At 33.8% G+C, this 69,250-nt stretch overlaps 7 protein-coding genes and 1 long non-coding RNA gene across 9 annotated transcripts; 6 read left to right on the forward strand and 2 right to left on the reverse strand.

Annotated features, from left to right (window-relative positions):
- Positions 1 to 189: 189 nt before the first annotated feature.
- LOC148191452 (AT-rich interactive domain-containing protein 4-like) lies at positions 190 to 8,308 on the reverse strand. Its single transcript, XM_088102267.1, has 15 exons — positions 7,778 to 8,308; positions 7,492 to 7,680; positions 6,625 to 6,678; positions 6,388 to 6,476; positions 5,684 to 5,960; positions 5,340 to 5,396; positions 4,978 to 5,009; positions 4,678 to 4,813; positions 4,115 to 4,288; positions 2,645 to 3,283; positions 1,759 to 1,896; positions 1,570 to 1,668; positions 1,066 to 1,166; positions 833 to 923; positions 190 to 709 (listed from the first exon to the last, which is right to left on the reverse strand). Exons 1-15 carry the CDS (start codon positions 7,922 to 7,924, stop codon positions 587 to 589), a joined length of 2,346 nt encoding a protein of 781 aa, XP_087958393.1. The 5' UTR covers positions 7,925 to 8,308; the 3' UTR covers positions 190 to 586.
- A 13,240-nt stretch (positions 8,309 to 21,548) lies between these two features.
- Positions 21,549 to 24,113, forward strand: LOC148191453 (uncharacterized). The gene is made up of 3 exons (XR_015782870.1): positions 21,549 to 22,312; positions 23,069 to 23,136; positions 23,907 to 24,113. It is a non-coding gene; the product is annotated as an uncharacterized LOC148191453 (long non-coding RNA).
- Positions 24,114 to 26,685: 2,572 nt separating this feature from the next.
- On the forward strand, positions 26,686 to 27,529 carry LOC148191454 (FCS-Like Zinc finger 17-like). Its single transcript, XM_088102468.1, has 2 exons — positions 26,686 to 27,083; positions 27,175 to 27,529. Exons 1-2 carry the CDS (start codon positions 26,797 to 26,799, stop codon positions 27,359 to 27,361), a joined length of 474 nt encoding a protein of 157 aa, XP_087958594.1. The 5' UTR covers positions 26,686 to 26,796; the 3' UTR covers positions 27,362 to 27,529.
- A 10,834-nt stretch (positions 27,530 to 38,363) lies between these two features.
- On the forward strand, positions 38,364 to 50,688 carry LOC148191455 (uncharacterized). Its single transcript, XM_088101389.1, has 6 exons — positions 38,364 to 40,863; positions 40,954 to 41,870; positions 42,120 to 43,541; positions 43,644 to 44,020; positions 44,825 to 45,372; positions 50,120 to 50,688. The coding sequence occupies exons 1-6, from the start codon at positions 38,364 to 38,366 to the stop codon at positions 50,686 to 50,688; spliced, it is 6,333 nt and encodes a 2,110-aa protein (XP_087957515.1).
- Positions 50,689 to 54,822: 4,134 nt separating this feature from the next.
- LOC148191456 (agamous-like MADS-box protein AGL29) lies at positions 54,823 to 55,395 on the forward strand. The gene has a single exon (XM_088101390.1). The coding sequence runs from the start codon at positions 54,823 to 54,825 to the stop codon at positions 55,393 to 55,395; it is 573 nt and encodes a 190-aa protein (XP_087957516.1).
- A 4,752-nt stretch (positions 55,396 to 60,147) lies between these two features.
- LOC124843910 (uncharacterized) lies at positions 60,148 to 61,416 on the reverse strand. Of its 2 annotated transcripts, none has more exons than XM_088101658.1 (2): positions 61,230 to 61,416; positions 60,148 to 60,708 (listed from the first exon to the last, which is right to left on the reverse strand). In XM_088101658.1, the coding sequence occupies exon 2, from the start codon at positions 60,658 to 60,660 to the stop codon at positions 60,469 to 60,471; it is 192 nt and encodes a 63-aa protein (XP_087957784.1). In that variant the 5' UTR covers positions 60,661 to 60,708; positions 61,230 to 61,416; the 3' UTR covers positions 60,148 to 60,468. The 2 variants fall into 2 exon arrangements, with proteins under 2 accessions (XP_087957784.1, XP_087957783.1); XM_088101657.1 differs by having other exon boundaries at positions 60,148 to 60,691; positions 61,230 to 61,415.
- A 1,563-nt stretch (positions 61,417 to 62,979) lies between these two features.
- Positions 62,980 to 64,019, forward strand: LOC124843913 (E3 ubiquitin-protein ligase RSL1-like). Its single transcript, XM_047320748.2, has 2 exons — positions 62,980 to 63,812; positions 63,959 to 64,019. Exons 1-2 carry the CDS (start codon positions 62,980 to 62,982, stop codon positions 64,017 to 64,019), a joined length of 894 nt encoding a protein of 297 aa, XP_047176704.2.
- Positions 64,020 to 66,681: 2,662 nt separating this feature from the next.
- On the forward strand, positions 66,682 to 68,342 carry LOC148191457 (E3 ubiquitin-protein ligase RSL1-like). The gene is made up of 3 exons (XM_088101129.1): positions 66,682 to 67,328; positions 67,708 to 67,818; positions 68,099 to 68,342. The coding sequence occupies exons 1-2, from the start codon at positions 66,802 to 66,804 to the stop codon at positions 67,778 to 67,780; spliced, it is 600 nt and encodes a 199-aa protein (XP_087957255.1). The 5' UTR covers positions 66,682 to 66,801; the 3' UTR covers positions 67,781 to 67,818; positions 68,099 to 68,342.
- The last annotated feature ends 908 nt before the right edge of the window (positions 68,343 to 69,250 follow it).

The raw sequence follows: 69,250 nt of genomic DNA on the forward strand, positions 1-69,250 counted from the left end.
AGGTGCTTATTCTAATTTTGATAAAAAAAAGTGCTTTTTATCAAAATAATCTCTTCCCAAAAAAGTATTCCTTCTGTATTCAAAAGTTGTCTTGGTTGTGAACATATGAGCAATTAGATCGTATACAGAACGCAATTATATGAGCAATTATATACATTATTTTTTTCTATTTGACATCACTCAATCAAATCTGACAACCAAGTAGTATTTGAATATAATAAAAAGACTTGAAAATGATATGCTTAATTAAATCATATAAACATTCTCAGTGCAGAAGTCTATACACATTTTCCTTTCAATACAATAGGACACTCGTAATAAACTAACTCTGAACTCACAATGGAGAGTTTGATGTGATGGGATCGGAAAGTGGTAAGAGTTCCATTATCTGAATTAGGAATTTTTGTTCCCCTTAATTAATAACAAAGGTGAAAGGGGTTCGCCTAATCCTAATGACATTTCTGTTGATTGACCTAATTTTAATTTTTTTTTCCTCCTATATTTTACTAATCTATCTAAAACATAGAGTACAGATAAATCCGCAAAGCAGGTAAGTAATTTGTCTGCTCTTCCAGAAAAGAAACCATCAAAGGAGTCGTGAAGGCATTGACCCTTGAGAATACCCATTACCAACATTTTGTTTCTTCTTGAAATTTGTAACACTACAATGAGGACATATGTATTCTAGCCCATCTGTTTTTGCATAATCCTGCAAAAGTTGTCAATTAAAGACAAGAACCTTAATATAATTAAAAGCAAAGTGATATTATTTTTCTCTTTATAACATCAAGACTAATCGCATATACAATAATTCTATGTGATGAAGTAGTACCTTAAATGCGCCTAGACCCTGCCTTCTGTCACAGCCAAAGTGGGCCCACTCACCACATATGCCACAATTCACCCAATCACCAGCTGCGCTACTGTTTAGCAGTAATGAGTGTACATAAAAATTATATATTAGCTGTTGCTACGGTTGCCAATCATAAAGTGAAAGATACATTAGGACTCTTAAAATAATGAGACTGCATAGCTTCATTGGATTAAAAAATATTAAGTACAAACCTGTGACACAACAAGCAACATTCTCCATCCACATCGTCATGCGCTAATTCATATTCTAAAAGGTAGGTCTCATAATGTCTTTTCAGAGTATTTCCAACACCCTGTAGAAGAAGGCACAAAAACCCTTAGCTTCCAGTTCATTTCACATAATAAACAAACATTCAGTCAGAACATAATTTCTTCAGTAGTCAAAGAACTTCTCATCGGTGCAATCTTAACTTCTATGCCAATATAACTAACAATGTTTTAAAGAACCTATAACAGAGGCATAGCCAGCAACATATGATTATCAGTACTTAAACCAACGTCTAAGTCAAAGACCCAACCCATAAAATAAACTGATTGCGCCATTTTTAGTTTTTGGAATGAGGAACATAACAGAATACTGTAAAAGAAAGAAAGTATTAATTTAAGGTTCTTTCCGTCTAAGGTAGGGTGCAAGCAACACTCAGTTTTGGGACCAAATGAACTACTCAAGGTATATAGTCAACGCATAGAACTTACAGTCATCCTATTGGTAGTTGTGTAATTCCGCATCTTTGAAAAGATTTGCCCCTTCCAGTTGATGCCATTGCCAACATGAAATCCCCCTCTCGTAACCACCTAAAAAGACCAACAAATTGAGAAAGAAAATATACAAAAAAAAAAAGACTTATCCATAATCATTCTGAAAGAATAGAGTCATTAACTCACCTCTTTATACAAATTGTAGAGATCAAGACGTTTTCCATTGAGTATGGCATCAGGAAACTCAATAAGCCCTCCTTGAGGAATTAGGCGATTATGTCCCCGGAGAATTAGAAACTCCATGACGTCTTTAAGAAATTCCTCCTAATAAAGAAAGTTACAGGAATGATTAGGACAAAATTTCTTCATGGAATGCAGACCAAAAATCACTAAAAGGAAAACACGAAAAGCAAGAGATTTCTTTTTCTTTTGCTTTTTAAATATAGATTGTCATTGAATGTTTGCATCGTATATCAGTTGGCCCTTGGCCCAGTATGATTTAGCAATATTTAGGTCTTAGAATAACATTCTTTTATGAAATATTGATCCAAAAAGATCATTAATTAGAAAAGGAAGATCGTCCTTCTAGGATAGGCAATTAAAATTCACATCAATGTTAAAACCATATAAGAAAACTCTCTTTTCTGGATGACAGCAACCATTTCATCAACTTATGTAGTAATTTAGACGTTTCTATTTGAAGATTGTTACAATAAATAGTCTTGAATAGGATTTATAGTAGGTATTGTGTGTTTTGTGCTAGACCTAGTTCCTAGGTGTATCTTTTCGAATTCTCTTCTCTCTTATACATTGTATCTTATGTATGACAGGTTATTATAAATATGAAATCCTAAGAGGGGAAAACACACTCTAAAACTCATTCTAATTCCTCTGTATTTTTCTCAAGTAAGCTAATGCTATATTCAAAATCAAAACAGAGCACAATACTCGAGTTGTATATATTTAAAAGAAATAATCCCTATAATTAGAATTTTTGAATAAAAAATTGTCATGTAGCCATAGGTTACAGTTCATCAAATTATCTTAAAACAATGGACAAAGGAAAACTAACCTCAGAGCACGTCTGAACTGGGCCTCTACCGCAACCATGCTTCTTAAGAGGCAATGGGTTCAATGAAATAACCTGCTTAGATTGAGCTGCACTTGAAAATGATTTTCTGTGTGTTGCAGATGTTGACCCAGTACTCCGCTTTGCTGGGGCAACAAGTGGCAAATTAGCCTCAACTTGGGCACCATTAAAACCGTCTGTCTCAGAAGGTCCACAAAAAGGTGTCATTCTATGGCGACGAATGTGAGGGATTGGCCTCATTGCAGATACTTTTAATCTCTGTCTAGCAGGAGTTAATGGGGTGCTAATGCCATTCGCCATTTTTCTATCCTTTTCCTCTTCATTTACTTTACAAACAGCACCGTGCCCTGCAAAGACACCGTCATGAACACCAGGGCTAGCCCCTTGGCTTGGTTCACACCTTTTTCTTCTAGGAGGGGGTGGTTTCAACCAACCAGGAGGATTGCTAAATATTATATTATTTTTGCTTGTACCACTATCTTTCTCACAATTTTGATAAAAGAAAAGTAGACGCTCAGCATCATCTTTCTCGAAAGAAGCTATAGGCAACCCCTGAATACTAGCAATACCGAGTGCAACTAAACTTCGATACGAAACCTCAGGTGCTAGCTGTCTCAAAATCTGAAGGGAGCAACAAGACAAGCAATTATGAATCCGAATAACAACGAATATGCCTAATGTACAACTCCAATTCTTATAGGATGCAAACTTTGGATACTGAACTTAACATCCATGTATTTATGAAAAAGTCCTTGTCACTGTTTGAGTTCGTTCATTATTAGCCATGCAAATGTAAATTATGCAATTTGAAAATAGGATAAGCAGATATGTCAAAACCGTGTGATTAGTAGGGACAATGATTACTGCTTGAAAGAATAAAAACGATAAATGCCAGTGTGCAAATCTTTGGTTATCTTAGATTATTAGCCATGCAAATGTAGATTATCCAATTTGAAAACAGGTTACGCAGGTAGGTCAAAACAGTGTGATTAGTAGGGACAATGATTACTTCTTGAAAAAATCATAATGAAAAATCCCAGAGTGAAATTCCTTGGTTATCTTAGAACCATTCTGATTATAATATGGCTAAACAGCAGCATATTTAAAGAACTTGGTACTCCCATTTGAAAGGGGGAAGAGATGAAAGAAAAAGCAGTTATTCAGGGTACTTTACAACAAAGGTAGATGCCAGGCAGGAATACTACTATCTAATCCTTCCTAGTACAAAATTGGACATGAAACGTATTATAAGCAGAAAATGCAGGATAAAGTTTTAACATATAGGTTAGATAATCCCACAAGAGAACAACAAGCAATGATTAAAGCATTGATGAATCCCAAGTATGAAACTAGCAAGAAGGAAAGACATTGAGAAATAATAACTTTAAGCAATAAGACACTAACAAAGATAACATTATAATAAAGAAGGAGAAAGGAGAAAGATGTTAAAACCTGCAAAGCCCATTGAGGAAGCCTCATGCAAATTTCATATACAGGTGCTCCACAGGCAATAGAAGCAGATCTGCGAGGTTCAGAAATATTCTGTTTGTTTCCCTCATTGTTGAGTTGTGCATGAACTAGTTGACTCTTCTCAATTATCTCATTTTTTATATGACTCTCCAAGAGCTAAAAAGTAAAACAAATAGACCAAAGAATAAGAATTTAAAATTTTCAACAGGTAAAAGTATCTTGCAAGATGTATATATTATCTTGCACGATGTATATATATAAAATTATTGACTTGATGCTTGGCAAATTAGTCACTGGACAATTTAATGATAAAGAAAATGATAAAATAGTACTAAAAAACATCTTGATATATATATATATATATATATATAACCTTATAACTCCAACATTAAGAAACACAATATATGTATCTATGCCTATAAAAAGTTGATGAGAGAAATGTAGGATTAGAACTAAAAAATTATTATATATCATCAGAGCAAATAGTATTTATTCTTGGCTACATCAATAATACTTAAACAGTAGCATAGATAGTTGGAGGGTACCTGATCATTAAAACAAGTTTGTGCACTGCCAGATACCAGAAGTGAGATATGTGCAGAACTACAAGTTGATATATCACATCGCATGGTCACAACTCCCCGAGAAAAAGTGGCTGCCTGAAGAGGTGGTGGTGGGGCACTGTACCATAGGATAAAAAGATATATTACATGGTGGCAAATCATATTCATCAGTTCAATAAAGTCCCAGTGAATATCCATGAAAATATAGGAATTTGAATGAGAAACACTTTTCAAGCCATCAAATGTATGAGTATAAATCATACGCAAGTTATATTGACATACCTAAACTTGCCATGGAGCTTGCAACCTCGGATCTGAAAAGATAAATACAAAAGTTGAGAAAACCTCCCAAGAGACCATCTCAAGCAGATGTAAACGTTGTAGCAAAAAGCTACAAAACAAGAGAGGGTAAAAGACTACTAAAATTACAGTGGGAAGTTGCATTTTATTAGACTATACTTAAATTGCTCCTGAGGAAAGAATACGCCAGATTTAATAGAAGGGGGGAAAACAGTGGATCTTATTCATTAACAGTAAATTTTTAAGTTTTACATTATGAGAAAGGTTATACATATAAAGATTTTGCTGACATGGAGTTTTATCATCCACGTAAGATATTTTAACTAAACATAAAGTCAACGTACTTCAATAGTTAAGAGAGCTCTGAGTCCATTCTCCAAAGATCTCAGCAATGTCTCGTCCTGGAAAGAAACAAAAGCCATGAGTAATCGATAAATGATATCTAGTGTGGATGGGTGTGTTTATTTAAGTGAATTGTTATATAACAATCCTTTCGTCAGTCGCAAATTGGTAAACATATTTTTGCTTTGTTCCACAACAGAGAAACTTATTTCAACATGCATATGTACTTGGGGGCATGTCAAAATGTCACAGTTACCACAAACATTTTTCATTAAATTAGCATCAAAGTTTAAAGGTGGTTTTAGAGCACACTAATAATAAGAAGTAGAATTCAAAAGAAGCTTACAACAGTTGAAGGTGCACCACAAATAAGAAACCTCAAGTTCACTTCATCTTCATGTATCTTTATGGCAGGCAGAGTGCCTGGGGAAGTTTCGTCATCATCTTCCTCATCAATCTCTGGAGGGTCAACATTGATTTTGAGACAGTCACCAAGAAGGTATGGCCCCATCTCACTAAGAGCACCATGACTGTCAGTCAAAAGTACTTGGTTGTTTTGGACACAGTAAAGTTCAAAAGAGGCACGTGCAAGATGAAAAGCATCCCACGTATGTGTAGACGAACTGCAAAACATTTGTAAACAGCACTAGATGTTAAGTACTGCCTTCAAAATCTTACCAAAATCCACTACTTGAATTTCTCCCTTTTCCGAAGAAAATAAAGGGTCTCAAATATTGCATGAACACAGAAAATGAGAAAAAAAGTGGCACACAGGACTGTGCAAAGTGTCGCCCTTCATAGTTCAAGCAAAAATATTAGTAAAATTTTCAAAGATTTACTTTAACAATTGATAAACTAGAAAAATTCCAGAGTTCACAAGAAAGTATTCCTGTCATGGATGAGCCACAACTGGAAGCATCATTAAACACGTATGCAATCATCCATCAATATGACTTTAATCAGTAGGACAATTGGATTTAGGACATAAAATCATTTCATTGTGAATGCACCACATGCTTGCAAGTTGCAATAAAATAAAAAATATCATACCTCTGTACAACTGAAAGAAATGCTTGACGAAAATGGCAGGCAGCATAAGAAGAAAGGGCAGTCTTCCAAAATATAACATATGGGACTCCCTGCAAAGTCAGTCCAATTAAATAAGCCAACTTTCACCATAGAATTATCAGAATGCAATGGGTTCTTTTGCTTTTTATCATCCTTCAAAAATTGTAGTTTGTTGAGTATTGATACCTGAGTTTTAACAAGCAACTAAGACAAAATTACCTTAAGATGAAGAGATTCTGCAAAACTTTCACCATTTGGTATTTCTAAATAAACCTGAAGAAATCAATGAAATTGCATCAAATGAAATACCATACCCACAATGCCAACTGAGGGGAACAAATGTAAATCAGATGAACCATATTAGTTTTTATAAGATCAAGACAATTATTTGGCCAAAAAAAATGTCTTAAGAAATAGACTGAATTAGAGCTCAAAATTTTGAGAGAAAGACAATTAAATTTCATGAATAAAGGGATAAGCACCAAAGAACTTGGGAAACCTTCCCTTAAAAGCTAGTTGTTAAGGGGATAGACAAGTACTTAAGTAACCAACCAAGCATCCCATATTACTCAATGTGAGACTTAGTCATCCTATAATAACAACAACAACAACAACAATAATAATAATAATAATAGTAATAGTAATAATAATAAAAAAATGACATAATAATAATAATACCCAGATCCCTGTCAAAACTCTCCCAACATCACCAAGTTTCCATAGTCTAAATTCTTTGATATCACATTGACTGGTCCAATACTGGTGGTTCAAATATATGTGCCATACAACTGGTCTAGGAAAATATAGAGGAAAGTTTCTAACATTCTTAACAGTATGCATTTTTACTTCCTTTATTTTTCCTTCTTTCTCTCTCCTACATTCTTAACAGTATGCAGATCTACTTCCTATATTTTCCTTCTTTTTCCAAGGCTATTAGTCACCATAATATAACCAAGCAAGTAGACACAGAAACTACCAATTTTACAAGCTCTCCACTTTCTTCAATGACCTTAATACATGTAACCTAGAGCATCATCAAGAAAACACACCCACAGAGTCAAAAAGTTAAAAATTCAGAATACATACAGCCGTGGGCAATGTGGAACCAAAGAGCTCTGTGATATCTTCAGAAGTCGATAATTCCAATCCTTGCCAAACCAGTGAACCAACTCTGCCATTCTCTAGCTGCTCTCCTTGCAAATAAACAAAATTAGGTTGATACGACTCCAGCACTTTCCTAAACTGATCCTTATCTGGATTCCGAAGCGTTTGAACCTGCATTAACAAAACATCCACATCATGCTATTCCCGTGGCCCCAACATCAAACCAAAACCTACATTACAACAATGTGAACGCGTTAATCCTGCATACCTCAAGACGCCCTGCTGAAACTAGCTCGGGGAAAGGATATTTGTGTTGATTCTGTGAGGACATGTGTTCGGCAAAACTAGCCCCACAGGTTACAGCGAGAAGAGTGCATGCGTGTTTCGGAACTCCATGCGGATGGAAAGGAAACATAGTTGTTCAAGCTAAACGGGAAACCGTTCAGAGACGCACTCACACTGAGAAAACGAAGAAACTTCTGGTGTGTAAAGTTGGACTCCGACGGGACTCAGTTACGCACTTTGCTGCACCGAAGAAAACCTGTTTTGCAAAACTACGGAGGAATTGCGAGGGTGCGTTGCATAGTTGGAGGGACGAAGATAGTTGGCGATCGAGGAGAGAAGGCACGGCAATGACAGTGCGCGAGAACAAGAGGATGAGGAACTGCAAGTATTAAAACCCTAACGCGATGGATGGATTGGGATTGGAAGATGAAGATTGAACAAGAAGAAGATTGGGAAAACGTGATGCGGATTCGGGATTCACATATTCTCATGTTGTTCTTTCTGAAGACTAAGACGGCGTCGTTCTGCTTCCGAATTTAGTTTTTTTACAAAATTACACTGTATTAGTTCTATAGAAGTGCGGTTGGTAAGTTTGAGTTGTTTGTTGACTTATTTGGAAAATAATTTTATATTTTCTTTTCAAATTAAAGAGATAAATTTTTATACACACAAAAATTAAAATTATTACATATTGACTAAGAAAAAATCATAGTAAATATAACAACTTTTAGTAAATAATTTGTTGTTATTATTATATAAAAACTAACAAACCACTGCTTTATGTTTAGCCTTGGGATTCCAAATAAACTGGCCTTTGCAGATCATGGACATATACCATAATGCCAAATGTTTCTTGGTGTCATGAAGATATACAATCTTTTACTTCTGTCATCTATGTTTTTTTATACTAATGTTATTAAAAATAAAACTAAAAAAAAGATTAAATAAAAATAATATATTTAACATTTATTTATAATCTAATCTTATTATAATAGTTATAATAAATTTAATAAATTTATGACAATTTTTATTAAAATTAAAAATATAGATTTTTATTGTGAATGAGTGTCATTTTTCCTCTAAATAAAAATACTAATTAACTAAAAGTTATTCGGTTTCTTTTATTTGATTAGATAATAAATTTACATAAAAAAAAGTTATACTAGAATGAGAGAAAATGGTTAACTTAAAATTGATGTTAGATTAGTAAAGAAATAAAAAACTCTGAATAGCATTGTTACATCATGCATGCACACTGTGGATTAAAACTATTGTATTTAAGCATACAATTTTAGAATATAATAACATATTTAAAATTTTACAAAAAAGTTCATTTATATATTAATATTTATCATGCAAAACTAATATATATTATAAAATTTATCTCTCGTGGATAAAGCATATTTTACATATTAAAAATTATTAGTATATATCTTTTAGTACTAAAATTATAATATGTGGTTGAACTTTTAATATTTATAGTTTTAATAGAATTTTAAAATTGATTTAATAGAGACGAATATATACTTGTAACCACAGCTGAAGTTCTTAAAAAAATGTTGCTACTTATAGGAACAAATATTAAAAAAGAGAATCAAATTTTAAAAACAAACACTATATTTACTCAACAGTAATACATAATGTAAAATACATATTATTTTTCTAAATCTTAAACAATAATAAGACTATATGTTATTCTTTTCTAAGCTATAAACTAACAAAAAAAATGAACATTTGATTTGATGAGGATTTATAAATTTTGGATTCAATTTATATTTTATTTGATTGTTCTTCTTATACCATCCACTTTTGTAAATATATGATTACTTCATGGAATTCTAAATATCATTTGTATACAAATTTTATCCATTTGGAGATGTTTTCAATCTTTCATTAATCATCTTAATATTTTCATTTGTTTGCTGTATTAATTTTGGTGTAATTTTACCATCTATCCTACAGAGTTTGTCAAAACTTATAAGTAAATTTTGGATTTTTGGCAATATCATATAATTTAACTATTTCATCATAAATTTGAGTTAACTTTTCTATAAAAAATTTTAAATTTATATTAGTGCAAAATTAATTTTTTATAATAATTTATTATGTCAGGATATAATTTACACACTAGAATAAATTATATGATGATAATTTTATAATAAAGTAAAAGAGTTTCTATGTTAGCTATACTTAAAATCCGCATAGAAAGTTTGTGCAGTGCCAATTTTAAACGAATAAAAAGTTGGGAAGCGATAAAGAGTTGATGAAATGTTTGAGATTTTGCCTCATTATTAAGGGTTTAAATGTAACAAGAAATGGTGGAATTAGAGTTTTATGGAGAATTTGGTAGAATGTTTTTGTGTCAATTGCTTCAAAATCAACATAAAAAATAAAAACTTCCTCTGTCAAGTGTATCTATATTAGTTTCAAAACCGACATAAAAAGTATTTTTAAATAGGCATAAAAAGTATTTGTTGCACTAGTACTATAAGTAGAAAGTGTGCAATTTTTGGCAATTTTTCCATTATGACCCAAGTTGAATCATGATTCCTCAAGGTATGGTAAGTCAATATGAAATTTCATAAAGATACTATATCACCTCCATACTTAATGGCATACCTCCTAGTCATGATCAAACACACACAAGAAAAATTAGAATCATCTATAAAAAGTGAGTCCAAACTCTTATCATTATGGGTCACGAGTGAGTTGTTAGTAGAATATGTTTATTTTGGATCTTGTATTATGGATCTAGTATTATAGGATATTTCTTTTTAGGTCTTATATAATGGATCAAGTTATCTAGGTTTCCATATTTGGATCAAGTAATGTAAGGTTTTTGGGCTTGGAAATAACCTAGAGATAGGGGCATTTTGTGGTTAACTACCAAGTCAACATGCGCCTTTGGAGAAGGCTTGCTCTCCAAGGTTGAGGGGTTCTTGGTCTTTCTTTCTTGAGAGTGTAATGACCACGTGGTATGCTCCTAATGAAAATGATCTCTCTTTAGTAGTGAATATGTGTCATGCTCGTAATAAAGAGTATTAGTGGTCATGTGTCCTCCTCCTAATGGATAGAATTTTTATAGGGTCTTCAAGTTAAAGTATTAGGGTTTTGCTTCTACAATTTGAAGACACCTTTAAAATTACCTAAGTTTATAAATAGAAGTGTCTCCTCCAATAAAAATCACATTTGAATTTTAGTGAAGTTATGTTGTTAATTTTGTATCATACTACTCAACTTAGGTCATCAACATTATATTACCACTTCTAGGCTTCCTATAGTCATTATTCTTTAAGAGTTTATCCAATCTCTCTTAAGAGCACTCAAACGCAACTAAGAAATCATCATATTAAAATCATCATATATGCATCATATTTCTACACCATCAAATTTTCATAAACCACTACTCATTTAAAAGTCTCTCCTTAGTTTAAGTCATGTAACTTAGAGGATATTATTTCATCAACGATGGAATGTTTAGTTAGGTTAACATAATAATTTTAATGTTTGAAAACAACTACAAGCTTGACTACCTTTTTATTCATGTAAGGCCACCAATAAGACTTTAGGATATTGATACATGGTCACACTTAAATGTAAATTGAACTTAATTTTATGATACTGAGATAACACTATATATTTTAATTCACAATCCTTTAACATACATATTTTCTTTCTGAACTTTAAGATATCATCTCCCCTGAAGAGAGCTGTTTAATTTGATCAATATCCAAAAAGGTCGTGTGATATTTCTCAAATCGAATCGTGAACTGCTTTTCCTTCGTTTTATCTAGAAACTCAGTAATCATAACAATTATATTATACAACATTGTGATTTGAAGTTACAAAAACCTACGAATTTAAACTTCTTAAATTTTTAATCAACTCCAACTCTTTAATAAGAGTATTGACGCCTAAATCTTCTTTATCCACAACAACATTTATCTTTCCAAAATTATACATTTACCGAAAATCATAGTTTTTTAAAATTTCAACTATCTACTTTTAAAAAATAGACATAAAATCTGGACATTAGATTACTAAATTTTATATTTTAATATAAATTTATAGTTGTATTTAATTAATTTAAGTGCACAAAATAATAACGTTTATCCATTAAAGATATTGCATTAAAATTGGTTCAACTTAATTTTATAAAGAAACAGGTAAAACACAATCCCACGTTTCAATAAATATTTCGGCAGCATTTGTTTATTTTAGCAACTTGAATTAGTACACGCCTTATGTATGCTTATATGAGATTTCTTTTTTCTATCACGTGACAATAAAGACTTGATTTTCCGTACCTTTTTGGTCGGCTCATTACTTTGACCTTTGAATTATTTTATTTATGGTTAAATAGGTTCGGTTGATGCTTCGGAATGTTTTAATTTAATATTTAATATCCAATAAATAAGTTAGTTTAGATTTTATACTAATTTCATTGAATGTTGGTATATAATTATTTTAATATTTACAAATATATCGAAATATGACCGTTATAAGATTAGTATATTAATATTGTTAAGTTAAAAGTAACTAATATAATTACATTGATGTATTTTACTAAATTTTACATTTAAAAAACAACAAAAACTTAAAATACTAATTTCCATTTAAAAAATACTACAAATTTATTTAACGGACAAATTTATTTTTCTCAATTCATCTAGCGAATGTATTACTCGTGATATTTGTATTACTCGTGATATTTGTTGTTACTTTTTATACATTGTACAAGGTAAGAGTTAGTTTATTTAGGTTAAGAAATATAACTTTAATTTGGAAAATGAAAGTGTTTTTTAAGCAACTTTTATAAATAAAATTAAAATAATTCAATTTTCAATTCTTTTAAAATGTTATCTAGTTAAACTTCTAAATATTTTATACTTTTTAAAATTTAAGACCGAGAGTTTATCCTTTTTACGATAAGTTGCATTTTTAGTATGTTGTTATAAGTTGATTAAATTAAGCTGGTAAAATTTTTTATCTAGGTAAATTCGTTGTTTTGATATTATTTGGTTTTCTTTCTTTTTTTCTTTGTATATGGAAGTTTTCTTCTCCTTTTCGGTGATATCAACTTAGAAGTTGGAGTGGTGTCTAAATAATTGGAGATTTTGGTTATATTTGAACATTTGAAGATTTTATTATCTTATTTTGGAAACACTTTTAATATTGAAAATATTTTCCTTTGCAAAATAAACTATATCTATATAATGAGAGCTAACAACATACATTTGTTCATAGAGATTATTTATGTGTTGATAACATAGTGCATATTATGGATTGAAATTGGTATTTTTTTAAAATTAAAATATTGGAATTTTAGTGAAATAACTTATTATGTTAGCTTATTTTAGCTTAATGTGAGGGTTGAATAGAAATTTTTAGTTTTAGTTGGTACGTTTATTGGATATATAATTCAAGTTGTTAGTTATAAGCCAGTTAGTTTTTTCTGTTACTCTTTTACAGTTAGTTTCTCTTGTATAAAAACACTATTCTTTCTTTCTCAAAATACTACTGCATATTTTTCTCTCTGTTTCATATACTCCTTTATACCATACTGCTGTTATCCTGTATTCTGTTTCTGTTTCCATTAGTGGTATCAATTAGCCTAGGTTCTTGAAATAAGAGACGTAAGGTGTTTTGAGTGCTTGGTTCAGTGCGGCTAACCAAGAAGTGATTAAAGAAGCAGTTTTTTTAAGAAGTAAGTAAGCGTTGATGGCAGATTTTTCCACGACAAATCTTCCTATTCTAACCGAAAAGAATTGGAGTCGATGGAGCACACAAATGCGGGTGCTGTTTCGGGTACAAGGAGTTAGCAGTGTGATAGAAGGGGTGGAGTCTGAAACTGAGTTCTGTGGCACAGAAGATCAGAAGGCGGAGATTAGTAAGAAGGACGATAAGGCTCTGCTGATCATTCATCAGTGTGTAGATGATACACACTTCGAGAAGATCCAAAACGCGAAAACGGCGAGGGAGGCTTGGAATATTTTGGTACGTTGTCATGCCGGCGGAAAGAAAATCAAGAAAGTACGGCTACAAACTTTGCGGAGGCAGTATGAATTCTTACAAATGGAAGATGGTGATAAGGTCAGTGACTACTTCAACAAAGTTTTAACGATTACAAACCAAATGAAGAGTCGTGGGGAAGAGCTTAGTGATGTGTTGATTATGGAGAAAATAATGAGATCATTACCTCGGAGATTTAATTTCATAGTTGTTGCTATTGAAGAATCTAAAGATCTAGAAAAGATAAAAATCGAAGAGCTTCAGAGTTCTTTAGAAGCTCATGAGATGCGGCTTCTTGATAGAGATCCTGTAAGAACTGATGATCAGGCATTAAAGGTGCAACATGTTAGAGGTGATGGGAAGAAGAAATTCAAGACTTGGAAAGGTAAATCCAATGTCTCAGGCAAATGGAAGAATGATAATTTTGCACAAAGTAGATGGAAGAATGATAATTCTGTACAAAGGAAGTGGAAGAATGATGGCGTTGAAGAACAAGAGGAAAGAGGTGATTCTGCAAAAAGCATAGGAAGAGACAAATACTACAAGAAGAAAGACAGAAGAAATATAGAGTGTTTTACGTGCCATAAGTTGGGACATTTCTCCTATGAGTGTTATTTCAACAAAGGTAGACAGTTGAAGAAAGATCAAAGCAAGCAAGCTCATTTTGTAAAAGACGAGTCTGACACAGAGCCATTAATTCTTATGGTTACAACTTCTTCAGAAAGCGTTGCTATGACAAATCAAACAAACAAATTATGGTATCTGGATTCAGGATGTTCAAACCACATGACATACAATAGAGAATGGCTTATCAATTTCAACGAAGGAAAGAAAAGCAAGGTCAGAGTTGCTGATGATAGTACATTGAAGGTTGAAGGGATAGGAAATATTATCATAAAACAGAAGAATGGTCTGAAGGCTACGATAGAAAATGTTCTTTTTGTCCCAGAGATGAAATGCAATTTGCTTAGTCTGGGTCAACTGGTTGAGAAAGGTTTCACTGTGATGATGGGCAATCAAGGAAGAGTGGAAGTGTTTGATAAAAATAAAAGGTTAGTCCTGGAAAGCAAGATTTCTAAGAATCGTACCTTCAAGGTTCATATGGATATAATTGAGAATCTGCAGTGTTTATCTACTATAGAAGTGGATGAAAATTGGAAATGGCATCTGAGATTCGGACATCTGAATTTCAGAGATCTGAAATTGTTAAGCAAAAGGACGATAGTTTCTGGTTTACCAAATATATCTATACCCTAGAGAGCTTGTGAATCATGCATCATAGGAAAGCAAACGAGAAAACCTTTCAAAACGCACTTGAAGATGAGGTCTAAAGAACGTCTGGAAGTAATTCATTCAGATGTGTGCGGTCCACTTGAGATATCAACCATAGCTGGTAATCGATACTTTGTTACATTTGTAGATGAATACAGTCGTATGATATGGGTATACTTCATAAGGTTGAAAAGTGATGTTCTAGAAGTTTTCAAGCGGTTCAAGAATCGTGTTGAAAAAGAAATTGAAAAGCAGATAAAGCTGATCAGGACAGATGGTGGAGGTGAGTATACATCGCGTGAATTTGATGAGTTTTGTCAGGCACAGGGAATAGCACACGAGATTATAGCCCCTTATACACCACAACATAATGGTTTGGCCGAAAGACGAAATCGAACAATAATGAATATGGCCAAGTGCTTGCTTAGAGAAAAGGGCGTACCGCGTGAATTGTGGGGAGAAGCAGTGGCAACATCAGTGTATGTTCTGAACAGATGTCCTACAAAGAAGTTGACAGACAACGTCCCACATGCAATTTGGTCAAGTAAATACCCTCTGTTAAGCATTTTAAGATTTTCGGTTCTTTGACTTTTTGTCATGTTGCAGAGCAGAAGAGAACGAAGCTGGATGACAAAGGAGAGGCAATGGTGTTTGTGGGTTATCATTCTACTGGAGCCTACAAACTGTTTGATCCTATCAGGAAGAAGATGATCATCAGCAGAGATGTATTGATTCTCGAAGATGAAAATTGGGACTGGGAATGCAATCAAACCAGCATGAAGAAATCAAGAGTAGCATTGCAAATACCTATGCAGATCGAAGAAAAGGTGAATACTCCGATAGCCACTAGCAATACTGGGAGCAACAACAATAATGCAGAGGTTTCAACAAGATCGAGAAGACAAGTGGTAAGACCTTCTCGGTTTACAGAATATAAAATGTATTCTGATGCTGGAGTGGATGAAGAAGGTGATATAATTCACCTAGCATTAATGGCCGGAAGTGAACCGTTGAATGTTGATGATGCCTTATCACAACCACTCTGGAAGGAAGCTATGTTGGAGGAGCTTAGATCGATCGAGAAGAATAAAACATGGAAGCTGGTCGATTTGCCACCCGAGAAGAAATGCATTGGAGTTAAGTGGGTTTTCAAAACTAAGCTTAATCCAGATGGTACAATCTCAAAATACAAGGCTAGGCTGGTGGCAAGAGGATTTCTACAGCAACAAGGAGTCGATTTCAAGGAAGTCTACGCATCTGTTGCAAGGTTAGAAACTATTCGTTTAGTTGTTGCTATTGCATGTGCTAAGAATTGGTCTTTGTTTGCTCTTGATGTTAAGTCTGCATTTTTTGCATGGCTTGTTGGAGGAGGAAGTATATGTACAGCAACCTCCAGGATCTATCAAAGAGAAGAAGCATCAAGTGTATAAGCTATTCAAAGCGCTCTACGGATTGAAGCAAGCGCCCAGGGCATGGAACATAAGGATTGATGATTTTTTTATCAGCTATGGATTGAGAGATGTGTTGTTGAACATAGCCTGTATGTGACGAAGAATGGTGATGATATAATGATCGTATGTTTGTACGTTGATGATCTGCTGGTGACGGGTTCCAGTCTACATTGGATTGAAGAATTCAAGCAGAGGATGGAAGAAGAATTCGAGATGACAGATCTTGGAAGGCTTAGCTACTTTCTGGGAATGGAATTTACGCACATAACTGGAGGCTTGGTTATGCATCAAACAAAATACGTGAAGGATTTGTTGGAGAAATTTAAGATGACTGAGTGTAACATTACCAGGAATCCAATTGAGGTTAATGCCAAGCTAAAATCTGATATAAACGAAGAAGGCGTGGATGAGACATCTTATAAGCAACTCATTGGTTCTTTGCGGTATCTATGTAACAGCAGGCCAGATCTGATGTATGGGGTTGGTCTGTTGAGCCGATTCATGAGCAATCCAAAGAAGAACCATTTGATTGCTGCTAAGCGTGTTCTAAGGTATGTTAAAGGTACAGCTAGATCTGGTATTTTGTTTCCATACGGAGTGAAGAAGGATGAGTTGGAACTAGTTGGTTACACTGACTCAGATTTTGGTGGAGATCAAATTGAGAGAAAAAGCACGTCAGGGAATATATTTTTCATGAACACAGCACCTATATCATGGAGTTCTAAGAAGCAAACCATTGTTGCTCTATCTAGTTGTGAAGTAGAATATGTAGCTGGCTGTCATGCGGTATGTCAGGGTGTGTGGTTGAATGAAGTTCTAAAAGATTTAAAGGTGCAAAGTGAGAAACCATTTATGCTACAGATGGACAACACATCTGCTATGAGTTTGGCCAAGAATCCTGTGAGCCACGGAAGAAGCAAACACATTGATGTGAAGTTTCATTTCTTACGTGATATGGTGAATAAAGGCAAAGTGGAGTTGGTTTACTACAAAACTGAATCAGAACTGGCTGATCTATTTACTAAAGCACTCAAACATGATAGATTTGAATATCTCAGATTTGGAATAGGTGTATTAGCTCTAAGTGACTTGAATTAAGGAGGTGTATTGGATATATAATTCAAGTTGTTAGTTATAAGCCAGTTAGTTTTTTCTGTTACTCTTTTACAGTTAGTTTCTCTTGTATAAAAACACTATTCTTTCTTTCTCAAAATACTACTGCATATTTTTCTCTCTGTTTCATATACTCCTTTATACCATACTGCTGTTATCCTGTATTTTGTTTCTGTTTCCATTAATTTTTAGGTGCAAAATAGGCCTAATGTAATTATTGCAACATGTTAGAATTTGATTGTGAGTAATTGTATTAATTTGTATTTAAGTTATTATATTTTTTTGTATATTGCGTGAGTTTATAATTATCACTTGAGTCATGTTTAAGTGATGGTACTTAAAATATATAGATTTGAATATAAAATATATATGAACTTGATTTACGTGATGAAATGAAATATGATTAATGAATAACATTGTATATTGTATCTCAAAAGTGGTATTATGATCAATTATAATTATATTATTAAATATATAAACTTATTAAAGAAATGAGATATTATAGTTTTTCTTGATAACATAAATCATATGTATTAATATATCAAATTTTGTACATTTTTTTCACAGATTCTATTAAGAGAACAACATTTTGCAAATGGTAACATGGGTTTCTATATAGTTTATATATGCGCAGGAATTTCATTGCTATTGAGGAAAAATAAATTTGACAGGAACCTTAAATTCAGTAGATAGTGGAATCCAGGTGTAGGTGTAAGGGTTTAGAAATTCAGAAAATGGAAGACGGGTGTGCAGAGCTGAGTGGCCGATCGATTTATTGACGGTAGTATATAAGCAAATTTTTCAAATGTTGTGTCACTTTCTGCATGCACTCATTCTCTTCAACCTTCTGAGTTTCAGTATTCTCCTCCTTCTCTCTAAATTTCTTCTCCTTCTCTATACAAATCCTTACCTTTTCCTTCTTCCGATCATCATTCAGGCAACACCTAAGTATTCTGGGTGTCAAGCTCTCTATTTTAAGCTGATCAAGTTGTTGTTTTGGAGTTGGTAAGTTAAACCCCTTCGTCCTTTAAGGATTTATGCATTTTCTGCTAGATGCAAGCACTGTTCAGCTTGCATGTGTTTAGTAAACTCTCTTTCTGAATCTATCTTCTGTGTTTGGATCTATGATTGGTTCATTTTCACCAATCAGCAGTTGTTGGAGGTTATAGAAGTTACTGACAGTGTAGGCAATACGGTGGAAGCATAGAAGTTTTCTGGGTTTCGAGGTAAGGGAAGATAGTAATTTAATTACGTTTTCTGTGTTTGTGTTTGGAATCTATGTTTGAGCGGTTGCATATATGAACAATTGTATGTTTGATTGAATTGTATGAAATATTTTGTGTTTGAACGAAACATGTGAGGTGGTTAATGGGTTCTGCAAGTTTTGTAGAAAATCTAGCGATCGGTATAGAACGATCGGTCTGGTATCAGGTTTAAACAGTATTCAGCTTCGTAGTGATAATCTGGTTAAGTGTGGTATTGACGTTCGGTTTTAAAGGTATTCCTTTTGATCTCGGCAGTTTTAGGATATGTATTATCTTTTAATAATAATCATAATAGGTTAGCGCTCGTTCTTAGTAGTATTCGCTTTGTATTGGTGATCGGTCTCTTAAGAGTTTACTTTGAGGATCCTTAGTTGATAATCGATCTGTCTTGTATTGATATTTAGGGAATATAGTAGTTGGTCTAGACATAACAATTGAATGTAAACAGTGTTCAGTTTAATATAAGTTTTAATTGTTATTGATCGTTCGGTTACATACTGATCTCCGTAGTGCTTGGTCAATTATACTAAGCGCTCGAGCTCAGTAGTGCTCAGTTTTATACTAAGCGTTCGGTCTCAGTAGTGCTCAGTCTTATACTAAGCGCTCGGTCTCAGTAGTGCTCAGTCTTATACTAAGCGCTCGGTCTGAGTAATGCTCAGTCTTATATTAAGCGCTCGGTCTCAGTAGTACTCAGTCTTATACTAAGCACTCGGTCTCAGTAGTGCTCAGTCTTATACTAAGCGTTCGGTCTTAGTAGTGCTTATTCTTGTACTAGCACTTGGTATGTATTGGGTTAGGTCTAAATTCTAAGTGTTAGGCCTAAGTTGATAGTGTTCAACCAAAGCAAATAGTGATAAATCTAAGGCGATAATATTTGTTTGTTTTAGTGTTCGACCCTAAAATCGTGTTCGGCTCATGCTTGAGTCTTGTTCTTTAAATGACCGCTCGATCATGATCTTATGGGTAGTGATTTTTCGTCTGGTCTTGTTCATTAAGACTTGTGGATCGTTCTGTTTGGTCGTTCTCAAGGGTGGTGTTGTTTGGAATTATATAAGTGAAGAAGTATGATGACATTATGGTATGATGTGAATTGTATTATATAGATATGAACGAGTGTTCCAAGGAGAAATATCTCAGAAATGATATTGGGATTTGTAGAGTATGAATGTGGGTATTGCTAAGCTGGCGTTTATCCTAATATTCTGTGATTACTCATTCTCACGTAGAAAGGAGTAACTCATGTGTGAGAATGACAGGAAGTCCTAGTCCATAAGTGTAACTTGGGCGAGGTATAATGGACTAACCTCGGTGGCAGCTGTTGAGGGCATCCCAGCTACTACACCATCCGGGTGCAAAAACGTCGTAGCTACACAGTTCATATAGTTCGGACAGTTAGAGTAAAAGTGGTCGGTCAGTGCATATATAATATGTTCGGTCATTGTTGAGAATGTATGTTTGGTTGTTGCATGATTTATGTAATTGGCTTTACTTACTCTTGTATGTGTTTGAATTATATGTTGTATCTGATTAATTAAATTACTCTAGTTAGAGGACATGATACGTGATGTTAGAATGATTCCTTCCGACATGCTCATGTCTATGGCAACTTGTGCAGCGATGCATAAAAACCTTTATTTATATCCAGAATGAGTGAAGTATACTCGATTATCAACGATATTAAAATTATTTAATTGAAGGAGAAATGAGTGGACTGATAAAAGTTTCACAAAATTGCTTCCTGAAGGTAACACATTGTCAACACACAATTATGATGCGAAGAAGATATTGTGTCCCATGGGTATTGAGTATAAAAAAATACATCCATGCCCAAATAATTGTGTCATTTACAAGAGCGAGTTTTTCAAGTTACATAAATGTCCAAAATGTGGGGTATCACGATACAAACAAAAAAAGGGTCGGTCTAAATGTGATAGTAAGGGTTCACTTGCAAAAGTCCCATGGTATCTTTCTTTTGTTCGACGGTTGAAATGCTTATTCAGTAATCCAAATGATGCAAAACTCTTCAGATGACTTGCAAATGGACGTATAAAAGATAGTAATGTCAACATTTTATAACTAACATTTTAAGTCATTATCATTATAACTTGACTTAAAATGTTCATTACGTAGATTTTTGATAATGTATCTGTCAACACCCAATTTTGTTCGGGTAAGTCAATAAAGATTCAAACAAAATAAAAGAATAATTAATGGTGGGTAAAAAGATAAAATAAATTTCCTAAAAAGTGTATATAGTTTTCAAACTTTAATTTAGCCCAAGAGTCCACACTACAAGAAAAAGGGTTATTATCCACCAATAATTACATACGGATTTTGATTCGTATATAACATAAATATTACATACGGATATTATATACGGATCCTACAAAATGAGTTATATACGGATATTATATACGGATCCTACAAAAGGAGTTATATACGGATTTTACATACGGATTTTATATACGGATATATCCATATATAAAATCCGTATGTATTTTTCGTGCGTGGTGGCGGGAGAGTTTTCTATGAATAACATCCGTATGTAAGTGCTATAATCTGTACGTAAGTAAAAAGCAAGTATTGTCTTACTGGAAATTAATTATTTTAAAAAAATTGAAATTATATTTCATTAATTCGAAGCTGGTTTGGTAGAACACTCACTCGAGGTGTGTTCTCTCAAATCTCTCTCAAGCCCTAACTCTACACTCTCAGATCTCTCTACAACACTAACTTTAACTCTCCACTCTCCTTCTCTATTTTCACTTTCATATACAGAACCACTTTCAAATCTTAGGGTTTCATCCTCCTCTTCACTTTTCCTTCATTTTTAACCGATTAAAACTACTTTTCTATTGATTAAAACCCTCTCTACCATTTGTTCTTCGATTTCCACCGATTAAACCTCCATTTGCGCCATTTAAACACTTTTGTACCGATCAATCTTGTGTTTGAACCGATTAATCAGTTCATTTTAAGTTTCTCCCCATTTTTAGGGTTCCTTCGGTCCAGATTAGGGTACTTCCTCCATTTTGGAGTTTTCCCTCAATCGTTCTGGCTTCTATTCATTCGTTTAGGGTTTTTTAACATTTTCCTCCAATCATTCTCCGTTTCGCTCTCGATCTCGAGGTCGTCTCATTATTTCGCTGCGTTTGCTCATCAAGGAAGCTTCGAAGGAGTTCGAGTCGAGTCCGCGTCGCTCTTTTGGTCATCTCCTCGGAGGCTCTTCTGTCAAGTGGCCGCAAAATCAATCACACCCGACGGCATTTTGGCGCTGCTACTCTTTTGAAACCCAAAGAAGAGGCTGGATTGAAAACTGAAGGTGCTGTTGGGATTGTTTTTGAACCAAAAGCAGGAAGTGGTGACAAAATCTGCTGCGGAGGTTCTAAACGATCAACATAGAAAGTGAGCAGTCTTCTTGTGTTCTTGTTTCATTTCAAATCGTTCTGAGATTTAATGGTTTTTCATTTTGATTTTTTTTTAAAATTTTTCCCTCTTTTATTTTAGTTCGGCTCCTGTAGTTTTTTAGATCATGAAAGTTGCTTTCATGAAGAGGCAACAATTATCAGCGGAGCATTAGATCTCACGGAGAAGATAGCTACTGTTGGCTTGGAGAAAGGCATTATGATAGTTCTATCTCTTGCCATCTATATGTTACAAAGAATTTGACAGTTGTCATTTCTTTAAAGACTACCTACATCAAAATATATGAATTGTGTGAAATTTGCTCCTGATATACCTGGAAAAGTGAAAATATACTGTGCCAATGAGACAATTTATGCCCCTAAATGTATGATATTTTGGTTGTGTTTAAAGCTGTAGATCATGAGTGCCTAAGTTAGGAGAGCACGTTTTTCTGGCAAAGAAGTAACTATCATATGATTTTTCGAATTTTAAATCTAAATTTGTATGTATGGTCATTGCTTCATCATCCATGTCAGTTCCTTTGCTTAGCAACTAGACATGTTCTGAAGAGCTTTAGCTGGGTTCTCTTTATTGTTTTACGGTAACAATCCCAGTAATAGTAGTCTATGGATGTTATAATTTACCCACTCTTTCAGGACAATCCTCTGTTTCAGTTTCAAGATAAATCCTAACCCAGATATATCTATTATATTGGCTTGATTTTATAATAGAAAACATTTCTACATCATCATGCAGACTGCTGAGGAGGCCATGACACCAATTGAATCTACATTTTCCTTGGATGTGGCTTCCAAATTGGACTGGTGCGTTTTTTTCTATTGGCTTTTCTGGTCAGATCGATGTAGCAATCTCAGAGGGCATAATTATTTGCAACCAAATTATTATGGAATGTGGACTACTTGATATAAAGCAATTAATTATGAAAGAAAATTAAATCTTTTTTCTAAGATATAAAGTAAAGGTTTCTAAGATACATACGTTAATAAAAAATGTTTTTATATTTTAGAGGATATTATCTTTTACAACAGCATGTGTATGGCTCCTTTCTTCTAATCACTAATGCTACTGCTGTGTTGGATTGTATTTTTAAAATTGCTATTGAATCATTTCAATCGTCATGTTTCTATTTTTCTTTTCATTTTAGCTGTATGTTCTTTTATTTTATAGCTTTTCTTCCTTGATTTGTTTTCTTTTTCATTGTATTGAATGCCCCATCATCTTACGCTCTTTGTTTGTGCTGGTACTAAATTTTTTCAGTTGTAGCTACCTTTTCTATTTTATTTGAAATTTTAAAATTTCTCATACTTATTATTAGAATTATTATACTAATCCATGTTCAACTAATCAAACTCAATTAATTTATTATTACAATTTAGGAGTTAATTTATTATTACACTTTACTTTTTATATTCAATTCTTATTGTTCACTTTTAGGAGTTAATTTCTTATTACAATTTACTATACATTTTTTATAACAAGATAAATTATCTTTATTTTTCTTATAAACCTTGCAGTTTTAACTATAATATTATGACTCTTTCTATAACTTGGTTTCTCATTATCTCTTTGATAGGTCATTTCATTGGATTTAACATTAGCTATTAAATTATTCATTAATACAAGAGTTGAAGATTCTCGGTTATGGGTTTAAAGCCACCACTTTGGTGGAGCAATTCCTGGACAGTTTTTCATCGATAGCCAATTGTATAAGTAGTTTAGTTTACTACTATGTAAAAGACAATCAGTTATTATTTGCTAATTTGATTCTATTTTTTGTTAATTTGGCAGTTGTGTTTGACATTTATCAAATATATAAAACTTCTAATTATTGGATGCAGAAATGGGATTATTTAATTTTTTTTATAAAATCATAAAGTTATATACGGATTTTTCCGTATGTAACCTACATATGAATTTTTCAGATAAATTATATATAAATAAATTCATATATAACTTATATACGGATATTATATACGGATTTATCCGTATATAATTTATATACAAATATTATATACGGATTTATCCGTATATAACTTAACTACGCCAGTTTTATATACGGATTTTTACCCGTATGTAAATCGTATGTAACCAAGTGTTATATACGGATTTTGAGCCTTATATACGGATTTTGGCGGTATGTAATTTACTTTTTTCTTGTAGTGCCAAGAGTTTTATGCATATCTTTAAGACACGTCACTAGAAAATATTTTTGAAATATTAGTTTCTAGATAAGAGAATGTTTAAAATTGACAAAGTTGCTGACAATAATTATAATTAATGTCTTCAATATTATTTGATTTGTTTTTCTTACAAGACCTTTTTTTCTCCTGGCAAGATTACCATAATATTACAATTTGTGTATATAAATACGCACCGACGAAAAAAATACAGAGAGAGACACACAGAAATAATAGAGATAGAAAGAGAGGAAGAAAATATAAGTATAGAAAAGGAAGAATTAGAGAAGTACCCAAAGCTTAAAAGGTATGTCACCTTTACACCTTTCTTTTTTTCTCTTTTGATTGTACTCTGAAGTTTTTTCTAAACGTATTATTTTACTACACATAAATAACGTTTTTTTTAACATAAAAAGAATAGTTTCCCTCGTTTCTTTTCGTATTGGTTACATCTCTCGCATCACGTGATATTTATTTTTAAATTTTATTCCAAAAATAAAAAATATTTTCTTATCAAGTATTTTCTTTAAAAAAAAATAATAAATCATAAAATAAAAGGTATAAGTACCGTGACCTATGGTCAGTTTCTTTCCTTTTCACCATTCTTAAAATAAAAGAATACAAAATCTTTAAAATAAAAAAATGACAACATTTGTTAAACAAACTTTTCTTTTACCATAACTACGTCATCCCTGATTGTTCATCATAAATGATATACGTAGGGTCAAGGTCAATCCTTGTCGGACTCATAAAACAAAAAAATATTTTGGTATTAGTTTCTTTATATAATTATTTTTTTGGAAAAATTAAATATTTTGGAAAACCACATCAACTTTATACATTTAATTAAAGGTATTGCTTTTGGACAATACATTTCTTATACATGTGTAACCGATTCCCAAACCTAAAATTTAGTTTTCGTAGACTATGTCTTATTTTATGGTTTTACATAGTTTTTTCAGAATAAATTATATTGATGACTCCCAAAACTTTTTTCTTAAACTTGTTTGTTTTCAATTCGTCGTTCCGTCACGATTTCTGTTGTTACAATGCCTTCAATGGAAATGTTTAGAAGCATTCAACTGTATTTTTGTTAAATGTTTATAGATGATGTTAGAAAAATTAAAGATATTTATTATAGCTTGAGGTTAAGAATTATTTATTGACGTGTTTAGAGAGTACATTGATTTTTTTTATATATATCCACTGGATTGCTACAATTGCTAAATAACTCACTTAATACTCAGTAAAGAAAATCAAATGTCACTCTACCTAAAAGTGAAACAGAGGCTTAATTTTAAAGATTTCAAATTGATGATTGCATTACTTCTCAAAAATTAAAAATGGTTTCTCTACAAAAATACAAATCACTATTTTTTAATAATTTAAAGCGATTAGATTGATGTAAAAAAGAAAAAAACTATAGATTTTTGTTTTCATTTATAACACACTCATATGACAGTTTTTTTTCATTAAGTAAAAGAATGTTTTACTGATTTATTCAACCATGCAAATTAATGGCACAACCTTTGAATATTCCATCAATACATATGGTACATATTCTATTCATAGATATATGGTCAGTGGCTATTGCCATTCTCCCTTTCCCACCGGAAAGAATATATAAGAACTCTTTGCAACAATGGTGCGATTCCAAGGTTTAGTGTCCGGCTGAGGCAGCGCCACGTGTAATCTCTATGTTTAAGATAATAGATCAAGTATCACTGTTTTATTTTATTGATTCGTATATTTAAAATAGACCGATAATAAGTTATCAAATATGCAGCTTTTAAAAAAAATGTTTTTTAATTTTTAACCATACATTAAATCATGTCTTCTTTGGTACCACAAGTTTCATGTGTGTATATTGCAAACTATTATTATAAAAACAAATCTCTGTCAGCATCTCTCAGCCGTGTCCCAGTGGGCCAAACAAAAGCAATAATACAAACACCGGAAATAGACACAAGCCATAATTTCACCACCTACTCCATTATTTTATGCTCCCTCTTGTCATCTTTTTCGTTTTTTTGACCTATGGAAAAGCATGCTGTAAAAGCCTGCATCAATCTCAGATAAAAATATTTGTATTCTAATGTAACTTAATGAAACACGTGTTATATAACTTACACAGTAAAACATGAGTGATGCTGCAATGCAATGCCCTTTTTGTGGGGGCATGCTTCCTTTAAATATCAGCCATTCCTTCCTTTCAACAATTCATCCACTTCCATTTTCTTTCTCCTCTATATTCCATTTTCCTTCTGCGTTATTTCTCCACTCACCATGCTTCCAAAGTTCATCAATATCAGCCCCTTCAAAGCCGAACACCAAGAATTGAAGCACATGAACAAAAGAAGAAAGCATGAGAAATCATTCGAGAGTAGCAGCACGGATGTTGGTTTGAGACTTCTCCCTCAAATCACCAGCTCAAAGACCACATCAAACGTTCTCTTGAAATCTGCAATGAGAAAGCCAAACCAGTATTCCATCCCTCAAGAATTCTGCTTCCTTAAAACTTGCAATCTCTGCAATAAGCAGCTCAGTCCAGACAAAGATATTTACATGTACAGGTATATATACATATATAGTTATTTTAACATTGGAATTAGCATAGTGATTTTACGAGGATGTGTTTTGATTTGTGATACGATGTTTGTGCAGAGGGGATCAAGGTTTCTGCAGTGTAGAGTGCCGCAACAGACAAATAGTTTTGGATGAGATGAAGGAATTAGAAAGCTCAACCAAGCAAATGGTAGCATCTTACAGACAATGTTGCAGTGAGGCACGTCAAGAGACTCGCCTTATACTGAAGGACCTTCGAATGCAGAGACTCAAATCTAGAGTCTGAACAAAATCCTTATCGGTATAATGAAAACCATTGGAAATAATTTTTGTAGATTTGCTGCATAACTATATGAAACATGTTATACAGTTCTTCTTTGTTTTTGAGAATTTTGACAGAATGATGACGTGTTGCTCAATATTTTTTTAACTGGAAGAAATATTAATATTCTTATATAGTTTATTTAGTTTAATCTTTAGAATAATAAATATAATAATAATATAATATAATAATAATTATTATTATGAATATTCTATGCTGGCTGTTCTACCTGACGTACTTTCTTTTATGTAAGCAAAATGGTGGATAAGGATACGCTTTTAAATTCCGTTTCTAGCCCTTCGATTTTCCTTAATGAGTATCTTATCACATGAACTGTTGCATAGGAATAATAAATATTGGACCCAGCTTTAAACACTGATATGGACTGCCATCAAGATATTTTTGCTATTAATCTATTTTATAAAAGTTAGATTTCTCATCGAGAGTGAGTTTGTGTTAGATTATTTCAGTTTAATAAAATGTTTATAATAAAAATCAATTAGATATTTTTATTTTATTTTTTATGGATCAGTTGTATTTAATGGAAATGAGAGAAGAGAAAGTGACAGAAGAGAAATATTTTAAGGAAAATGTTAACAGACTTGACTACATCCTATTTTTGCTGAGTCACACTGGCCACCCTTATTTATTGCTTTGGAAAGGTATCTTAAATTTCAATTTACAATTAAATGATGATTTTATTTTGGACAAAAATATATATACATTCTTATAAGAAAAATACTTAATAATATCTATTTATTTTAGTTCTATCTCTTGTTTTATATATCTTATAAATTTATCATTTCTTTTCTCTCTTTAGGTTTTAGTTGAAGTGTCTATCAATATCTTGAATGTCCATCAAACATTCTTTCATTTTAGTCATATCATTCATATTATTATATAGTTGTCAAGCGGTTATTTTCAATTTTAAATTATTATTTTTCGAGTAAGTATAGTGAAAGGTAATGCGAATTTAGTTCTAAAATAATAAAATAGAAGAACTGAATTAAATAGATGAAGAAAGGATTGAAGAGAGAAATAAAGAAAAAAAAAAGTTAATGGAGAAAACAATAAAGAGGAGAATGAATTTATTGACTTCTAGTTGAAAAATAAACACTTGTTTACTTGAAAAGTACAAAAAATTTGTTATTAAATCTAACTCATATTAATAAAACACAGGTGGGAAATGTTATTTATATATTCTATTAATACTTATATGTAGTTTGAAATTTCTTGAAAAGATATATATTAAATTTTAGGTTAAATCATGTTCTTTGTTATATTTTTATGAAAATTTCAAATCAGTCCTACTTATTTTTTTTTCTAAATTTGATTTTTATTTTAAAAATTTTGATTCAATCATGTTACTTTTATTAGTACTTTACTACGTTAAAGAGATACTATGTATCGGTTCATTTTTCTTAAATTTTAAATTTTAACTTTCTTAAAAATTTAAAATACATGGTGTGTCAAATTGATGTTTTGTCACGTAAAGGTGTAATATATGACAACGAGTCAATGTTATGTGTCATTGTCTTAATCATAATTTAGTCTTTATAATATTTTATTTTGTCTTAATTTGATTTCAACTTTTTTAAAATTAAACAATTTCTTTTATCTCTTAATTAAAACAAAATTTAATTTTTATATAAATGTTATACAAATATTTTTATTAAAATTTATATTTTTAGTAATATTAAGTTCATTTAAATTTATATTTTATATTGAATTTTATTTAAAATTGTTAATAAAAAGTATTGTTAATTAAAAGTAATGTTAATAAAAAAAACTCAAAATTGATTTCAACAAAATTAATTTAAATTTGTCTATCAATTTCATTTCATAAAATAAAATAAATTTATCAACTTTTTCAATTCTTGTAAATAATTATATATTTTTAAATATGTAAAATTCAATAATTTATATACAAATATTTTAGTTGGTTTTAAAAATAAAAATTGTATAAATTTAAATGTAAAATTTAAAACAATTTTATAATAATTTAAAATAAATAAATTTAACATTTCTAAATAATGTTAAATAAAGTTCAATGTAAAATATAAATATAAATAAATTTAATCTTAATCAAAATATTTAATAAAAATATTTGTATAATATTTATAAAAAAATAAATTTGGTTTCAATTTAGAGATGAAAAAATTTGCATAATTTAAAAAAATATAAAAATAAATTAAGACAAAATAAAAATTTGGAGACCAAATTAAGATTAAGGTAATGATACGGTGTGACAGTGACTTCTGCCACATCAAACTACCACTATCATGTGACATGATTTTAGCTGACACATGACTAATTTTTATTTTTTATAAATAAATATTTAAAAAAAAGTCATAACTACAAACAAAAATAATCTAATTGTATCAAAATTTTCAAAATAAAAATTAAATTGAGAGGCATGGATGTTTATAATGAACAGGGGTTGCTCTAAAAAAAAGTCCTTAGTTTGTGGGTTTTAATATGAACGTTATAAAGATCTGTCATAATTTGTGGATTTATATTGCATATAATTATCCTATTCATCACCCTTTTTGAAGTGTTGAGTAATGCTTTATTTGTAGCCATTATTTTGGATTTATGGATAATTAATATGATTTGTTCAATTAATTAGTTATGTTATCTGTGTTGGCTAATTAGGTTAACCGAATGGTTAAAATCGTATGTAGTGAAATAATCATATTAGCTGGGAACCGATGTTGATTTTGATATTTTGGATGCTTAATATTGTAAAGTTTGTTACTTGATTAATAATTTTATGTGGGTAATTTGAATTAGTAGATGATTTATATTGTAAGTTGGTTAAAACAATATTTCATCTACAATTAGCTACATAAAAAAATCTAAAAATATTATCACAACATTTTTTTTGTTTTAAATTTCGAATACTTATACAATGCTAGATAAGACGTGCATTAAGAAAATTAAACATAAATAAACCAGTGGTAAATTGTTTAAATTATAGTATAGGTTAGCCAATTGAATTACTTTAAATAGTTTTATAATATAACATGGCCAGCAAAGGTAGAGTGGTACATGTAACAATCGGATATCAAAACGAGTTACTTTAAAAAATATTAATAAGCACTTAAAATAACAAAAAATAACTAAACAAATAAATCATACAATTATATTTATAAAATATATATTTTACTTCCTTTTCAAGTAACTGATACCGTATAAAAAGAAATTGTATTTGGTGTGTAAATTTCTTTTATGTCAATTAATATATTAAATAAATCATGTATTAACCCTTTAAAAAATATTTAAAGAAATTACTCATATTCATTATTTCTAGCTAAAATCATATCAAATCTTAAAATATCTATTTCTTTCGCATTTAATTTTAAATTTAAAAATCTAAAACTTTAAAGAATAAAATTTGTCCTAGTTCTACCAATAGATTTAACTTTTGAAGAAAAGATATATTATTTCATTTTGAATTCTTTTAATTTTAAACTATTGACTTACTAAAAGAATAAGTTATCTTAATTTGGATCACGAATCTAAAAAATATGAAAATATAACTTAAAGAAAAAAATGAAAATAAAATTAATATTTATCATTATAATTATTTTACTAATGTCAACACCTAATTTCGTCCGGATTGACTAAATAATAGGTCGCTTCTTACGTTGTCCCATTCTATGTAATTTTTCTTGTATTGTTTTTCTTTCATTCTTTATTTTTATCTTATTTGGTTATTTATTTATTTTATTATTTTTTTTTTATTTTTTAAGTTTACTTTATTATATTATATTACTTTATATTTTTTCTTTTCTTCCATTATTATTCTATTTTATTTTACTTTATTTTATTATTATTTTAATTCTATTTTCGTTATAATATGTATTATTACTATTTTGTTTCTTCTTACATTATTTCTATATTAGTTTATTTTACTATATTTTATTTAGTCTTTTTTTTTAAAAAAAAAAAAAAATTAATTTAAAAAATAGAAATAAAAAATAAAAAATCCTAGGGTCAATGAAGCTGCCCCTCCTACAACGCAAAGCGTCAGGCAATGCTTACCATCCTGCGACACACAGTTATGCTTAAAATGAGCACATTCAGTGACAGCGTGAAAAAGTCTTGCTTCCTTTTACTGAAATTTGTTACGTAAGACTACAAGCATACATCAAAGGGGAAGATTTTTCGAACGAGCTTCTGCAACTAATACAGTGAAGACATGAAGAAAAAGAAAAAAACAAAAGGAAGATCCCAGAGGATAGGCCAGAGCTCCCAGGAAGCAGAGGAGACAGAAGTTTGGGTTGGCTTTTGAAAATCGTTTCATCACAGTCATTAAAAAGGGAGGGAGAGAATCATTTTGCCTTCACCTTCACCTTGGCTGCCATCCGGAACCGTAGTGCACATTCAACCTAACGTTTCTGGGCGTGTAAGAACATTTTGGTAATCCAAAGAAGATTCGGTCTAAGAGAGCCAGGGGACTAAAACCGGACGGAAGAGTCTTGAAGCCGCGAAGGTAAGTCTTCGTATTCCCAAGCTTTTTGGTCATGCTCCTCGTAGATATGCTTTCCTTATGCATGCTGAGAGATGAATGATTGATGTTCCACCAATGTATATGGTTGCATTTGCTTGCTTTCCTCTGTTAATCAAAACTGCACCCAAAATGCAGTTTCAGCGCCTGCAAATTTCGTCTATTTAACTAACAAGAGAAGATAGGCATACACTTTCCTAACATCAACACTCCATACCCCTTTGTTACCCAGAAAACGTGCAAGTAAAGAGTAAACTGGATTAGCAAATGCATTTTCATAAAGCAAAACAGAAGGCAGAAATAACTTTTCTATCTAACAAGATCTCCCTCAACCCGAGTTATAGTGTCGGCCGCAACTACCTTCCATCATCCTTCACCTGTATCAAAGAGAATAAAAATCACAGATCCCATGCCAATACGCTCAAAGTTTGCCTCTGTTATATCCAACACATTCAAACAAGGGTGACAGATTAATATTTCAGCTGCATCGCTAGTTCAACATCCTTGAGTTCATTGACTCCATCACCAAGCACCAAAAACTATGTTATCACCAGCCTGTAATACACCTATCTAATTAGTCCACTCCCTCAAGATTTCTAGGTTACAACATTCATCAGACTAATTCCAAAAAAGAAAAGAGGCCACCACTGTTTCAGACAAAACAGACATCCATCGTTCTTAATCTTAGAAGACAAAACATCCAAACTAATCAGTAAATTTCAGAGAGAATGAAAGAAGGAAAGTGGTGGCGCCGGTGAGGGAAGGAGCTCCGGCGAGGGCAACTGGGCGCGGCGGTTATGGCAGAAGAGGAGATCTGACAGAACGGCCCGTGGCGGCCTCGGTGGCGGCACTTTCTGCCTCTTTGGTGGCGGCGTCCGTGGTAGAAGAGAAGGAGAGGAGAAGCTTGGCGCGACAACCGAAAGGATATGCGGCGGCCATCGGCGCACTGGCGGCGGCCAGTCCTGGTGGAGGTGAGGAGGGTTACCATTTTCGAAGCAGGAAGAGAGGGAAGGCAGTGGTGCCGCGGCGGCAGTCCTCCTGGTGGCGCCTGAGGTCGCGGTTGATGCCGAGATCAGTAGAGGGCGTCTTTCGTTGGGACTTGAAGAAGCAACGGCGGAGGTGGGCGCTTCCGGGTTCCCTTGTTCAGAGAGAAGAAGATCCTGGGTCTCAGAGAAGAATGGAGTGTTTAGAAGAATGGAAGAAACCCTTGCTGATTGAAAGGAAAGGCCTTAGGCCTGTTTTTCGGAAACAACACTCTCTAAAAAAAAACAAACAAAAATAAAAATAAAGGTCCTTTCTTCTTCGCGTAATCCCTACATCGCACCCGTGCACCCCCCACACCTCCCTGGGCCAGTGCTGGGCCATACCCAAAACGAAACCAAACAAAGTTGTTTCTGTTCCCCCTGTTTTCCTTTTCACGCCCCCTGTCCGTCTGGGCTTAGGCCCAGTTCGCTGTTAAAAATAAAATTAGTTTGGGCACCTCCGTTATCACTTCCACACCCCTTTCAGTTTGGGTTTAGGCCCAATCTATAAAAAAAAAAAAGAGGAAAATAGTTTAGACACCCCAGTTTCTTATTTAGGCACCCCTATTATTTGTTTTATTTTCATTACTTATTTATTTATTTGCTTTTCTTTATTTATTTTATTTTGTTTCCTTCTTTTTCTTATTCTATTTGTTTTTTTTATTATTGTTATTGTTGTTATTATTTTTATTGTTTTTTTATTTTATTTTATTCTAAACATCTATTTATTTTAAAATACATATTTAATAATACATAGAAAATAAAAATATTTATATATATACAAAATTTACAAAAAAAATATTTTAAAGGTTTAGGCACATGTGTGATCGTGCGCATCGTCCTTGTGCTAAAACCTTTTCTTCTTCTTTTCTAAAAAATAATAATAAAATATTTTAAAGGTTTAGGCACATGTGTGATCGTACGCATCGTCCTTGTGCTAAAAACCTTTTCTTCTTCCTTATAAAAATTACAAAAAAATACGTTCTAAAGGTTAAGCACACGTGTGACCGCTCGCGTCGTCCTTGTGCTGAAAACCTTTTCTTCTTCCTTATAAAACTACAAAAAAATACGTTTTAAAGGTTAAGCACACGTGTGACCGCTCGCGTCGTCCTTGTGCTAAAACCTTTTCTTCTTTCTTATAAAATTACAAAAAAAAATACGTTTTAAAGGTTAAGCACACGTGTGACCGCTCGCGTCGTCCTTGTGCTAAAACCTTTTCTTCTTTCTTATAAAATTACAAAAAAATACGTTCTAAAGGTTAAGCACACGTGTGACCGCTCGCGTCGTCCTTGTGCTGAAAACCTTTTCTTCTTCCTTATAAAACTACAAAAAAATACGTTTTAAAGGTTAAGCACACGTGTGACCGCTCGCGTCGTCCTTGTGCTAAAACCTTTTCTTCTTTCTTATAAAATTACAAAAAAAAATACGTTTTAAAGGTTAAGCACACGTGTGACCGCTCGCGTCGTCCTTGTGCTAAAACCTTTTCTTCTTTCTTATAAAATTACAAAAAAATACGTTTTAAAGGTTAAGCACACGTGTGACCGCTCGCGTCGTCCTTGTGCTAAAACCTTTTCTTCTTTCTTATAAAATTACAAAAAATACGTTTAAAGGTTTAAGCACACGTGTGACCGCTCGCGTCGTCCTTGTGCTAAAACCTTTTCTTCTTTCTTAAGTAAAATTACAAAAATATTTTAAAGGTTGAGCACACGTGTGATCGCGCGCATCGTCCTTGTGCTAAATACCTTTTCCGTTATTTTATAAAAATATCAAAAATATGAAATTTTCAAAAAAACTAAAAAACATCAACAATTTCAAACAACAAACAATATCGCCTTGCCAGAACTACGTGATCCTTGATTCTCCATCAAAAGTGGAGATACGTAGGAGCAAGGCTAGCCCTTGTCAGGTTCACTTTCCCAAAAATCCAAATTTATCCATAATCATTTTCCAAACAAAATTTTCTAAACAATTTTCAAACAAATTTTCAAGCAGTTTTCTAAAAGAACTACGTAACCCTGATTTCTCATTTTGAATGAGAATACGTAGGAGCAAGGTCAATCCTTGTCGGGCCCAAAAAACTAAAAAATATATTTTGTTTATTTATAATTTTATTTTAGGGGATAGTTAAACATTTTGAAAACCACATCATATTCGTGCATTTAGTTAAAGGTACTGCCTTAAGGCAGGCGTTGTAGGGTGTTAATACCTTCCCTACACGTAACCGACTCCCGAACCTAGAATCTGGTTTTCACGGACCGTGTCTTATCATTTTATGGTTTTTCCGTAGTTTTCCAGAATAAACTATGGTGGCGACTCCAAATCTCTTTTCAAAACCCGTTTCTTTGGATCGTCGTCCCGTCGCGATTCCGGTTGCGACAGATGGCGACTCCACTGGGGACTTTTAGAGAGTCGAGCCATTTAATTAGATGCGCGAATTTGGTGTGGTTTTGCTTTGTGTTTTTCGTTCCCTTTTCTCTATCTATGCTTGATGTTTGGAATAACTGCAATAACGGTGGAATATTGAACCCTAGGGTAGACAATATGTTTATATCTGCCTGGGAATTTTTCTGGTTGTTTTGCAGGTGAGGGTTTGGGTATGCATTGCATTCTCCCTTCACACACACACTTTGTGCATATCATGAGTGGGGCCCTATACCCGGGTCTGAGCGTAACTTAGAATTAGAGGAGTTGTGTAGCGGTGTCATTCTGGGATGTACTTCCTGTCTGGCTATCGTGAGAACTCAAGCTAGAGTCTGTTCTCTTCATTTGTGTCTCCACATCTAGTTGATTACTCTGACTGTTGTGGAGAAGCAATGAAAAGGGCCATAGCTCTAGCGACCATCGACCTTTAGGTTCAGAGAGCCATCCTTGTGAGGTTGCATGTACTTGACTTTCAATCTGAAGCGCTGAACCTTTATTAGGGCACAAAGGGAGAAATGTGCATTCCTGTAACCCTCACTCTGTTTGTTTTTTTTTGAAAATAATGACTTTGCATTCTCATACCATGCATACATTTTTGTTAACCATGTTGTTTTACTTCACTATATTTTCATGCATCATGTTCATTCGTCATTTGGTAACATGCTGGTTTTAGGGGGAAATCACAGGCATTCGCTTGATCTCGTACAAGATGGAAGTTGATGCAAGATCTGGTGCTACACAACAGACCGACTCTGCCATGTTAAGAAAAAAATCTCGCCTGAGGACTCATAGTGGGAACTTGACAGGGTTGATAGACTTAGGCAAAAGGTTAAAGACCATAAAGAGAGAAAACTTCAAGAAGAAGTATGGGAATCTGTTGGATTTAATGGAGGTAGAGGTACAGTTGCCTGCTATCACAGCCCTGGCACAGTATTACGACTCTCCGCTAAGATGCTTCACCTTTCAAGATTTTCAGCTGGCGCCAACTATAGAGGAGTTTGAGCACATCCTGGGATTGCCGCTAGAGGGTACCACTCCGTATCAACACTTGGAGCATCACGCCTCCATCCCTACCATCGCCGCCATAATGAAGGTACATCCCGAGGAACTTGAAGACAGGTTGGTAACTAGGAATCAAGTGCGCGGACTGACGCAAGGATATTTGGAACAGTACTTGCACCATCTAGCTGATGGGGAAGAGTGGGAGACTTTTATGGACGTGTTAGCCCTTACCGTGTATGGCGTCATGTTGTTTCCCAAAGTAGAGGACTTTGTGGATTATGCCGCGATAGATGTCTTCGTGGCAAGAAAGACGAGATCAGAAAACCCTGTGACAGCAGTCCTCGCAGATGTTTATGGGACCTTGAGTTTTTGCCATGAAAGAAAGGGGAAGAAAATTCTTTGTTGTTTGCCGGCACTGTATGAGTGGATGAATGCGCGCGTATGTAAGGGGGCGGTTAGTGTCAGGTGTTTATCGGGAGATCCTTCACACCAAGGGCCCAAGGACAAAGGAGGAAACGAGTGGGCCCAATTCTTTGCTGGCTTGAATGGTGGAAAAGTAAAATGGCGTCTTCCTTGGCTTGGGATTAAGCCCTCCATCCATCATTGTGGCAACTTTCCCAATGTACCCCTCATAGGTACCCGATATTGCATCAATTATAACCCTGTCTTGGTTCAAAGGCAATTCGGAAATCCCATGAAAGGGGCACCTTCACCGGACTACCTTACGACATTGTTCGTCTATTATGAGGATGGGCACCTCACCGAAACGTTGAGGAAAGTTAGAAGTGCTTGGGAAAACGTTATGCGAGCTGAAAAGGATTTAAGGTTGGGAGTGGTGGACGACAAAGTTAGTTATCATACCTGGATCCTGGAAAGGGTAAAGGAAGTCAAACTGCCTTTCAAGCCAATCAGCGATCAGCCAGTTGATGAAGGGTCCTCCCAAGACCTAGAGAGCGAAGAGGTGAAGGGGTTGAAAATAGAGATGGAAAAACTGAGGGAGAAGAATGCTAGGTTGAGAAAGGAATTACAAGCTGCGCGCAACGATTTCGTTGATATGAGGAATGATAAAGAAGAAAAAGCACAGGCCTATGAAGAAATTGTCAGAAGTCAGAAAGCCGAAAGAGATTATACATTCCGACTGAAACAAGATCTTGCAGCTGCAAGCAAGGAGCTCGCCATGAGAGTGAAGGAGAAGAATGCGGCGTTAGAAGAGGGAAAACAGTGGAAGCACCTCTACGAAGAAGCCAAAAGAGATAAGCGAGAGGCCCTGAAAAGACTGAGAGAAGCGCAGGTTCAGGTAGAAAAAGCGGGGCACGAGATGAAAGAAATGGCCGTGTCTTTTGAGTCAGATATGAGCCAGGAGCGTTGGAAGCTAGCAGAAGCAGAAGAAGAGCATCGAACCATGATAAAACAAATGGAGGAGTACATTGAGGAGCAAGAGGAAAGATGGAGGTCGACGGAGTTCGAAGAAAGGCATCAGGCTTTGGTAAAGCGAATGGAGGATCACATCGCCGAGCAAGAAGTGGTTGTGAGACATTGGAAGGAAAGTTTCTCCCAATTGGCGGCCTTGGCAAACGAAGCAATTGAAGACATCCCCAAGATGGTGTTGGACGCCGAAGCGAGCATTCATTTTTATAGCCCGCCGGAAGAGATAAAACTTTTTGTTAATCATTGTAAATGGTTGGTAGGCGAGATGAAATCCTTTATCGCTCGAGCTCGAGCGTGATGTATTTTGAGATCCTTGTGTCTCGTTTTCTTTATGCGATGTATTGAACTGAGTATTTTAATGAAAGATATGGAAGGTTTGTCTGGTATCAACTTGTATTGATTTCCATCAGTAATGTCATCGTGGTCTTGTGATTTCCACCTGTTACCAACATGCATCATGTTTTCTTTATTTCGTTCTCATCTAATTTAAAGTTAATCAAATAATAAAACAGTACAAGTGAGGAAAACAACGGCCAATTTTCCGCGACATCCCTACAGGACTCGAGCCAATTCAAGGATAATGGAAAGCTGGGAGGAGTCGCAAGAATCCATTAAAGCCGAAGTTAGCCAGTTGAAAGACCAGGTTGGCCAGATCTTGGCTGCCCTTGAATCCTTGAAGACTACTGCAGAGTCTTCGTCCGCACAGATCGGAGGAAATGCCCATTTTTATCCCCCGTTGTTGAACACCGCCAGCCAATCGATACCTTTCCCGCCATATGGGTTACCCCCAGGTTACACTCCTCCCGTAGGAGAATACTTAGAAACAGAGCATGCATCTTTCTCCTTTCCCACAACTGTCAATGTACCGCCAATCGGCACTCAGGGACCCGTCTCCGTGTCAGCTCCCATGGTGAGTGCACAAGGGAACGAAACAAACACAGTTGAAGGGACACGAGTAACTGCAATGCCGTACGTGGTCGCTAATCATGAATCTTCAGCTAGGGCCGCATCGCAAACCGCAGTGCATGGGAGAATCAGTGACCTTGAAGGAGCTAAAGGCAGGCTGGAGATTCTTGAGGAAAGATTGAGGGCCATTGAAGGGGTGGAAAGCTACGGCTTTGGAGATGTTGCAAGACTAAGCTTGGCCCCTGGTGTGAAAATACCGCATAAGTTCAAGGCGCCGGAGTTTGAGAAGTACAAGGGTAGTACATGCCCTAAAAGCCATCTGACCATGTATTGTAGAAAGATGGCTGCGTACGCCTATGATGACCCGCTACTCATCCACGTTTTCCAAGACAGTTTGGCTGGGGTGGCGCTAAACTGGTATACCCATTTAGAGCCCTCTAGAATTCGTTGTTGGGCGGATCTAGCTGACGCTTTTGTGAAACAATACGTATACAACACGCATGTTGCACCGGACCGTCTGCAGTTGCAAAATATGGGGAAGAGAGACAATGAAACTTTCAAGGAATATGCCCAACGGTGGAGAGAATTGGCCGCGCAAGTTGAGCCACCTTTGTTTGACAGAGAGATGGTGGCAATGTTTGTAAATACTCTTCAGCCGCCGTTTTATGAACATATGGTGGGGAACGTGTCCGTCAATTTCGCGGATGTCATCATAATTGGCGAAAGGATAGAAATTGGGCTGAAAAACGGGAAAATTGTGTATGGCCCGCCCGCAGCTACAAACTACAAAAAACCCGGTTTCAATCCGGGAAAGAAGAAGGAAGGGGAGGTGCATGCAGCCTCGATAATGCCTGCGTGGAGAGGTCAGGCTCCCACTCATGGTTATCGACCATACTTAGGCCAACCCCCCTATGCAGCTAACGCCTCGTTCGATCATCAAACTAGGCCACAACAACAACAAGGGTATTATCAACCACCGCGAGTCCCAACTGAAGCGTGGAGGGCCGGGGCAAACGCGGGTCCAAATATCAATGCGGGTCAAAACACCAACCCGAGAAAGAATCAATTTGTTAATTTCACCCCCATCCCTATGACTTACACGGAGTTGTTGCCTCAACTTGTAAAAAAGGGTTTGGTTGCCATTTGCCCGATGAAGCCTGTACAACCTCCATACCCAAGGGGTTATGATGCAGATGCCAAGTGTAGTTACCATGGAGGAGGTATTGGTCACTCAACCGAGCGGTGTGTGGCTTTCAAGTATAAGATACAGGCTCTAATCGACTCTGGTTGGCTAAAGTTTCAAGAAGATAAGCCTAGCATCGAGGATAACCCATTGTCCGGGCATGGGAGTACCTCGACGAACGCCATCGAGGCCGGAAAACAGGAGTTGATAAGGGATGCGAGTGAAATCCGGAGTTCTAGGAGGTTTATTTTCGAGGCGTTGTTAAAAGTGGGCCTAGTGAAAGGTGATTATGATATGGGTACATCATGTGCACTTCATCCAGATGCTGAGCACTCTATTGAAGAGTGTATTGAATTAGAAGATATTCTGCAAGACCTGCTTGACAGAAGTTTGATGCAAGTATGCCGCGAGGATAAAGAGGAAGAAGTGTTTGCACAAACTGGTGGGGAATCTGATGTAACTCTACCGGAACCGCTGGTGATACGTTTCAGTAGAACCACTCCTGCACCGATGACTGAAGAAAAACCGTCTGTGGTTATCTGTGTCCCATCCCCCTTTCCTTACAAAAATGAGAAAGCTGTCCCTTGGAGATATGGGGCATTTGCGTTAGGAGAAGGAAAGGGTGCTGACCCGGCCATTGAGAACATATCCGGCATCGGGGGAATGACGAGAAGTGGTCGAATCTTTACACCACCAGAGCTGACAAGAGAGGGAGCCAACAATAAGGAAGCAACAATGACCGCAAAAGCTAAGGAGTTCTTGAAAGGGAAGGGTGTACAAGAAAAAGAGACCCCTGACGAAGGAGAGAAGAGAGAGATATCCGAAGAAGAGGCTTGCGAGTTTTTAAAGTTCATACAACAGAGCGAGTACAAGGTGGTGGAACAGCTAAACCGCATGCCTGCCCGGATCTCCTTGTTAGAACTGCTCATGCATTCTGCATCTCACAGGAAGTTGTTAATGAAGATACTTAGTGAGGCCCATGTGGAGCAAGGTATTTCTCTGAACAAGTTTGAGGGCATTGTTGGCAATATCGTTGCTAATAATTACCTCACCTTTACCGATGAGGAGATACCTATTGAAGGCAGGGGGCATAACAAGGCTCTTCATGTCTCTGTGAAATGCCTGGATCACGTCATAGCGCGTGTCTTGGTGGACAATGGCTCCTCTTTGAACGTCATGCCAAAGTCAACATTGGAGAAGCTACCCTGTGACGGAATGCATATGAGGCCAAGCTCAATGATTGTGAGGGCGTTTGACGGTAGCAAGAGGGAAGTCATGGGCGAAATAGAGTTGCCGGTCCAGATTGGCCCATGTGTGTTTCAAATAACCTTCCAGGTCATGGATATCCTCCCAGCCTATAGTTGTTTATTGGGTCGCCCGTGGATCCATTCTGCAGGAGTTGTACCTTCCACACTGCACCAGAAACTGAAATATGTCATGGGAGATAAGCTAGTGATAGTTTCTGGAGAGGAGGATCTCCTTGTGAGTGGGCCATCCTCTGCCCGTTATATAGAAGCAGCCGAGGAAGCTCTCGAGACAGCTTTCCAATCATTGGAGATCGTGGGAAACACCTATGTGGAACCATTTCCAGTAAACCCATATCTGTCATGTGCCTCTATCATGGCGGCCAAGGTCATGCTGAAAGAAGGCTATAAGTACGGGAGCGGTTTAGGCAAGCACGGACAGGGGCGGACATCCCCATTGGAGGTGGTCGAGAACAAAAGCAGGTATGGCCTAGGGTACAAGCCCAGCAAGGGGGATAAGAAGAGGCTGATCGAGGAAAGGAGGGAGCGTAGTCTGGCTCGGATAGAACGACGGGAACCAAGGACGAGGAAGATTCACATTTGTGATATCAAGGAGAGTTTTCGCAGCGCTGGATGGGTGAACACTAGCCTTATAGCGGTCTTGGAAGAGGAAGATGGATCTGAAAGCTCGAACTTCGTGTGGGCTTGCTCACCAGATGCGCGGCTCAGCAATTGGAAGACTGTGGATTTACCTGTGATGTTTAATTCGAACGAAATGTAATATATTAATTGATCCTATCGCTTTACCCGGGGCTTTAGGATTCCTGACTTACGGGTTGACGCTTTTATTTTGCTTTCAGTGTGATATTTGAATCGTGTTTATCCTCATTTAGCCTCCTCCATCGTTTTTTTTGTTTATTTATTCTTTTTTCAAAAACTTAAATAATGCAGATATGACAATGAATATTTTGAAAATAACAATGTCGATATCCCTAATCTGGAGCACCCTGTCGATGATACGGAAGATGATTATGAAGATGGTTCGGAACCCTCTCCAGAACTAATGAGGTTAGTGGAACAAGAGTCTAAAGAAATAAAACCCTATCAGGAAGATGTCGAAATACTCAACTTGGGTGAGAAAGACGAGATAAAAGAAGTCAAGATCGGCACAACCATGAAAGAGGAAATAAGAGAAAGGTTGCGTGTCCTATTGAAGGAATTTAAGGACGTGTTTGCTTGGTCGTACAATGATATGCCCGGTTTGGATACCGATATCGTGCAGCATAAACTCCCTCTTAAGCCGGAATGCCTCCCGGTCAAACAGAAACTAAGGAGAATGAAGCCTGAGATGTCTTTGAAAATCAAGGAAGAGGTGCAGAAACAATTTGATGCAGGATTTTTGGCTGTGGCGAAATACCCGCAATGGGTGGCGAATATCGTACCAGTACCCAAGAAAGATGGCAAAGTTCGAATGTGCGTTGACTGCCGTGATTTGAATCGTGCAAGTCCAAAAGACAATTTCCCACTACCGCACATCGACACTCTAGTCGATAACACAGCCAAGTTTTCGCTATTTTCATTCATGGATGGTTTCTCAGGATATAATCAGATCAAAATGGCGCCAGAAGATATGGAAAAGACAACCTTTATCACGCTGTGGGGAACTTTTTGTTATAAGGTGATGTCCTTTGGGCTCAAGAATGCCGGGGCAACATATCAAAGGGCGATGGTGGCACTTTTTCATGACATGATGCACAAGGAAATCGAAGTTTACGTGGATGACATGATTGCAAAGTCTGAATCGGAAGAAGAGCACATTCTCAACTTGAAGAAATTATTTGAGAGATTGAGAAAGTATAAACTCAGGTTAAACCCCGCCAAATGCACGTTTGGAGTGAAATCTGGGAAATTGTTGGGTTTTGTGGTTAGCCAAAAGGGGATAGAAGTGGATCCTGATAAGGCGCGAGCGATAATAGAAATGCCTGCGCCTAGAACAGAAAAGGAGGTTCGAGGTTTTTTGGGTAGACTGAACTACATTGCTAGATTCATCTCCCAATTAACCGCTACGTGTGAACCAATGTTCAAGTTGTTACGAAAGGATCAAGCTGTGGTTTGGAACGAGGACTGTCAAGCCGCTTTTGAAAAAATCAAACGATACCTACAAGACCCTCCCGTATTACGTCCACCTGAGCCAGGAAGACCACTTATTTTGTATTTGACTGTGTTGGATAAGTCGATGGGTTGTGTGTTGGGTCAACACGATGAAGCTGGGAAGAAAGAGCACGCCATATACTACCTGAGCAAGAAATTCACAGACTGCGAACAAAGGTATTCGTCGTTAGAACGAACTTGTTGTGCATTGGCGTGGGCTGCTCATCGCTTAAGGCAATACATGTTGAGTCACTCAACCTGGTTGATATCCAAGGTGGACCCTATCAAGTTCATTTTTGAAAAGCCTGCTCTTACTGGAAGGATAGCTCGGTGGCAAATGCTATTGTCAGAATATGACATCGTGTATGTTACTCAGAAATCCGTCAAGGGGAGTGCGTTAGCAGAATACCTGGCTCATCAACCCATCAGCGATTATCAGCCAATGCAGCCCGAATTTCCCGATGAAGATATCATGGCTCTATTCGAAGAAGGTAGAAAAAACCGGGACGAAGAAACGTGGACATTATTATTCGACGGAGCCTCGAATGTGATGGGGCATGGCATAGGGGCAGTTCTCATCTCTCCAGAGCATCAGTACCTACCTATGACGGCAAGATTATGCTTTAATTGCACAAATAACATTGCAGAATATGAGGCCTGCGCTATGGGTATTCGGGCGGCAATAGAGTCCAAAGTGAAAATTCTGGATGTATATGGAGATTCAGCCTTAGTCATCCACCAGTTAAAGGGAGAGTGGGAAACTAGGGATTCGAAATTAATTCCTTACCAAGCTTACATCAGGGGATTAATGGAGTATTTCGACGTCATCACATTTAACCACATACCGCGGGAAGATAATCAATTAGCAGACGCTTTGGCTACTTTGTCTTCGATGTTTGAAGTTGACCAAGATACAGAATTACCAATGATTGAAATGAAGTGCCATGCAGAGCCAGCATATTGCCATTTCATCGAGGAGGAGGTAGATGGTAAACCTTGGTATTTTGATATCAAGCACTATCTTAAGACCCGAGAATATCCTGAGAAGGCATCTGAAAACGATAAAAGATCGTTAAGGAGGTTGGCTGGCAGCTTTATTTTAAATGGGGATATTTTATACAAGAGAAATCATGACATGGTTCTCCTCAGATGTGTGGATGCAAAGGAAGCCGAATTGATATTGAAAGAAGTGCACGAAGGTACATTTGGCACACACATGAATGGGCATTCAATGGCCAGGAAGATCTTGAGAGCTGGTTACTTCTGGTTGACCATGGAAAATGATTGTTGTACACACGTGAGGAAGTGCGAGAAATGTCAAATGTATGCAGACAATATCAATGTGCCGCCCACGACCTTGAACGTGTTGTCTGCACCGTGGCCATTTTCAATGTGGGGAATAGATGTTATCGGAGCTATAGAGCCAAAAGCGTCAAATGGGCACCGTTTCATACTAGTCGCGATCGATTACTTCACCAAGTGGGTTGAGGCTGCTTCTTATGCCAACGTGACTAGAAAAGTGGTGACCAAATTCATAAAAAAGGAGTTGATCTGCAGATACGGGTTACCTAACCAGATTATCACTGATAATGCCACCAACCTAAACAACCAGATGATGGCGGAATTATGTGAGGAGTTCAAAATTCATCATCTCAATTCTTCCCCTTACCGTCCAAAGATGAATGGGGCAGTAGAGGCTGCTAATAAGAATATCAAGAAAATTGTGCAAAAGATGGTAGTCACCTATAAAGATTGGCACGAAATGCTTCCTTTTGCTTTGCATGGATATCGTACATCAGTACGAACGTCAACTGGGGCAACACCTTTCTCGCTCGTGTATGGCATGGAAGCGGTACTTCCATTTGAGGTGGAAATCCCATCTCTACGAGTTTTAATGGAAACCCAATTGGAGGAAGCTGAGTGGGTTCAAACTCGGTTTGACCAACTCAATCTCATTGAAGAAAAGAGACTAACAGCGGTGTGCCACGGACAATTGTACCAAAGAAGAATGAAAAAGGCTTTCGACAAAAAGGTGCGCCCAAGGGAGTTCCACGAAGGCGAACTGGTGATAAAGAAGATTTTGCCTATACAAAAGGATCACAGAGGCAAGTGGACCCCAAACTATGAAGGACCATTTGTAGTAAAAAAGGCATTCTCTGGAGGGGCACTAATCCTCACAAGGATGGATGGAGAGGAGTTACCTTTACCGGTTAATTCTGATGCGGTAAAAAAGTTTTACGCATGATGATTCCGCGATAGGGGATGCCACTAAGGGATATTAACACTGTTTTTGAATTATGTTGTATTCTGTGTTACTTCATTCAATAAATACCATACGGTTTTATCCATTATTCAACTTTTCCGATTTTTCTTTCGACACGATTCATGTCGCACTGGGTTTTAAAGTAAAGTAAGGAAAAAGAAAGTGATAATAATTAAAGCATCACAGGTATATCCATCGAGCACGAACTCGTTCCTGAGGGATGTCGTAAAAAAAAAATAATAAATAAAAAAAAAGACACATGTTGAATTCGTTGTCAATAATGTCTGCCGAGGGCATAGTACTTTCGAAAAGCAAAAGCAAACAAAGTTTTGAAAAATGCTAGTGTTGAGTCTTTTCTTGATTCATAGTAACTAGTGTTCTTTTCCTACTGAAGCGTCTGCATTCATACTACTTGAACCCCTAGCTTTCTCGTTCCCCTTTAAAATAGAGGATTGTCATGAATATAATACTGGGGCAGCTTTCATCAGGATACGCGTACCCAATGATCCGTCGATCGGGGAGAAAAATAAGAAAAAAGAAAGAAAAAAAAAGAAAAAGAAATTAAGTTGATTTGTCAATCGCTGCAGAGTTTCACTTCAGGTTTAAGGTTGGGGGAAGTAGGGCGAGCAAGCTTCAGAATGACGTGTGGCCATTTTTCTTCACTCAAGTGATAAAAGAAATTTATCCAGTTGCACCCTCTTTGAGCCGTAAGTTATAACTGTTTTTCTTCATCACCCTCAACAAGAATCATTAGCATATCGATGTCAATCCAAAGGAACGTCAGGGGCATCCAAGTCAAGGAGAAGATTTGTGGGAAAAGATAAATGAAAAAAGAAAAGTTTCAAAAAGGGTCACAGTAGAGGCAACGAGACGAATGAAGAAAAAAAAACCAAAGAAAAAAAAAACAACAAAAACAAAAAACAAAACAAAAATGATGAAAAATAAAAGGACGTCCGAAGTTCCAAACTCCTAGAGACAGTTGACTCGACACATTGCAGATGATTCTTGTTAAGACAATTCGACCGTCAAACACTTATTTGGGCCTTCATTATCCGTTTCTTTCAAAACCCTTTGACCTTTAGCCACGGTACAAGCCAATTAAAGTCCACGCCGACTGAAGAATGTTTGTCCTGATTTTTCTCATGAACTTAACTCTGGAACGAAATGATGTGGTGAATGACACAATCACTAGAAGAAGAGAAATACAGCATAAAGGAAAAATGAAAAAATATAATGTGAAGTCTTCCCGTCAAGAAAGAATCGTCAAACTAGGGCATTCCTCCCTACCTAGACCTGTCCACCTCTCCAAATCACATTTATTGTGCACAGCAAAGTTGGGGCAGGCTTGTAAGCCTTGATTGTTGAAATATTAACGACATCCACAAAACCATCATCCACAAAACCATCATCCACAAAACCATCATTCACAAACCGTCATTCAGCCATCCACTTTTCATAACCATTTCTCACACTTTCTCGGGTTCAAGCTAGTTTGGATGGCAAAACAGCGATAAAGGGAATTTGAACCAATAGTTACACTATTTTCCTCTTCATCAAAGGGCTCACCATTTCTCGACATTATTTTCAATGAATGCATTTTGAATGTACATCGAGTTTGATGACAATATTGACAACGGGTTCCAAACATGGAATTTCCAAAAAAAATAAAATAAAATAATAACAAATAATGAAAAAACAGAAAGAAAGAAAAGAAAAAGGAGAGCAAGAGAAAAGAACGAAATAAAGGTCTCATGTGTTTATGCACTCATGCACCCTCGTGGCATTACATCATACATTTCATGAGAAGTAAGGAAAAACGTTTGAAAAATCCTTAAGGGGAAAGAGAAATAGTGAAAGTTTAACACAACCTTTGCTTCTAAGTCTCTTCAATGATCGGCTCAGTATCTACTGATGTTTCAAAAATTTGAATACAGGTTTTCCTTCTACGACGGCACTCCTCTGTAGGACAATCGTCGAAGCTATGATTACACCTCATTCATTCATCCATAGGGTTGTTACACCCTCCACGAGGTTGTTACACCTCATTCACTCATCCATAGGGTTGTTACACCCTCCACGAGGTTGTTACACCTCATTCATTCATCCATAGGGTTGTTACACCCTCTACGAGGTTGTTACACCTCATTCACTCATCCATAGGGTTGTTACACCCTCCACGAGGTTATTACACCTCATTCATTCATCCATAGGGTTGTTACACCCTCCACGAGGTTGTTACACCTCATTCATTCATCCATAGGGTTGTTACACCCTCCACGAGGTTGTTACACCTCATTCACTCATCCATAGGGTTGTTACACCCTCCACGAGGTTGTTACACCTCATTCATTCATCCATAGGGTTGTTACACCCTCCACGAGGTTGTTACATCTCATTCATTCATCCATAGAGTTGTTACACTCTCCACGAGGTTATTACACCTCATTCATTCATCCATAGAGTTGTTACACTCTCCACGAGGTTATTACACCTCATTCATTCATCCATAGGGTTGTTACACCCTCCACGAGGTTGTTACACCTCATTCATTCATCCATAGGGTTGTTACACCCTCCACGAGGTTGTTACACCTCATTCATTCATCCATAGGGTTGTTACACTCTCCACGAGGTTGTTACACCTCATTCATTCATCCATAGGGTTGTTACACCCTCTACGAGGTTGTTACACCTCATTCATTCATCCATAGGGTTGTTACACCCTCCACGAGGTTGTTACACCTCATTCATTCATCCATAGGGTTATGACGACCTCCATGAGGTCTGCACACCTCAAATCTCTTAGCCTTGTTCTTTTTGTTTTAATTTCTCTGTTGTTCCTTGTTCATTTTAAAGTCCAGACGAAATTAGTATTTCTATCTTTACTTAGCTTTTACTCCAATAATACGAAAATATCAAATTTTCATATTATCCGGTAATATCTAAGTAAAGAGGGGCAGCTGTCAACACCTAATTTCGTCCGGATTGACTAAATAATAGGTCGCTTCTTACGTTGTCCCATTCTATGTAATTTTTCTTGTATTGTTTTTCTTTCATTCTTTATTTTTATCTTATTTGGTTATTTATTTATTTTATTATTTTTTTTTTATTTTTTAAGTTTACTTTATTATATTATATTACTTTATATTTTTTCTTTTCTTCCATTATTATTCTATTTTATTTTACTTTATTTTATTATTATTTTAATTCTATTTTCGTTATAATATGTATTATTACTATTTTGTTTCTTCTTACATTATTTCTATATTAGTTTATTTTACTATATTTTATTTAGTCTTTTTTTTAAAAAAAAAAAAAAAATTTAATTTAAAAAATAGAAATAAAAAATAAAAAATCCTAGGGTCAATGAAGCTGCCCCTCCTACAACGCAAAGCGTCAGGCAATGCTTACCATCCTGCGACACACAGTTATGCTTAAAATGAGCACATTCAGTGACAGCGTGAAAAAGTCTTGCTTCCTTTTACTGAAATTTGTTACGTAAGACTACAAGCATACATCAAAGGGGAAGATTTTTCGAACGAGCTTCTGCAACTAATACAGTGAAGACATGAAGAAAAAGAAAAAAACAAAAGGAAGATCCCAGAGGATAGGCCAGAGCTCCCAGGAAGCAGAGGAGACAGAAGTTTGGGTTGGCTTTTGAAAATCGTTTCATCACAGTCATTAAAAAGGGAGGGAGAGAATCATTTTGCCTTCACCTTCACCTTGGCTGCCATCCGGAACCGTAGTGCACATTCAACCTAACGTTTCTGGGCGTGTAAGAACATTTTGGTAATCCAAAGAAGATTCGGTCTAAGAGAGCCAGGGGACTAAAACCGGACGGAAGAGTCTTGAAGCCGCGAAGGTAAGTCTTCGTATTCCCAAGCTTTTTGGTCATGCTCCTCGTAGATATGCTTTCCTTATGCATGCTGAGAGATGAATGATTGATGTTCCACCAATGTATATGGTTGCATTTGCTTGCTTTCCTCTGTTAATCAAAACTGCACCCAAAATGCAGTTTCAGCGCCTGCAAATTTCGTCTATTTAACTAACAAGAGAAGATAGGCATACACTTTCCTAACATCAACACTCCATACCCCTTTGTTACCCAGAAAACGTGCAAGTAAAGAGTAAACTGGATTAGCAAATGCATTTTCATAAAGCAAAACAGAAGGCAGAAATAACTTTTCTATCTAACAAGATCTCCCTCAACCCGAGTTATAGTGTCGGCCGCAACTACCTTCCATCATCCTTCACCTGTATCAAAGAGAATAAAAATCACAGATCCCATGCCAATACGCTCAAAGTTTGCCTCTGTTATATCCAACACATTCAAACAAGGGTGACAGATTAATATTTCAGCTGCATCGCTAGTTCAACATCCTTGAGTTCATTGACTCCATCACCAAGCACCAAAAACTATGTTATCACCAGCCTGTAATACACCTATCTAATTAGTCCACTCCCTCAAGATTTCTAGGTTACAACATTCATCAGACTAATTCCAAAAAAGAAAAGAGGCCACCACTGTTTCAGACAAAACAGACATCCATCGTTCTTAATCTTAGAAGACAAAACATCCAAACTAATCAGTAAATTTCAGAGAGAATGAAAGAAGGAAAGTGGTGGCGCCGGTGAGGGAAGGAGCTCCGGCGAGGGCAACTGGGCGCGGCGGTTATGGCAGAAGAGGAGATCTGACAGAACGGCCCGTGGCGGCCTCGGTGGCGGCACTTTCTGCCTCTTTGGTGGCGGCGTCCGTGGTAGAAGAGAAGGAGAGGAGAAGCTTGGCGCGACAACCGAAAGGATATGCGGCGGCCATCGGCGCACTGGCGGCGGCCAGTCCTGGTGGAGGTGAGGAGGGTTACCATTTTCGAAGCAGGAAGAGAGGGAAGGCAGTGGTGCCGCGGCGGCAGTCCTCCTGGTGGCGCCTGAGGTCGCGGTTGATGCCGAGATCAGTAGAGGGCGTCTTTCGTTGGGACTTGAAGAAGCAACGGCGGAGGTGGGCGCTTCCGGGTTCCCTTGTTCAGAGAGAAGAAGATCCTGGGTCTCAGAGAAGAATGGAGTGTTTAGAAGAATGGAAGAAACCCTTGCTGATTGAAAGGAAAGGCCTTAGGCCTGTTTTTCGGAAACAACACTCTCTAAAAAAAAACAAACAAAAATAAAAATAAAGGTCCTTTCTTCTTCGCGTAATCCCTACATCGCACCCGTGCACCCCCCACACCTCCCTGGGCCAGTGCTGGGCCATACCCAAAACGAAACCAAACAAAGTTGTTTCTGTTCCCCCTGTTTTCCTTTTCACGCCCCCTGTCCGTCTGGGCTTAGGCCCAGTTCGCTGTTAAAAATAAAATTAGTTTGGGCACCTCCGTTATCACTTCCACACCCCTTTCAGTTTGGGTTTAGGCCCAATCTATAAAAAAAAAAAAGAGGAAAATAGTTTAGACACCCCAGTTTCTTATTTAGGCACCCCTATTATTTGTTTTATTTTCATTACTTATTTATTTATTTGCTTTTCTTTATTTATTTTATTTTGTTTCCTTCTTTTTCTTATTCTATTTGTTTTTTTTATTATTGTTATTGTTGTTATTATTTTTATTGTTTTTTTATTTTATTTTATTCTAAACATCTATTTATTTTAAAATACATATTTAATAATACATAGAAAATAAAAATATTTATATATATACAAAATTTACAAAAAAAATATTTTAAAGGTTTAGGCACATGTGTGATCGTGCGCATCGTCCTTGTGCTAAAACCTTTTCTTCTTCTTTTCTAAAAAATAATAATAAAATATTTTAAAGGTTTAGGCACATGTGTGATCGTACGCATCGTCCTTGTGCTAAAAACCTTTTCTTCTTCCTTATAAAAATTACAAAAAAATACGTTCTAAAGGTTAAGCACACGTGTGACCGCTCGCGTCGTCCTTGTGCTGAAAACCTTTTCTTCTTCCTTATAAAACTACAAAAAAATACGTTTTAAAGGTTAAGCACACGTGTGACCGCTCGCGTCGTCCTTGTGCTAAAACCTTTTCTTCTTTCTTATAAAATTACAAAAAAAAATACGTTTTAAAGGTTAAGCACACGTGTGACCGCTCGCGTCGTCCTTGTGCTAAAACCTTTTCTTCTTTCTTATAAAATTACAAAAAAATACGTTCTAAAGGTTAAGCACACGTGTGACCGCTCGCGTCGTCCTTGTGCTGAAAACCTTTTCTTCTTCCTTATAAAACTACAAAAAAATACGTTTTAAAGGTTAAGCACACGTGTGACCGCTCGCGTCGTCCTTGTGCTAAAACCTTTTCTTCTTTCTTATAAAATTACAAAAAAAAATACGTTTTAAAGGTTAAGCACACGTGTGACCGCTCGCGTCGTCCTTGTGCTAAAACCTTTTCTTCTTTCTTATAAAATTACAAAAAAATACGTTTTAAAGGTTAAGCACACGTGTGACCGCTCGCGTCGTCCTTGTGCTAAAACCTTTTCTTCTTTCTTATAAAATTACAAAAAATACGTTTAAAGGTTTAAGCACACGTGTGACCGCTCGCGTCGTCCTTGTGCTAAAACCTTTTCTTCTTTCTTAAGTAAAATTACAAAAATATTTTAAAGGTTGAGCACACGTGTGATCGCGCGCATCGTCCTTGTGCTAAATACCTTTTCCGTTATTTTATAAAAATATCAAAAATATGAAATTTTCAAAAAAACTAAAAAACATCAACAATTTCAAACAACAAACAATATCGCCTTGCCAGAACTACGTGATCCTTGATTCTCCATCAAAAGTGGAGATACGTAGGAGCAAGGCTAGCCCTTGTCAGGTTCACTTTCCCAAAAATCCAAATTTATCCATAATCATTTTCCAAACAAAATTTTCTAAACAATTTTCAAACAAATTTTCAAGCAGTTTTCTAAAAGAACTACGTAACCCTGATTTCTCATTTTGAATGAGAATACGTAGGAGCAAGGTCAATCCTTGTCGGGCCCAAAAAACTAAAAAATATATTTTGTTTATTTATAATTTTATTTTAGGGGATAGTTAAACATTTTGAAAACCACATCATATTCGTGCATTTAGTTAAAGGTACTGCCTTAAGGCAGGCGTTGTAGGGTGTTAATACCTTCCCTACACGTAACCGACTCCCGAACCTAGAATCTGGTTTTCACGGACCGTGTCTTATCATTTTATGGTTTTTCCGTAGTTTTCCAGAATAAACTATGGTGGCGACTCCAAATCTCTTTTCAAAACCCGTTTCTTTGGATCGTCGTCCCGTCGCGATTCCGGTTGCGACAACTAAAAAATCATTATATATTAATTAAATTTAAAGACAAAAAAGAATTAATTACTATAAAAAAAATACGGACTATTTGCGTCAAAACCTATCAGTTATTTAAAATATATATATATATATATATATATATATATAAAGGAAATTTAATTTGGTGTAAATTGTGAGAAACTCTTATCATTAATTAATACTTAAAACATTAAATAATAGATGTATAAATCTTTTTTTAGAAAAATGTATAAATTTTCTTGAAAAAAAATTAAAAGAAAGGAATCTTCGTTAATATGATTCAATGAAAATTTCAAGTTAAAATCATATAAAATCTTAAATATATGTAAAATCTTTAAAATAATGTATTAAAGTTGATAAATGTTTTCAAATTAATGAGAGTGAATATTTTATTTTAAAATAATTTAATAGTATAAATAAAATTTTTTAAACTTATTTTATTATTAAAATATATTTTATTTTTTTAAAAATTTGTCTCTTAGTTTTCTCTCTCTGAGTTTTTTCATTCATCCATATTTTTTGATGATCATGAAGTTTATAGAAGATCCTAACTGAGTTATCTCCACATCTAGTCGATCAAATTCTGTCATAGAAAATAAGTTTGGACTCATTTTTTCTACTTTATTTTAATATGTTTTTGAAAGAATAAGGTGTAATTGAATGTTTAATCATGGGTTATGGAGTTGAAATTAATTGTTTATTGAAATGTGTATTATGAAGGTTCTTTAATATATGTTCATGATTCCCATATAAGTACAAATCATCTTTAACTAAAGAAATTAGGTTCTTCAACTAATAAATAATAAGAATGTATATAAAAAGCAAACAAGTTTTGACGGTTTTGACTTTCTGGGATAGCATTATAATTCTTTATAAGATGTCCCAACAATGTAGAGTTAGAAGCTAACAGGAACACAAGAATTTCTTGAAAAGTAAAGGCTTGAATTGTGCATAATAAGTATGAAAAATGTCTCAAAAATGTTCTGATATTAATTATGAGAACATGTTCTGAGTTTTTTAGTGCTTTTGATCATTTTTAAATATGAAAAATGTCTCAAAATGATAATTTAAATGGTTGTAAATAAAAATATTATTTTGATATAGATCAGTAATACAAGTTGTTTTGAAAATGAAAATTTATAAAATGTAAAAGTTTTTTATACCTAATAAATAATTTTCTTTAATTTTAAGCTACTCATGACATCTAAAGTCAAAAAATATATTATTATTTATAAACAATACTAAGAAACTAGCAATATTTGTTCTTCTACTGTATATTTAGATTTTTTTTTTCTGAATAACTGATTTTATCTTGCTTTGATTTCTGATTAATTAATCTAAAAAATTTAATTTTTTCATACAGACCAATTTTCAACCTGACTTATTTAGAACCCTTGAACCTATGCGGCTCATCAACCCAACTACTTTAATTTACTTATTTATTATTTTGTATTTTAATATTATTAGTTAACATTTTTATTATTATATTTAAATGATAATAAAGAAAAAGGATGTTTCAAGAGACAAAAATATTATAAATTCATCCATTTAAGTCTCTAATCTTATAAATGGATAAATGACACAAAAATTATCAATATTATAAACTTTTTAGGTTTGCTTTTCAACTATATTTGAGTTGTATGTTAATTTTTTATTTTGAATTGTCTTTGGAGTTTAATATTATTTTAGAGTGAAATTATTTAAATTTGAATTACAAAAAAATTGTAATTTTTTTTTGGATTTAAAAAAAATTATAATTAAGTGAGTCAGTGAGTCTACCCGTTTAACCCACCAACCTGTGATCAGTTGGGCCGAGTTTAAATTTTTTCGATCACTAATAAATGAATCGGGTTGGATTGGCTCACTAAGGGGCCAATCCGTGGTGGGCCGGGCCGGGTTGAGCCGGTTGGCCCGTTTAGACAACTCTCATTAGGACATTATAAAAGGGCACCAAAACATTTTGTAATTCATTCTTTGGTTTGTGATTTGTTTGTTATCCGTTTTATATGCAATGGCTCCTTATTCTACAACAAACAATGGAAGAACATCAAATCAAAGAAAGAGAAAGATTGAGATCAAAGAAGTTGAACAGAAAAACAGACGATGCGTCACCTTTTCAAAACGCAAATTAGGACTTTTTAACAAGCTCACTGAACTTTCTCTTCTATGCAAAGCACAAACTGCTTTGATCATCACCTCTGAAAATGGCAACGTGTATTCCTGTGGTTATCCTAATACCGACGCCGTTCTCTATCGCTATGTCAGCGGAGGGTTTTCCGAACTCTGCAAAGTTACACAGGACCAGCAAGAATATAACGAAAAGCAAAGACTTGAATATGAGAATGTGCACAGGAACTTGAAAGAAAAGCACAAGCAATTGGAAGAATTGAAAGAAGCACAAAAGAGTCGTTCTTGTTTTGATTCTTGGTGGAATCTCTCCCATCAAAACATGTCTTTGGAAGATCTTGAAGAGTTCAAGACCTCTTTGGAAACTTTCAAGTTTAATCTCATCACACTGTTGCAAGAGAAAGAAACAAGTCTTCCATTAAGTATGGCATCAAGAAACTCCCAAAGCGTTCTTTAAGGAGTGTGGATTATAGTTTTTTACATGCGTTTTTATTAGATATGTTGATTCTTTTCAGTTATAGTTATTTTCTATTGTGATTAGATTTAGCATTTTCATTTTCCTTCACTGTTGTATAATCTCCTTGCTGAGGTATTTTGTAATCATCTTCTTTCATTCAATAAACATTTTCTGTTATATTCTCATATTCTTCTTGTTCTTGCTTAGTATCTTGTAATATGTTGTTAGTATTTTTTATTTGACACATGGAAACATATTCGAGTGCAAATATGATTTTTTTTCCGTTAAACGTTCTTTATTCTTTAAATAAAGAAAGTTACAAACAATCCTTTAGATTTCAGTGAAGATTACATATTAATTATATATTTTATTAATAAGCCTCTTACATTTCGTATTTTATTGTAATTATGAGTGTTAGATTTTTCAATAAATGATATAAAATGAAAGCAAGTTTATTTTTGAAGTTTGATGGGATCTGTAAACGGGACTATTATTTGAAGGAATTTTTGTTCCCCTTAATTAATCAAGAACAAAGAAAGATATTCATCTAATTATAATTATATTTGTGCTGATTAAACTAATTTTCATAATTTTTTTCATCTATATTATATATGTTTATTATTTTTCTCTCTATTCTTTTTCTGTTATAGGTATGTATTTTGTAATCATCTTTTTTTTGTTCAATAAACATCTTCTGTTCTATTCTTATATTTTTTTCTTTTTTGTTTAATATACTGTAATATGTTGTCCTGAATTTTTGTTTTGAAATATTGGAACATAACCAAATGCAAATATTGTTTTCTTATTATGGGATCATTAATAGTCATTATTTATTCTTTAAATCAAGAAAGAATTTACAAATAAAACGTTAGATTTAAGTGAAGATTATATATTAATTATATATTTTATTAATACGCCCTCTTGCCTTTTTTTATTTTAGTGTAATTATGAGGAGCTAGATCTTTCAATCAATGATAAAATATGAAAGGAAGTTTGTTTTTTAAGTTTAATGGGATCTCAAAGCGATACCATTATTTGAAGAAATTTTCGTTCTCCTTAAATAAATCAAGAACAAAGAAAGAAAGTGGTTCATTTAATCATAACATTATTTATGTTTGACTTAATTTTTATAATTTTATTCTTCCTATATTTTTATAAGGATAACGATAATATGTTGATTTCACAAATGAATTAAGTGGAAGTAATTTTGTGTTTTACTTTACGTTGATTTTTTGTGTGTGTATATCCATGATATATTTGTGTGCGTATATCCATGGTACATAAGAACCCCAAACTCTTAGTCACCTCTCTCATTCTTCTCAACCTTTTTTTTTTCATCTCTCTCACTCCAACCTTTTCTCTGTCATCCTACTGTAGCCTCACCTGAAAAAATCAGAAACACTTGTCGTTAAACAATTTGCCTTTGTAAGAGTTGAGTCATTGACATATTCACCTTCAGGCAAAGGTTCATTCAAGATATCTTCAATTTCACCATCTTCACTAACCTATGTAATTTCATCATCTGCATATGTTAATCATTATCTCTAAAAAAAATCCTCCAGGCCAATTACCAATTCCTTCGGATGTCATTATGCTTGTGAAAATTAGATAAAATTATATGACAAAAATTATAAAATGAAAACTCATTATAAAATCATTTTTTGTAAGATTGTTAGTGTTTCTGATTTTTTTCAGTTGGGCTACCATAGGATGACAGAGAAAATGTTAGAGTGAGAGAGATGAAAGATAAAGAGTTGAGATGAATGAAGGAGGTGAGCAATATAAGGGTATTTTTGTCTACTAAAACCGGTACACATTGCTAAAATGTACCAACTGAAAAACAGGCGTACGCGTATTAGCAAACTCCTATATATAATGTATAACTTAATTATAAAATATCGTGATAGAATATATTTTTCTAAAATAAAAGAATTTTCAATGTGAGTTTTCTTGAAGAGAACACTTTGACCATGGTTGAATCCTCACCAAAATGAATTAAACTATAAGTAGTAAATAAATTTATGTATAAAAACTTACCGTAACTCAAAATCTTAAAATAATTAATTTATGAATTCATTTATTTATGTATATCATTCAACTTATTTGTTTTTAGTTAGGTGGAACTTTCAACTTGAATTCTTAATCAATTTTGTATTGGATTACTAAATACTATTATTGTAATTTATTAAAGATAATAGTATAAAACCTTTTGATACTATTTGCATATATAACTACTTTATTTAGATAATATTAAAGTTATATATAGTTTCATTATTTTAAAAGATTCATTTCATTAATTAGTATGTGTCAAGGAGAGATTCTTTTGTGTGTATATATTGAATTATATTAAAAAAAGGTGACTTTTTAGTTTAATTAGCAAATAGTAATAACAAAAATTTACTTTTTATATTGTTCAAATTGTAATTTTAACTATATTCCTAACTAATTTACAATTTGAACATTTGCAAATGAGAACAAAAACATTATAAATAAAATATTTTATTTTCTTTTATTAAATTATATGTATTCTCCTTTTACATTTGTATTCACAAATGAAAATTTGACCATAAAAAAATTATTGTTAAAAATCAGTCATCCAATTAGATTACAAATTTTTAGTGTGAATCTGATAACGAATAAACACTATATATATCCAATCCATTATTATCCTTGGTAACATCACATGTTATAACTAACCATAAAGAATTAACAATGAGTTAGATCAGGTACAGATAGTTTTTTCACTATTCAGTTTACATCAATAATCTATTCATTACCTGTTTCGTTACTAATTGGATATTCATTTAAAACATATTCCCGCATATTTTAAAATATGTATATACCCACAAATATTTAGAAAAATATATTTTATAATTTTTTAAAATAAAATCTAAATAAAATTCTAAAATAAATAAATATAATTAAATTAAATATAAATTAAATTAAACTAAATTAAATATAAATTAAATTTAACTTAAAATATAAATTAAATTTTAACTTTTTACAATAATAAATACTCAATTATAATACTCTTGTTTATAAATAAATATTAAAATATTTACTATCTACTATCCACTCATAATAAATATCTACGGATATGAAACTGCCACGAACTTCACAAAAAATAAAAGATATTTTTTATTTTATAAAATTATATTAGTGAACACAGCATTTAAAGTGTAAACTTGATGATTGAAACTAATAAGGTGATTGTCATTTTTCCTTTTAAAATTGGAATTGTTGAGAATGAGAATAAGAATATTAGAATGACATCCCTCTTGTTCACCCCTCCCCAAGAAGAAGAGCCCAATTCAGTTTTCACCCTCTATTAAAAAACAAAGTATGAAATTTCTTCTTCCAAATGTGCTTCCTGCTAAAAGGGTTAGTACCTCCCATACCAATTGGAGAATAGATTCTTGCAAACTCATTGGGGAAAATGCCTTCAATAATTCTTCTTGCCCGATTTTTTTTTTTTATTGTCTGTTCAATGGATGCGAATTTGGTTTTATGCTCATAGGTGGCCATTTATGCTCATAGGTAGCCACTTATTACGGTCTTAGTTAAGTGTATTTTACTCTCATATCACATGATTTTTTTAGACTAATCTTACTTAGGGTAATATGAGATTATAAATACTTCAAAAAGTTTTTATATCTAGTCAAAATTAATTACTTCTGAAACAGGAATATTGTTTAATCACTATGCAAACTCATGTATATAAATATGAGTCTAAAGTCCCACGTCAATTAAAAAACAGTAAAATAAATACTATGTAAATAGAGGACCCCCTAAACCAATTAAGGATTGGAGGGATGCCATGTTAATATGAAGTTTCATATCTTTTAAAACGAATAAGATCACTACAGAGTTGGGTGGCGGTGGCCATAACAAGCTTCACAGCCACATCAAGATTCGCCCGCTCATTGGAAAATCGCAAACCCGTTCTATCCAGTTAAATACATTTAACTGCTCCACTTGAATATAAAGTTCTATTCTTAAATACAAAGAGTCATTCAGTAATAATTTAAAGAAGAATCACAATAAATCCAATATTCTTAGATTCTAAGTTATAAAATCAAAAGACTGATTTACAATTAGTTTAGTACTTTATGGAACATTAAATAAAAGATTTTATGTGTAATAAACCAACGACAGTGCAGCAGAAAAGGAAAGGGTAGTTCAATCTCAAACACTATTTTATTGCAAATATAAGCAAATCTTATATTACACTTGGTGGGATTAGAACAAACCAGTCAACAGTAGTAACTCTCCATGTCCATTATGCCACTATGCCACTACAGCCAGATACTAATGGCATTTCACTTATGTTTACCTTTCACTGTTAATGTTCAGCTGGCAAATGTAAAATCCAAAGAGAAAACACCCACTGATATAATGAAAGTGTTTTTAGCTTTAAATCTCGGTCAGTGTTAGACCAGCCAGGAACTTCACTTTTCCAATCCATATTATATAGTAATTTTGAAAGAAGAAATCCAAAGCAGATATCTCACCAAGAACAACGGAACAAAATAATAATCTTAATTGTCATCTCGTGGAGCTAACATTATCTAATACTGACTAATTAGAGTATAACTCAAACACTTCTTCAACTTCAAAATTTAAATCAAATCTTGGGACAACAAAAGACAGAAGAATAAAAACAACTAGAAAATTGGATTTAATAATATGTTTGTACATGTAAATAACACTTCTCGTGGAGCTAACATTATCTAATACTTACGAATTAGAGTATAACCTAATATAAAGATCTTCCATAATTTCTATGTTTGTACATGTAAAGAACATTTCCATAAGGGTACCAGATCCTATGATCTATAAGAGGCAGGACAAATATTCAAAAGATACTAAATCAGAACCTAATTCCAGGATTTAATAATATGTTTGTACATGTAAATAACACTTCCTTCTATAAAGATCTTCCATAATTTCTATGTTTGTACATGTAAAGAACACTTCCATAAGGGTACCAGATCCTATGATCTATAAGATACAGGACAAATATTCAAAAGATACTAAATCAGAACCTAATTCCAGACTGGGGAGGTGATGATTCTATTTATGGTTAATCATATCATCGTCATCCTTCTTCTTCTTAGACTTTCGATATTTCTCCTCAACTTGCTTTGCATGTACCAAGGCAGTGTCTGCTAGCTTCCTCAAATTAGGAATTTGATAATTCTGAACCAAGTAAATCCCAACCGTCGTCCCAGCAATGAAAAGGAAGCTACTCCTAATTATGCCCATTATAGTTGCTTGAGTGGTTGAAATGAAATATCTGGTATTGTAATATCACTTTGCAAGAATCACCATTAGAAATAAAAAAAATAAAAATAGAATAAGACAGAATTGTACTGAAGAATAATTTGTTTTGTGGTTTTATTCCACCGCCTTCGTGCATTGTGTTTATCATTATCAGATTCCATCTTCTCACGACACATTAAAATATTCATTGAACCAAATGAAAAACAATGAACTAACTATCTGGACAATGATATCAGGATGATGCAGAGAGCAGCAATATTATGTAATAATCTAAATGATTCGGGAAATCAAATTTTAACTTAAGAAAAAGTGTTTTCACGATACTATCTAACTCTATTTCCAGAATAAGCAAATTCAAAGAAAATTGGATGCCGAAAAACATGGTTATGAAGAGTTGTTAGCAACCGATTAGTCAACTAATCAATCATAAAAACAAAAATATCTATTGTTCTATACAATTTCGACAGAAGATGCTGCAAATTATACATAGACCAACAACTTAAAAAATCCATTCCATAGTTAACATAAATTGAAGAAAAAAAATATCGTACCAAATCTCGAGAGGTGGACGATACTGATCTGATTTCGCTAGATACCGTAATGGAAAATGGAGGAATGTGACGGTAGATAAGAAACTCTGGAAAACCTAAAACGATTTGGGGAAAAAGACCAGAAACATAACACCGCCATTGCCCATCTCCTCTTCTCCGCGCGCTTTTAAACGCATCGTTTCACTCTGTGAATGAGGAAAAGATGTCTTATTTCTTTAATTAATTTTAATAATTTAACTTTTGTAAGGGAATGTAAACATACATAGATAAAATATATTTTTGATCCTTAATCAACTAATTTTCTTTATTATGTAATAATAATATTTTTTAAGAACATTTCTAACATTAATGATTTTCTATTAAATTAAAACATTTATTAAATTAAATATTTTGTTACAAAACCTATATATTAAATATGAAAAGATATTTGGGTGATGTCTCAAATAAATCAAGAAAACCTATAGAGCAAATATTTGATATGTACCTTAAGAGTAAATAATATTTTACTTAAGAGTTTTGTGATGAGGTCTTAAGGATTAAAGGATTTTCCTTTAATGAAACCAATATACACTTGTTAAGAGTAAAAAAAGAAAAAAAGAAAAAATAAAAATACAAAGGAAACTATTTTATTTTTATATTCTTTCGCTCAACTTCAATATATACAAAATATATAACAAATGGAATCATTTTATATTCAGAGTGTCCGAAGTAGAATAATTTTATCTCGTTTCTATATTAAGATTAAGAATTAAGAAAAATTAACATAATTTTTGATAAATTACTTAATAAATTAAAAGTGTTTAAGTACTTTCAAAAAATGTATAAGAACAAATATGAAAAATAAAGATACATACATGTACATACATTTCCCATCTTATGTTCAAATTAAAAAAATAAATATTACTTATTCTTTACTCATATCTAATCAAGCACAATGATTATGGTTGTTTGTGTGTCTAAGCACATGAGGAGTTTCTAGGTTGTGAATCATATCAAGATGATTGTGATCAGAATAAGAAAATAGTTTCTAAGCACACTTTTATTTTAAAATAACTATTTTGGAAAAAATTTAACAATTTTGGGTGATTTTTTTTTTAAAGAATCAAATTGATGTCAATGTTTTCTTACTATAATAGGGATATTTAAAAATTAAATTTTTTTATCGGGTGCGAAATAGTCAAATATTCTTTCCGTCAAAATGAAACTGGTTGATTAGTTCACCCACCTTTTTAAATTTTTTTAAAATCTTTTTACTTTTTAATATCTTTAAAATTCTCTATAAATATTTTTTAAGTTTGAATTGATTAATTAATATTTTCAATTCAATAAATTAAAATAATTATTATAAATATATATTAAATTATCTTATTATAATTAATAAATGAAATTTAATTTATAAATGTTAATAATGATATATTTAAATCTTTCTAAAATATAATACTAAGAAATTAATTTTTATTTTAACTTGAAAACAAGCTTATTCCAATCAAAGTGGAGTAACATTAAAATTTTTAAGCTTATTCCAATCAATGTAAATTCCAACGTTGCCTTTTTGCATTCCACATTTAAAATAAAACGGTCAAATATTTAAGACCCATGAGTATCAGTATCAGTTCACCTTTTGCATTCTCTATGTTTTCATTTCCTCTACTCTTCTTCCATCATCCTCTTATAAATGTATATATATATGTATATATATGTGTATATATATATATATATATCAGAGAGAATGTAACTATTTTCTTCTGAAATGGAGGGAACTTCATACGCATCTTCATCTGGGAATGTTTCCTCCACTGCTGAAGATCCTTTTGTTGACGATTTCTACTTTTCAGCACTTCACGATGCTGAAGAAATATTTCCAATTTCGGATGAGAAATATGCCGAAGAGTTACAACTCCAGGAAGCCCTCCATTCCTCCGCAATGTCAAGCGCTAGGGCTGAAAAAGAAGTTGTTATAGTGGACGAAGATGATGACGGCGACCACCATTTGAGAAAGCTCAAGGGGAAACAGAAAGATATCGGTGAATCTTCCCATGGCTACTGTGGTATTTGCATGGATGCGAAATCTGGAGAAGAAATGTTCAAGAACCAAAGCTGTTCTCACCTTTATTGTGTAGATTGCATTGGAGGACATGTTGCTGCAAAGATTCAGGAAAATATATCAATGGTGAAATGCCCTGAGCCAAAATGCAAAGAGGTTATAGAGCCTGAGAACTGTCGTTCGATTATCCCTAAAGAAGTGTTTGATAGATGGGAAAATGCTCTTTGTGAGAATGTAGTGCTTGAATCGCAAAAGTTTTACTGTCCTTTCAAGGATTGTTCAGCTATGATGATATGTGATGAAGGGGAAATAGTAACTATTTCTGAGTGTCCACATTGTAACAGATTGTTTTGTGGACAGTGTAAGGTTTCATGGCATGCAGGAATAGATTGCAGTGAATTCAACGCCTTGGAGCATGATGAGAGAGGGAGGGAAGATCTGCTGGTGCTGGATCTTGCCAAGAACAAAAGCTGGAGAAGATGTCCAAAATGCAGATTCTATGTGGAAAAAAATGAAGGATGTTCTCATATTTCTTGCAGGTTGGTGATTGTGCTGCATTATTTTTAAAAGACTTGTTTTTTGCGGAAAAGAAACAACAGTTGTTTGGAGAGTGAAAATTTGAAAATGTTTATGTTTATGTTTTGTTGGACTGAATCCTGTTCTAACAACCTGTTGATTTTTGTAGATGTGGTATGGAATTTTGTTATGCTTGTGGATCCTCTTGGTCACAGCACCATGCATGTTAACGTCAACAACAAAAATATTATGATTTGGAATACAATTGTTTATCAGTGTAATGTTTACATGTGTTAACTCTCTCTCTCTATATATATTTTATGTTTGCCATAGTTGGAGTTTTCGAATAAATTTAGCTGTTTAATTTTGAGTTTTTTGAGTACTAATGGTGCAAAGTGATAATTAGTCTTATGCTATGTATTTAAGGATTAATTTTTTAATATTTACAACTAAAATGAATGATTCTATTTAAGTTTGTATTTCTAGTCTATGAATGTCATGTTGTCCTACATGCTGAAACTAGTTCTGTGTACGTGTTAAATTATTGAAAATTTAATAATATTATGTTATTCTTTTACATGTAAGAGAATATGAATTAGAAAATTGAAAAGGGAAAATGAAGGAGTAATGGGAAAAACGCATAATGGAATGTTGTTTTTAATGTGCATTTTATTATATTTTTATTTATCATGATAAAATGTAGGCTTGGGAAAGAAAAATTAAACATGGACAGTAACTTATGACAATATTGAGAAATGCGAAATTTTTTTTCAGCCTTATATTAGATAAATAAAAGGACAAATTATAAAGCACGGTGACTACATTTAAACTTACCATGGAAATTACTATAGAAACTAATAAAAATAATAATAATAATAAAGATTATTTTATAATAAACAAAAAATAAACTAAAAAGTATCAAAGAAAAAAAAATATTTTTTTTATAAAATAAATTATATTTTTTTTCTTCTTCTTTGTTTTTTCCACACAAAAAAATTATTATAACCACTTTTATGTTCCAGTTTCTTTCTATTTATTCTCTTATGACTACCATTCTCTTCTCCACATTTATCTCAATCTTCTAATCCTACTTAATATTATAAAATATATGATGGAAAAAATCAATCCCCCAACAACTTCCCAACAAAATAGGTTTTGCCCAGCACATAAAAGGAAAAGCGTTTCCTGTCCATTTTATACGCATTTGGACTCCTATAGCAGGTAATTTCCTTTCCTACATCACTTGCTTATCTCATGATCGTAGTTCCATTTTTTCTCTCACAGATCTCAAAAATAGTTTATCCGTAGCTAAACTGGCACGGATGTAAAGAAGGTTTTGTCGCTCAAATGCGTGATAATTCTTCACAGTGAGGTTCCTGGTGGAGCTTTGGAGCGAAAGAATTATGTTAAGTGTTTTCTTTCGATTCAAGAACGGTAAATACGACTTTTGTCATAAGATGCTGATGCAAATTTTATATTATTTTGTTTCATTCTTTTTCATATTGAAAAAATAGAAAGTTTGGGTTTACTTTATTTTATTTTATTATGAAGATTGAAAAATATATATATAACGTGGCTTTATAGGGCTAATGTTTAATGAAGATAAACATTTTGCTTTTTGATATAAGCAAACAAGAAGGAAAGAGAATATATTACTTTCTTGTCTAACATAATGTAATGATTTTATAATGTGTAAGTGTATTATTATTGTTTAAGGACTCTAATTATTTTCTGTATTTTTATATTTTTAATTTTATTTTTATTGTGTTTTTATTTATTGTTACTTTTTTTATTTGAACTATCAAGTTGAGTGTTCATACACTATTCATTTATTATTTAATATAAAAAAATATCATTTTTATTTTTTTATCCTTTAGTTTATTTTTCCTTGAAAATTTTTTATTTTGTTAAAAATAATTTTTACTATCTTTCAACCATGATTTCTTTTTAAATATTTGAGGTTAAATAAATGATGATCTTTGTTTTAAAAGAAATTAATTAACTTATATTGAAAAAATAAAAAAAGTAAGGATAGAGATGAAATAAAATTTTTTTATTAAGATAATTTTTTTTCTTTTGAATATACTCATGCAATACTGACACTATATCCCCAGTCAGTAGTTCTCTCATATCCCTACTCCTCCTGAATCTTTCCAATTGAAAATCTATATTAAAAGACTGAGAGGACTGTGACTAATAGCATGATCCAAATATGCCAAACCACAAGCCAAGTTCTCTTGCAGAATATATATAGAGTATCTAATCTTTTTGGAAACAGAAAGAGGAATTAATGCTTTATATATTCATGTTACATTCATCAGCATTCAAACTAATGTCAATTCCAACACTGACTTTTTGCATCTCCATCAGTTGCAATTCTTGCAACATTTAAACAGACGAATATTTAAAAACTATGATTTCACCTTTTGCATTCCCTTCTATTTCATCTGCTTCCCTTTATTAATGTATATAGAATACTAATTTTCCTTTAGAATTTCTTTTCATGGGGGTATGGAGGGAGCTTCATCCTCATCTTCATCCATGAATTTTCCCTTCACTGCTGAAGATCATCACGTGGTTAACTATTTCTATTTTTCAGTACTTTTCGGTGGTGACGAAATATTTCCAATTTCGGATGATAAATATGCTGATGACGGTGACCACCATTTGATAACCCTCAAGGGTAAACAGAAAGAGATCGGTGAATCTTCCCATGGCTACTGTGATATTTGCATGGATCTCAAACCTAGAGAAGAAATGTTCAAAAACTAAAACTGTTGTAACCTTTTTTGTGTAGATTGCATTGGAGAACATGTTGCTGCAAAGAACGACTATAAATATGCTGAAAAGCTGCAATTACAAGAAGTCCTCTATTCCTCCACAACGTCAAGTGTAAGGGATGAAAAAGTTGTTAGAGTGGACGTAGATGATGACGGTGACCAACATTTTGGAACCTTCAAGGGGAAACAGGAAGAGATCGGTGAATCTTCCTATGGCTACTGTGGTATTTGCATGGATGCCAAATCTAGAGAGGAAATGTTCAGGAACCAAAACTGTTCTCACCTTTATTGCGTAGATTGCATTGGAGGACATGTTGCTGCAAAGATACAGGAAAATATAGCAATGGTGAAATGTCCTGAACCAAAATGCGAAGGGGTTATAGAGCCTGAGTACTGTCATTCGATTATCCCTAAAGAAGTGTTTGATAGATGGGAAGATGCTCTTTGTGAGAATGTGGTGCTTGAATCACAAAAGTTTTACTGTCCCTTCGAGGATTGTTCAGCTATGATGATATCTGATGAAGAGGAAGTTGTGACTTCATCCGAGTGTCCACATTGCAATAGACTGTTTTGTGCACAGTGCAAGGTTTCGTGGCATGCAGGAATGGACTGTGAGGAGTTTCAGAGGTCGAAAAGAGAGAAAGGAGAGAACGGAGACTCGTTGGTGATTGAACTTGCAAAGACTAAACGTTGGAGAAGATGTTCAAAATGCAAAATTTACGTAGAAAGAATTGATGGATGTACACATATTTCGTGCAGGTTTGTGTTTTACATATTTCAAACCACTCTTTTATCTTATGAAAGTAGAACATGTTTCTAGGAATTTCGATTATCGATTATTTCGTGTTATACCTATGTTGATATTGAACTTGAGAATCTTTACTATGTTTGTAGAGCGTTGAATAGATGTTTTTTGATCGGATCCATTGAGAGTATATGTTAGAAAAATGGTGGTTAGGACCATTTTAATCTTGTAAAAGATTGTTAAATGATAGTTACTAGTGTCAAATAATTTTTTTCTTTCATGAGAGTTTTCTTTTGCATTTTGAATGTATGTTTATTATTATTTCCTTTTTTAAATGTAATTCAATTAGAACAATATATGACCTTTTTACATGATGGTTCGTTTGTTTTGCAGATGTGGCCATAAATTTTGCTATGCTTGTGGATTGTCTTGGACTTCTAAACATTATTCGTGTGTAGTTCGTTAGGTTGAAAGAATCCCCCAAGATTTGGAATCTATTGTAGAGTGAGTACATTTGAGATTTTGGATTTTCATAATTGCTCTTTGTAGTATGTTCAAATTTGGATTATTAAGCTTATCAGAACTATTAGTAGTTTATTCAGTGATTATTATCAGATTTGTCTTTTCAATCTAGAATTTCTTTAAGATTAATACTTTTATTTCCCAAAATGCAAAATTTACGTAGAAAGAATTGATGGATGTACACATATATCATGGAGGTTTAAATGTAATTCAATTACAACAATATATGACCTTTTTACATGATAATTCCTTTGTTTTGCAGATGTGGCCATGAATTTTGCTATGTGGATTGTCTTGGAGTGGTACACATTATTGATGAGTAAGTTTTGGTGAGACCAAGTTGAAAGAATACTCCAAACATTGGAATTTATGGTTCATTGAGTACATTTGAGATTTTGGATGGCCATGTTGTTTTGGGCATCTTTAACTTTTGGATCATTAACCTTATCAGAACCATTAGTAGTTTATCCAGTAATTATTAATAGATTTATCTTTTCAATCTAGAATTTCTTTAAGATTAACACTTTTATTTTCCAAAACATCTTTTCATTTTTTAATCAAAATAGGTATTTTTGTGGAATACATTCTTTTGTTAGGCTTTTTGGAAGTTAATTTATTTTATCAATATTTTTTTCATCTTGGTTACATGAGCGAAAGTAATATAAGTATATTAAAATGAGAAAGACCACTATAAAAATTAAAGAATTTTTTTTTTAAGAACAAATTGAACCATATATTTTATTATGTTTGTGTGTTAGTTTTGGAAAAATACAAATTCAAGACAAATTGGTTACTTTAAACAAACAAATAATGAAAGCATTAATAGAAATAATTGATATATGCATGCCTATGCTGAATGAGTCAGTTTAGTGTAAGAGAGAATAATGTTTAGGGTTATTTGTATAAATGATAAGAAAACAAGTTTAAATAAGATTTATGGCAATTATTTATTTTTGTTATCTTGTTTTATTATTAGTTTTTTTTATTGTTATCGTTGAAAGAGATATGAAATTTTATAGTCGTGTTACAAATAATAACAAAATCTCACATTTTTACATCCGATTTAATAGTATATTGCAATTAAAAGAGACATGACATATCAAATGAGAGGATAAATTTTTCATCGAGAATAGATACAAAAGTTTATTATGATTATCACTTAACTTATATTTTTATACTTCAAGTACTAAATTAAAACTCGAAATATCTAAATCTAAATTTTAGTATTACTTTCTTCATATTAAGGTAATTATTACAAACAAGAAAGACAAAAATAAAAAAAAATGTAATTTAATGTATTAAAAGCAATCATATTTCATGTTTATATAATTAGACATCTAAAATTTATAGAAACAATAAATTCTAAGTCATATGGTTATTTCTTCTAAACTTCCATCTAGATACATATATTGAT

This window comes from Vigna umbellata, chromosome 11 (assembly GCF_029865625.1).
Source record: "Vigna umbellata cultivar VRB3 chromosome 11, Vumbellata_1.0, whole genome shotgun sequence".
NCBI lineage: Eukaryota > Viridiplantae > Streptophyta > Magnoliopsida > Fabales > Fabaceae > Vigna > Vigna umbellata.

Coding starts and splice junctions, on each gene's coding strand:
- LOC148191452 (XM_088102267.1), bottom strand. CDS start 7,924: ATGTTTCCTTTCCATCCGCATGGAGTTCCGAAACACGCATGCACTCTT. Junction 7,681..7,777: donor TTTCAGCAGGGCGTCTTGAG/GTATGCAGGATT, acceptor TTGTTAATGCAG/GTTCAAACGCTTCGGAATCC. Junction 5,961..6,387: donor TTTCTTTCAGTTGTACAGAG/GTATGATATTTT, acceptor AATGTTTTGCAG/TTCGTCTACACATACGTGGG.
- LOC148191454 (XM_088102468.1), top strand. CDS start 26,797: ATGCTTCCAAAGTTCATCAATATCAGCCCCTTCAAAGCCGAACACCAA. Junction 27,084..27,174: donor AAAGATATTTACATGTACAG/GTATATATACAT, acceptor ATGTTTGTGCAG/AGGGGATCAAGGTTTCTGCA.
- LOC148191455 (XM_088101389.1), top strand. CDS start 38,364: ATGGAAAGCTGGGAGGAGTCGCAAGAATCCATTAAAGCCGAAGTTAGC. Junction 40,864..40,953: donor TGAGGCCCATGTGGAGCAAG/GTATTTCTCTGA, acceptor TACCTATTGAAG/GCAGGGGGCATAACAAGGCT. Junction 45,373..50,119: donor TATACAAAAGGATCACAGAG/GCAAGTGGACCC, acceptor CAAACTAATCAG/TAAATTTCAGAGAGAATGAA.
- LOC148191456 (XM_088101390.1), top strand. CDS start 54,823: ATGGCTCCTTATTCTACAACAAACAATGGAAGAACATCAAATCAAAGA.
- LOC124843910 (XM_088101658.1), bottom strand. CDS start 60,660: ATGGGCATAATTAGGAGTAGCTTCCTTTTCATTGCTGGGACGACGGTT.
- LOC124843913 (XM_047320748.2), top strand. CDS start 62,980: ATGGAGGGAACTTCATACGCATCTTCATCTGGGAATGTTTCCTCCACT. Junction 63,813..63,958: donor TGTTCTCATATTTCTTGCAG/GTTGGTGATTGT, acceptor TGATTTTTGTAG/ATGTGGTATGGAATTTTGTT.
- LOC148191457 (XM_088101129.1), top strand. CDS start 66,802: ATGGATGCCAAATCTAGAGAGGAAATGTTCAGGAACCAAAACTGTTCT. Junction 67,329..67,707: donor TGTACACATATTTCGTGCAG/GTTTGTGTTTTA, acceptor TTTGTTTTGCAG/ATGTGGCCATAAATTTTGCT.